The sequence below is a fragment of the Choloepus didactylus genome, chromosome 7 (genome assembly GCF_015220235.1).
Source record: "Choloepus didactylus isolate mChoDid1 chromosome 7, mChoDid1.pri, whole genome shotgun sequence".
NCBI lineage: Eukaryota > Metazoa > Chordata > Mammalia > Pilosa > Megalonychidae > Choloepus > Choloepus didactylus.
The window spans coordinates 21,322,576-21,394,664 of NC_051313.1; the positions used below are offsets into that span (position 1 = coordinate 21,322,576).

The 72,089-nt window shown below is 35.5% G+C and overlaps 1 long non-coding RNA gene across 1 annotated transcript; it reads left to right on the forward strand.

Moving 5' to 3' along the window:
* Positions 1-876: 876 nt before the first annotated feature.
* Positions 877-36,854, forward strand: LOC119539317. Its single transcript, XR_005217842.1, has 4 exons — positions 877-982; positions 31,583-31,685; positions 32,480-32,560; positions 36,741-36,854. It is a non-coding gene; the product is annotated as an uncharacterized LOC119539317 (long non-coding RNA).
* Positions 36,855-72,089: the final 35,235 nt, after the last annotated feature.

The following is a 72,089-nucleotide window of genomic DNA, read 5'->3' on the forward strand; positions in this document are numbered from 1 at the left end:
TCAAGCTTTCTTCAAAACGTCTCTAGGCTTCTGTCTTAGCTTCTCTCTCTCAGCTCCCGTGCATCCTTGCTTGTTTCTCTCTAAGCTTCTGAGGGTCCTCTTTTAGCTCCTCCGGGACAAACTCTGGATTTCATGTTTTAGCTTCTCTCCTGGTTCCAGTTTCAACCTCATTCAGTTTTAATGTCAAGAAAGTATTTCAGCACCTACTAACACTTTTAATATTATGATTGCCCCATGTCTGAAGTTTGATTTGATTCATCCTTCAGTTGTCAGAAATATTCTTATTTTAACTTCCATTATTCTTTTATGATAGAAACAATCACATGCTGTAAAATGGATATTCAGTTAGCAAGGTAAAAAAACTGTTTTCATATATGTTAACATTTTGATATATAACATTTTAGTTATCTTTCTATAAACATATTTGTAAAGACATACATTTTTAAAAAGATGGCTTAAATAATACCTATTGTTTTATAAACTTTTCCCACTTAACAGTATAATGCAAATACCTTTTGAATACGTCTTTAATTGTGGGTTTTTTTAAAAAAAAATAAATGTTGTACGGGTGGTATATTTCTGAACCTTTAGATATCTGATAATGTTCTTCAGTTGCCTGCATAGATGAATAATAACTTGGCTGAATATTAACTTATTGGGTCACAAAAGTTTTGTCTCAACTCCTTTTGGCAATTATTACTGCAGAAAAAGAAGTTATGTAAGCTCTTCTTTATCTTTATGGCTTTTTTTTCCTTTATTTTCATCATGCAAAATTTTTGTCTAGTTTGTTTATAGATTTATTCTTACATTTCATGAAACCCTTCAAATCCTTTACCAATTAAATTCTTTTTTTTTCTTTGGCTTTTTCCTTTTTTCCAGATGTTTGTTTTGAGGGATATAACATGGGGACTCGCAGCGGACTTTGATGCCAAAGGCCGGAGTTGAAATCCTCTTTCTTTCCCTACTAGCTTTGTGACCTTGGGTAAGTCATTTTAGTTTTCTCTCCTAAGTTTCCATGTCTATAAATATGGGGATGGATTGTTGAGAGAATTAAATGGGGGGATGTAGGTAAGGGACTTTGAAAGATGCTCTGAAAGTATTAGCTGTTTTCATTCATTTAGAATTTTATTATCTCTCCTACGTATCTATTATTTAGTTTTTCATTTCCCAAAGTACTGTGGGAGAATATTTCAACTATGTCTGCTGCCTCACTGGTCTGATTTTCCCACCTTGTTAATACTGGAACTTATGCCTTTTAATTTGAATTCTGTTATCGCATCTTGGCTTAAAAAAGCAATTCTTTTGTTGCCTTGTCTTGGTTTGCCACAGCTGCTATAACAAAACACTACAAACTGGTTTGCTTAAACAACAGGAATTTATTGGCTCGGTCTGGAGGCTAGAAGCACACAATGAAGGTATCGACAGGCAATGCCTTCTCTGAAATATGCCGCATTCTGGGGTGGCTTGCTGGCAATCAATCTCTGCCTCTGTCAAATGGTGATCTGTCTCTTTCCATCTCCAATGGCTTGTACTTCCGTGTTCAAATTTCTTTTGCTTACAAGTACTTCAGTCATACCAGATTAAGGCCCACATGGATTCAGTTTGGCCTCATCTTACTATGATCTTGGAAGTACATATTTATAAATGAGTTCACACCCATAGAACTGGGGGTTAGGACTTGAACATGTCTTTGTGGGAGACATGATTTGATCTACTACATGCTTATATGCTTTTCCCAATTTTCACTGTCTGCAACCATTAACCACGTATTGCTATCAAGATGTGATCTGTTTTTACATTTTGCTTCCTGCTGTATGTCATTTTGAGTATTTAAGTATATAAATACTACAATATCCCCTACTTCCACAACTCTTGTCTCTGTCTAAACCTATAAAGACTTACTTCTAGAATTAAATGTGACATTACTCTTGTGCCCACATTCTATTTCCTACCCAATTTCCTAGAGTTTCAGGCTTAGATCAGACATAGAAAGAGAGGACTGAATGGTGGGTTTAGGAGGTGGAAATGGGAAGATGGTATCTACTTGCTTCTAAAACATGCACCTGACACTAGAGATATATAGACACAGCCTTCTGGAGCATACATTTCTGAACCAAGGAGGTGTGATGAATTAATTTTCTACCTAAAGCACCTACAAGATTACCTGATACATAGTAGGTGCTCAACGAATGTATATTCCTTCCTCATCTTCTTTTATCAGTGGGTAGACTCACTCAAATTTCGGCTAGTGTCATTGGCTTTACATTTACATTCTTTCTAAATGCTTTGTAAATTCTACTATTAGTTTATTGTCAGTCCTAATTACCAGTGTTATATCATCTTTTCATCTCTTTATAGATGATGACTAGTGAGAAGGTTTATCAGAGACTGCCAGCCTTTCTATACTAAATTATAGCATATGTATGTTTCAGAAATATTCTGTTATTGCTAGGGAAGATGCATTGTTGGGAAGTGAGATTGAGTAAACAGGAATAGTTTCTATGCTGTATTCATCATCTTAACCCAAAATGACAAAGACTTGAACCTTGGTAAGTGGATTACAGGGAAGAATCTAGACATGAGATATTCTGGTAATATAATAACAGTGATTGGTAATTAATTATATGTGATGTCTGGGGGGAGATAAGTGAGTAAGAAGAAGGGGACTGCAATGAGTAACAGATCCAACTTGCACTCTCAGTTTGATAACTTAGTACAGGGAAGGAATAGGATTAGGGAAAGACATTAAAAAAAACATGTTTTTGACATGGTCAGCATGTGGAACCTGCAGAATGCCAATTTGGAGATACTCAGAAGGTAGCTGTAACTGGATCTGTGGTTTAGGAGAGCAGTCAGGAGAGGAACTGTGGTTTGGGAGTTTCCAGCATTTGGAAGTAAGATTAGAAGGAAAGACTGTGTTGTATATGAGGGGAGAGATGATAGGGAAAGGCAAGGCCTTAGGCAGGGAGATCAGATAGAAAGTTGCAAAAGTCCAGAAAAGAGTCTATCCCATCCCTGATTTCTCCGAAACAGTAACAACGCAAGTGGAGAGAAGGATCACATTTCCAGACATACTGCAAGTAAGGCAGGGGTTAGGAAGACCTCTCCAGCTGGGGTTGTGACAGATGGGACAGAGCACAGAGCCTAAGGAAAATCATGAAAATTTGGAATGACTAACTTGGGCAAACAGGAGGAAGGGGCAAAGAGCAGAATCAAGTGAGGTCAGAAACTATAAATTTTTAGGGGCAATGATTTTTACAATAAGTTATTTTTCTCCTTATTTCCTGAGTATAAGAAGCAAGAAGCTAGATGTGTAGGGTCAAGATAAGTCTGGAGATTTTCCAGATAGGCACAACAAAAAGACCAGGGACCATCAATTGTTGAAGATACTGGCAAGAGCATAATAAAAGTGACAGGCCATGGAAATAAAGTCTGTGCACAGAAGCAACTGGAATTGTGTAGCTAATATTGTAGGAGTGGAAAAATGCGTAAGGGGATCAGAGAACTTAATTTGGTTGAAGATTAGATATCTTTGCTTTTGTGAAATAAGATTAGAGGAGATAAAAGTTGAAATGAGTGGTGAAAATTAGACACTTGTCTTTAGAGTTCACTTATTTTCTTCTCATCTTGGGCAATCCAAATATTAAGTGTAGCACATACATGAATGAACAAAAAAGTGGCTTACTGTCTGAAGCAAAGGATAATAAAATGGATATGATCTCCCATTTTTTGTTCATGTATCCTAGGTTCACCCATATAGACCTGATGCAGATTTCTTCATTGCATTCTATGGCTTGAAATCAAAATGTGGTAATTATCCCATGTGTGGCAACAGAGGTGGACGTCGTAAGGATGAACCCTTACAATAAACAAACCAGATGATTGTCAGATGTATTCAAAGGCTACAGGAAGGGTCTTCAACACCTAAATTATCTCTCTGTCTTGGTCATGTGATCTGAATCTTTCCTTGGAGTATTTCCTTGGATTCATTTTTTAAAAAGATGCAAACCACATGATAGCAGTGAATTTACAATGAGGCGAATGTGACATAGCAGCCCCCTTGCATGGGCAGAAAAGAGTGACCCAATCCTGGATGCATAACTGGAAAATGGGGGTAAAGAAGCTGTAGAAAAACCACAAGTTTTTTTTTTTTAATCCAGTTGAGTTTTTATATTTCTAGTACAATTTAATAAGATTAATAAAAAGAATTAACCTAGACACTTTTAATTTTGTTTCATGTTCAACTTTGCAAAAGTATAGTAACAGTGATATAGATAGGCAGACAGACAGACTGACAGATAGATAAACTTTGATTTTATAAAATGTCTTTTATTCTGATAGGTCAGATCGCTTAATGAATGTGCCAAGTTAAACCAACTAACAAGCTAAAAGTTTTGTTGGAGTGGCAGTATGTGTTTGCATCTGTGATGGTCTGTTTCCAAAGATAACTGCCCACTTTAAGCTCCTTTAGGGCAGGGGTTTTGTTTTATTCATCTCTTTGTGCCCCAGATGGAGCACAATGCTTTAAATATAGTAGGTGATCAATGATTTTTATTGCATGAATAACAGAGAGAAAAATTATAAACTAAAAGGGAAATTGCAGTTTACAATGTCTTAAGTGCTAGGGTAAAACTTTCATTGATAGAAATTAGAATCCTGCTTACTCAGGACCCCTATCTTGCAGTCCTGAAAAACAGCAAAACCCTGACATTCCAGTGTGTAGTTAGTTACTGAAATAAACGATTCCTCTTCTGTGCGACACCCAGTTGAGTAAGGACATAAGTCTGGTCCTGGCCAATTTGGTGTGGCCAAGAAGATAGCTTGAATCACAACATAGGTTAGTTTGGATGGACCAGACAATTTCCCATTGACTCTGAAACCTCTCAGTCCTTTTGTCCTTCTCTTGAAGGCCTTTTTTTTTTTTAAAGCAATAATGCTTTTGCTTTTGAGTAGGAGGACTTAGACCACAAACTTCCAGACTCATTTTTTGTATATCCTGATGAAAATTCTCAGATTTCTCTACTGAATGTAAACATCTGTGTGATGTGTTTAAAGAGAAATTTACTGAGTGTTGGCAAAGATTTACTGACGTAAATAGGGTGGTGCATTTGGATTGATTGAGGGTTCAGAACATAGAAGTGATACAAGAGAATCTTCCAAGCTTAGGGTAAAGCTAGCATGTCTGCCTCGAGCCACCACCTGCACTGTCCCCTCTGCCTCTGCCACTTCTGCCTCTTCCCATCATGTACTTCTCTGGAATTTGCTGACCTCTCTGTCCCTTCTCCTTACATTCAACTTGAGATCCTATATTTCATTTCTTCTTTAACATTAATGTATTGTGATCCTTTATCCTCTTCATTAGCTTCTTTCTTAAGCTATATTCTAGGGTGACTGTCCCGACTTACATAGAGTGCTGATAGCATGTAAAAAATGAAGTTTCTATTTATCCAAGTAATCCCCCCAAAGGATATTATATAGGCATGTTTCAAGTTCCGTGGAATAATATCCACCTCTTTTTCTGTACCATTTTGGCTTCTGGTGACTTTTCCCATCAACTACTCTGATGAATCAGACTGACAGAGGCTGGCACTGAATCTATTCAATTTGTCTCATAAAGCATTTAATTAAGTTTGCTATCAACAGAACTCCAAGCATCAAATTGAGGCCAACCTGAGAGATATGGGTGAGTTTGCCATTTTCACTCTGCTGGGAAAGTTACCATCCACCTGCTTTCTGTTTTTGGACATTTTTTTTACATCTTCTCACTGGTCTTAACTTCTCTCCCTTTCTTTTTGATCATTTATTTCTTTACTATCTTGTGTATGTGTATTGTGTGTGTATGTGTGTGTGTATGTGTGTGTGTGTGTGTGTGTGTGAGATTTCAAAAAGGAGGAAAGGTGGACTCATGTATTCTACCTGCCATGCATAACTGGAAACCACATTTCCTCCCTTTCTAGACCTGTATTTATGGATTAAAAGACTGTAAGAAATTACATTCATATCACCTTCATGCTGATAAATGTTTATCAACAACTTTTCCAAAAACAAAAACATAAAAAAATCCCTGATTCTGAAAACTAAAAAAAAAAAAATGATTTGCAGCATTTGTTAATTTTTATGGTGTATTAAGTTACCAGTGTGATGTCCCTAAGCATGGAGCCAGTAAAACATGGGCACAATTGATTCTCTTGAGCCAGTGTGAGCCAGCTCCCAGATACCACTGAATCCATGAATTTAATACCAGAAAAAACAACAATATAAGTTACAAAAACAAAACAGAAACATGTCTCTCCTCTAGATAACCTACAGTTAAGTTATGGAGTGGTCTGAGATGCCAATTACAACTTCTGCCAGAAGAGCTGTGCAAAGGTGGCCTCAGAGGGCCTAGAACATCAGAAAAGGGCCTGACATTTTTCTTTTGGTGAAAATTCATACCTATATATCTCCTCTATTGGATGGTCATGATGGCAGATATCCAGCCTAATATTCCTTAAAGCTGACCAATCTTCCTACCATTGAATATCCCCATCCCTGAAGAATGGTCCTGACATGCTTGACTCTTTATTCCCAGACCATATTCCAATACCATAAACATTTCACTACGTGCCACCTCCCACTCTGACTTCTGATATGTTCAAATCTCTTTATCTCTTGACCTTTTGCCTTATTTCTTGTCTAGGTCTTCATGTTTGTTGCTTGGATCTTCTGTTTTCTAATAGTCCTCTGATACTAACCATTAATTCCTCTGATTATACTAGCGCATGTTCCTTGGATTACATCTGCCGTCCAGTGTTCTGTAAAACAAATCAGATCCAGCAGGCTTCCTGGATTCCAGCTCAGGCCTGAGAACTGGGCCACAGAGTTGAAGTCCACACCCAGTTTATGCTAGCTTTTATGAAAAGAAGCCAAACTCTGCCCAAAGAATGAACCCTTTCTGTAAGATCCCCACCAGATGGCCATCAAGCTTTTACTTGATTTGTGTCTTCTGGGTTGTCAGTAAAATTACTGGAATCAAATAGTAATATACACTTGGGAGGTATATTTTGAAAACTCTTTCACTAATGATTCAGACCTTCAACTTGAAAACCCATTTCAGTATGGGTCAGATATGTGCATTAAAAACATGGAGAATATATTATTTCTGTTAAACATGTAGAATTGCACAATTTTGAAGGCTTCAAATATGATCAAGGACCCAGGAAATGCAAAGCTGTGTGATGGGACTTTTCCTGATTGAGACAGATATTGTAAGAAAAGACCCCAAATATTTGAAATATTTAACTTTGAAAATAATAAATATAATTCTACTACCTCATATATAACAGTGTGTGATATTTAAGGATGGGGAAGACAGTGTGAAGAGTGACATGGAGGTCAACGTTTATAACAGCATAGAACTTTATTAACATATACATGTTTTTGTTCTGTTTTCCCCTATGGTCTTGATCTTCTATTCCACTCATGATTTCCTCATTTAAATTTTCTTTTTTTATTTTTCCATATTATTTTATATATTCTTATAAGCTGATCCTTTGTGTGTGAAAGTAAGGTGTGAACAAATACGTTGCACTACTTTTGTTTCTTTTTCTTTAATTCATTTGGATCAGAATACTTTGGAATAAAACATCATCTTAGTTATATATCCTATAGATTCTTTTGCTCTCCTAACAGTGTGAAGAGAGTGCTGTACTTCAAAATGCTCCCTCTGTGTTTGGCATTATGGGAAATCCAGTGGATTGTTTGGAAATCAGAAATTCATAGAATTATGGAATGTATTAAAGCCTTGGAAATTATGAACATTTTCCTGAACAGAGGAGTAGATTGAGTTCCTGAGTATGCATGTGTGAAAATAAATTGATCCATGTCATATAGTTAGTTAATGACAAAACCAGGACCTCCACCCACATCTCTCCACATCAATTCATCTTTTTTTTCACCACAACGTGCTGATATTATTTAGCTTTATGTTGAAAAATGAATTATAATTGTGAGTTGAAAAATGAAAATAAATGCTACTTAACTTAGGACAAGATAATACTCTTAGGGAATGTGGAACTAATTCGTACTGAATTCCTTGGGGAAACTGAACTTATAACTAGCATGTAGAGATAGGTCATTGGGTTAAAAAGTGAATCAGAGACCTTAAAAATGCAGGATATTTTGTGACCAATAGCATTTGAAATTATATAAATCAGACACAGATAATCAAATCTCATAGCACAGCACATAAATTGATTGCCCCAGGGAGCTAGCGCCTCCTTTTCTTTCTCCCCCCTTCTCCCATATGAAGTAATTTCTTGGCCCTTAGAGCTGTTTTCACAATTTATTCAAAGTGTTGCTGCCAGAGTCCCATTTCATTTGGCATGAGGATGGGAACAAAGCCCCCAACAAATCTACTGCTTTCTACAAAGGGCTTGACTCCCACTGTCTCTTTATTTCTTGGCTTTGGGCAATGACAGATTGCAGAATCAGATGTTACACAGAAGTCTTGATAACAACTTAGAAAGATGACCATTGCTTGCTTTCTTGCTCTGTCAGAATTCTTTTTTCACTGGAAAGATTGCTATGTATATTGCCAGGCTTTAAAGAAAGATTCTTAGTTCTATCTTTTCAGGTATCTAATTCTACCTGGCAGGAGTCCAATTACTGAACCTCCAGAAGACCAGGCTGATGTTTCTATAGGTCTATTAACTTATTCCTTGGAATGTTAGTGCACTTCAATCCCTTTAAGAATTCACTTAGCAACTCTTTCTTACTTGGACTTGACCTGAAAATAAAAGTCACTCTTTGACAATCTTAATGAATAATTAAGTGAATAATTAAGTGTCGATGTATGTAAGGAATCAAGCTCAGGGGATTGTGCTTTCTTTAGTAGGAAAAGCACGCACATGTGCTTGCAATCTGACTTTTTGTGAGTGCAGACTCAGAGGCTTACCAGTGGAGTATCCTCAAACAGGTTACCTCTTAGCTTCAATGTCCTCACCTATAAAATGAGGATAATAATACCTACCTTGTCTACTGCATGGGACAAAGTAAGGGGAGGCTTTTCTAAAAATTGCCTAGTGCTGTGCAAATGAGATTTATCATTATTACCATCTGAAGATTGAGGGAGGATGAGACAATCATTCCACAGATAGTCAAAGTGGTGAGAAATGTCAACTTCAACTTGCCTCCAATGACTCTGTATTTAATTGTATCAGTTCTGTAATACTGGTCTTTGTATTTGTGATGAACAGTTATTATTGCTTTTATGTCAGGAATTCATAATTGACTATGATAAGGGTTGGGTTGTGAAAAGTACACATATGGTGATGTTTACTGAAACAGGTTTCCAGGGTTGGAACAAGTCCCCAAGAAGAAGGCATTTTTCAAACCATAGTCCAGTTGAGTGTCATTACTTTAAAATTCTGTGTTGTATCTTGAAACTAAAGTGAAAGAACACTGAGATAGGCTCATGAGACCTGGGTTCCAGCATTGCCTCTGATTTTCCCTAAATAACAAGGAAGACGATGATGATATTGATTATATTGATGATAATGAAGGTGATAGATCTAATAATACTATTTGTTGAATAACTTAGCAGCATGCTAAGTGCTTTCTATACTTTAAATTATTTAATCATCACAACAACTCTACCAGATAAGCACTATAATTATCTCCATTATACACATGGGGTGACTGAGAATTATTCTGTTAACTAATCTAGAAAGCATTGCTATTAAGAGCCAAGATTTAATCCTGACTTGCTCATTTAAAAGCCTACACATTTACTGAATAGTCTATTGCCTCAATGTTTCTATGCCTTGGTTACTTCATCTGTAAAATGCAAGGGTTAGCATTCTTATGAAGGTTATTCAAATCCTATGATTTTGTAGATATGACTCCTTTTTGATTTTTTTTTTTTTTTTTTTTTTTTTCGTAATACAGAATTCCTAAAGCTGCTCTTTGGGTATTCTACATCTCCAGAGTAAAAGAAAACACTGCATTAAATGAATTCCCCAACACATATTCATTACTATCTGGATCATTTTTCATTTAAAGACTAACTTTTCCTAGTACTTTACAGAGAATAGATATAGACAACATGTTTTTTTCAGTATTAAATATGATACATTTACGAAATTAAAGAGGCATTTTTAAATTAAAGAAGGTCAAGTTTAGGGCATTCAGGGATTCAGAAAGCAACAGAAGTTGGTGAAGCAGGTGCTGATAACACTAGACAAAAGATTCATTTTAATACCCTGTTCCACCAGCAATAAAAGAATAAGGTGAGATATCCAATAAAGTGGCAATGCAATGGAGATGCTTAGAAGGTTAAAGTTAGAAGGGACCCTAGAGAACATCTAGTGCTATATCTTCATTTTCCAGGTAGGGAAAGAGTAACATAGAGGAAGATCACCTTCTTTGGAGTTAGACATATCCATTTACAAATCTCCACATTGTTACTTACTAGCTATTTGACTTCGGGAAATTAATTAACTTCTAGGAGGCTTTTCAAAGAATAGGCATAGTAGTATCTTCCTCACTAACATAAATAGCTAGATTGATGCTGGGCAGCCAGGAAATATTCAGTAAAAATTGGTTTTCCTTCTACTTAGTACCTGACCCTTTGGGAATGAGTTGCAAATCCCACTTCACTAAGCTTACCAGGATCCTGTGTCTACTACAGTAAAGTCCCTGTGCCCCCTGGGGACCAGAACCACTCTGCCGAGGAGGATCGCAACGTCCAGTGAGAGTGAGAGAGAAGGATGTGGGGCCCAGGTAATATCAGATATAGTGAACTTGTTTCTGTGCCCTGATATTCTGGGTCCATAGAAATAACATAGCTACTAGTCAGGTTGATGCTATTTTGTAGAGTTTCTGTGCCTTGAACTCTTTCATCTCAGAGATTTTGACCCTAGCCTTGTCTTTGTTCTAAGACTGGACATGGAGTCCATATCTTTGGTTGAAAGTGTCAATGAAGATTTTTAGCTGATCTGCTGTGAATTTGGTATGACTGTGCCTTTTTTGTGTAGCTTTGATCCTGTTTGAAGAGTTGTCCTGGGCCAGTTGGAAGGAATTCCTGGTGTTCAAGTATGTGAATAAGAGTCCCCCAAATTTGGACTTTTGATTCTGGAACCCCAATTTCTTTTAGCAAGTTGTTCTCTGGAGCAGTCCCAGGGTAAGGGATGTTCTTAATGTCTTGGTGAGAGGCTTCTGTATCTTGAATCTTTTCAGGATGATCCCGTCCATAGTCTTGACTTGGTTCTAAGGGCTCCTCAGTTTCTGTTTTTCTCTGAAATGGGTGTCTTGCTCTTCAATTTTGAAACCAAATCTGGATTCTAGACTCTTTGGTGTTCATTTCTAAAGCAAGTTTTGTTTGGTAGCATAAGCCGGTAAAGTTTTTGGTTGAAAGTGACAATGAAGATTTTCAACTGATCCCCTGTGAATTTGGTATGACTGCACCTTTTTTGTGTAGTTTTGATCTTGTTTGAAGACTTGTCGTGGCCAGTGGGAAAGAATTCCTGGTGTTCAAGTATGTGAATAAGAGTCCCTCATTTTTAATTGTGTCCATATTCTGACCAACTTCCTAATATATAGGTATATCCTATGCCTCTCTTTCCTTCTCTCTCTCTCTCTTTCTCTCTTATACAAATAAATCAAAATTTCTTAGCACTTTCATAATCAACTCTATACTCATGACTTCAGTATTTCTATTTTACCCAAACTTTACATTCATTTTCCAACTATCTCAATGTGGTTGAAACAAACCTCATCATTTCATCAATTTCCATGTTCTAACCTCTTAGGCTCTCTACTCTCTAAAACATATAAAATAATTTTATTCCCCAATGATCCATTTCTCTTCATGGTGCAACAACAATATGAAATCTTAGGTATCCTCTTGGAATATATCACTTTAGCAACAAGTCAGCTACTCAGTCAAGTTAATCCTATTATCACAAAGCTCTTCAGATTCACCCCTTCCTTTCTATTACCATATTCAATATTCTAGCACAGATTATCAAATCATTTCTGAAATACAGCAGTTATTTACTATTTTATTTGCTCTTCCTCTTTTAATTTGTCTGCCATATTTTTGGCAGAAGAATATTTTGCTTCGCTTGCCCCTTCCCCACAATTGCAAGAGCTTAGAGTGCTGTTCTGTTGCCTCTGAATATCTTTTCAAGATTGAAAACCAAATCACTTGACTCTAACTGAATCTGTTTAACTTGATTTTGAATGATCTCCCAGGAAGTCTTCCACTCCAGCCACGTTAACTTTCTTACTGCCAGCATTCCTTCAACAGATTCACCAGGGTTTCTGGGCCTTCGCTTGCATCCTTTCCCCAACTAAAAATGCGAGGAGCATATCCATGGATCTTTGTAGTTTCCAGAGCATTTCTGCAGGTATTATTTCATGTGATCCTTCCCATAACCATAAGAGATAGATATATCTTATTATTTACTCCGTTCATCATATGAGAAATCTAAGGTTAAGAAAGGTTAACTGGCTTGCAAAGATTACAAGGTTCTCAATGGACCCAAAGTGTTTACTACTTCAAACACTTCCTGGAATGCTTCCCCATGCCTCATATTCTTTCCATTAGTTATTTAAACCCAACCAGATTCTCTCTTCTCCTTAAAGTTTCTTATGGCTACAAATCTCACAGAGGACTCATCTCATATTACACATCTACACAATAGATTTTAATAAATATGTTCACTTTTTATTTCTTAATATCCTTGCCTTCTCTGCTAGACACTGAATACAATACGCCATGAATCAAAAAGATTATTTTTTAGATTGAGTGCCTACTATAGTTCTTTGATACTAAATTTTTGTTGAATGAATGAATTCTGCTCTGTTTTTGTAGGTCAGATTTTCCATGCCTAACACATATGAAGCAAATGTTCACCCTTGTCTTTAACTGTTAATATTATTGATTTATATAAAAATATTGTCAGAATTTAAAATAGAAATATTTAAAAAGACATCTTTAATTTCACCATAGCAATTCAGTGGTAGAATTAGTACAATAATTGAAATCAGTTGACTCAGCAATGTCCAGTGTTTTTCTCCTTATCCAATGCTTTTGATTTTAATATAAGAAATATTACTTGAAATTTCAATCTCACTTCAGTTCTTAGTTATTAAATCTTTTCTGAGCACAAAGTGTGGTTGCTTAGTTTTCTCTGAAAATGGAGGAGATGTGGATTAGTTAGGTAAAAATTAGTGATATTCCACTGATTAACCACAAGATTGGCAGAGAAATCCAATGATCATATTATGTGACCTTAAATAATCTTTCTTAGCTGTCATGCTACTTTTACATTGTTAAATTATCTTTACTTGGCTTGGGCTATTCATATGACACAATTATACATGACAAGCCCAAAACAGACAATACCAAATACATATGACTAATATTTCCCAGTCCTTTTGTATTCAATGAATCTTAGGAAAAATACTAATTGGAAATTCTTTTTTTATATCAAAAGAGCATTATAAATATTGTAGAAATTTGTATTAAATGAAATAGGCCCATATTAAATTATCTACCTTTAATACACTTAGCAAAAATTATAACTGATCTGTAGATTTGTCCAATTCTTCTTCCCAAATTGTATTTCCTAAATGCTAATTCAATGCATAGGTTACAAGCACTCAGATTTTATATATATATATACACATACACACACACATATATATGTATATACTGCACATATATACAAAATCACTGTGGTTGGAGGATAGAGATCATATCTACTTCTGTAAGCTGTGTCTCCTATAAGAGGTGTTTCCAAAATTATCGCATTCTCAAGTTTTAAATTATTTAGATGGTTAACTCCATTTCCAGATATTTTAATTTGTAAGTCTGGAGGTGTGTGTGTGTCGGGGGTTGTTAGGTATCTATATATTTTTTAATGTTCCGCAGATGATTCCTGTGATTAGTCAAGGTTTTATTTCTATTTTAGAAATAGCCTCCATGTTTACCCTGGATAATAGTTTCTCTTGAAAGATTTTCATAGGTTGTTTGCCTCTTGCATAGGCATACCTTGCTTTGAATGTGTTAGGTGTAGGAAATTCTGACCTACAAAGACAGAACATAATTCAGTCATTCGACAAAAATTATTTGCATGTTAAAGCACAGAAGGAGGCACACAGAATCCAAAAGGATGCCCCTCTGGTCCTTTTCCCAACAATTTTTGGGGGACTGAACAGTCTGTTGAGTTTCAAGATATCTTAAGGTTTAGTAACCATGTGGCAATTATAATTCTTCAATTAAGGATTTGTTAAATATCTACCTAGGAAAAGGGCTATAATAAATTCATCAAGGAATGCCACCATGGGTAAGAAGTAGCTTTTGCTATCTAAGGGTTTACCATAATCATAATAACAAACATCTGTATAAGACATAGGAGGGTAAGACAAGAATTCAAAGGAGTGTAATTTAAGATTAAAAATAATAATAATGACACAGAAATGTAAGGAAGTGGAGTCACAACCAAATTGGATGATCAAGAAAGGCTTCATGAAGAAAATGACATTTGAGGCAGGCAGTGAATCATGGATAGAGATTTGCCAGGTAGAGATGAAAAGAGATGATGCTCCAAAACAGAAAAAAAAAAAAAAACATCTTAAGCAAATATTCTGAGATTGGAAAACAAACACAAATAATTGAGCAACAAATTGAGAAACATTTCGTAGTTTGGTTCAAGATTATGGCCTGTGGAAAGCATAAAATGAGTGGGAGGTCAATGAACCAGATATTGGATATGTATTTAAATCACCAAACATAATATAAACCTAGATGTAGAGAACGATGTTTCCTCCGGTGATAAAATGTTCACTGAATTGAGAGGGAGTGACGTGGAGAATGATAGTCACCTGCAACAAGGAGGGTTTATCATATATCAGAGTTTTATGGTATGTACTTAGATGTAGATAGGTGTTTAAGGGAGGAGAGAAGTGACAATAAATGGCAGAGACTGTCTGCCTCATCCCTGTGAATGAAAGCGAAAGCCATCAACTGAACAGTGTGAAAGGTAAGCTAGATCAGGGGACTGCCAGCTTTTGCTAGCTCAACGGTGTAGGGAACTGGAGATGCTGGGAATAATAGCTTATTGCTAATGACAAACTGCAGGTTCCAGAGGGTGCAGTGAAAGAGTTTAGAGCATCGACAAGGCATGGAAGCTTGAATGTACAGATCCAAATCAGGACAAAAGTTCAGTTGCTGTATAGGGAGCCTGACTTACTAGTGGTGACCATGACAAACTGGAATATAAGGCATGGTGGAATTTAACTTGGTCATCTCTTAGAAGAGTTAGGAAACCAGTTCTATTACCTAATTTATCCTGCACAAAAATCCTATAAGGTACATATTGTTGGTATAAGTTATAGATGAAGAAAGTTAGAAGCAAAACAATGACTTGTATAAGGCTCTGTAGCAATAAGCAGTGGAGTCTTATTTCAATTCAGGTTTTTTGACTCAGAAATGTCTCTGCCATCCCAAGAAGATCCTTCTAGAAGAGACCAAGAAAGTACAATGATGACAGGACAGAATAGATTTAAGATGATGTAGTCTTTTATACGACAAAATAGGTAGTTTCAAATAAAATTTGGACAGTAGAGTAAAATGTTTTAGCCGTATCAGGATGATGAAGACAAAGACAAGATCTTTGGATTTGGCCAAGTTATAATATTTCATTAGATTAATAATATGCTGTGATTGTATAAACATTGGTACTTTGCAGAGTGTTCTCTGTAAAATCTTCTCTAATGTTGACAACAGCCTTGTGAAGAAATTATTTCTTTATCTTGCATGAAGAAACTAAGATTAATAGAGTAACTAAAGCTAGAATGTAGTGGAGCAAGGATTTCAAACCCAAGTCATCTGATATTAAGTTCTGTTCTCTTACAAAAATAACCTGGCTATAAAAAGAAAGAAAAAGCCTTCAAAGTTCCAGTTATAATGGCAAATCTGATGTCTGTAGGACAGTTTGATGTAATATATTTTCACCAGTAGATTGGTATTTTTTTATTCTAATCAAAGACCTAATTTTCAAGGAGGTTGCAGCTTTCTTTAGGGGAATAACACTATGTCATGTCATTCAAATAGAAGATAGTGCCGCAAAACAGGGGAGGAGTTTTATAAATGTTCTTCTGATCAACAAAAGAAGACATCAAGAAAATTAATAGATTAGCTAGAGATTGATAACATAAACATCTCTTCCACAGTTTGAATTTCATACTTCCACTATATAGTAGAAAATTAAGGGTCTTATAGTTCAGAACTTCTACATGTATCAGTAGTCACTAACTGAACAAAAAGAAAACTAAGCAATCATCTCTGATAGAGGCAGCCAAAGGTAATGATCAATTTAGAAACATGAGTTCCAACAAGGATGGATTTCTGGACAGTTAGTTTCAATTTTCTAAAAACTTTTAAAATGTGTTAGAATCTCAAAAAATTTTCCTCCAAAAGCAATACTAAACTATCTATGAGGCACCCCTCACTCCTTTTCATTTGTTGATTTTGTGAACTATGTATTTATTTAAATATGGATGTATGTAAGACCATCAAGTCTAAGTCATAATAAATTGATATAGTAGGGAGGTAATGGGGTGGAAAATTCTGAAGATTTGATTGATATTCAATCAAATATTGCCAAGTATACTGTAGGGCCCAACATATATTTATTGAATGTTATGCTCTTTGTGTTTGGAGAGAGCCCATAAAAGAATCATTAATTTTACAGCAGTATATTTGTGTGTGTGTGTGTGTGTGTGTGTGTGTGTGTGTGTGTGTGTGTGTGTGTGTGTCTGTCTGTCTGTCTGTCTGTCTTAGTTTCCTGGGTGTGATGACAAATACTACACAATGGGTTGAAATAAAGAATGGGAATTTATTGTCTCATGGTTTTGTTGGCTAAAGGCTTGCTGCTTGCTTCCTCCTTGGGTCTGTAGCTTTCTGGCTGGTTGGCAATCCTTGGGTTCCTTGGCTTTCCCATCACGTGGCTAGGTCTTCTCCTTTCTCTTCTGGTTCCATTGACTTCAGTTTCTGGCTCCCCTCTCTGGTTGCTTTCTTTATAAGCCTTCCAGTAGTAGGATTAAGACCCATCCTGATTCAGTTGGCTATACCTCAACTAAATAAAATAACATCCTCAAGACATCCTATTCACAATGGGTTCAAACCCGCAGGAATGTGGGTTAAGATTAAGAACATGTTTTTTCCTAGGGTTCATAACTCAATCTGCCACAAGATGTATACATGTTTATGTATATGTATGTGTGTATATATATATGTTTCTATGTGTATATTTCAATTAAATTGTGGTTTAAAACATTGCTCATTCTCTTACCCATAGATCCACATTCAAGAACCTATATAGCCAATTGCCATTTGTTTAGTTGCAAGGTAAAATTTGTATTAATGGAGTAAATTGTGTAGTTTCTGTCAGCAAAACAAACAAACAAAAACCCATTAAATCCAATATTTTACTTTTTTTGCCTTAAGTTTTAGTTTCCTCATTGCTAAAGCAGATACCATACAATGGGTTGACTTAAAGAATAGGAATTTACTGGCTCACCGTTTTGAGGCTAGGAATCCAAATGAAGACATAGTCAAGACAATGCTTTGTCTCTGAGGGCTGGCTTTCTGCAGCTGGCTGCCAGTGATCCTTGGTCCTGGACTATTCTGTCACATGGCAGTGCACATGGCAGCCTCATCTGGCCTCTCCATTCTCTTCCAGGTTCCTTTGACTTGCAGCTTCTGGCTGCTCCCATTGTGGCTTTTTGTTCAGCCTCTCACTCTGCCTATAAAGGACTCTGGTAATTTAGATTAACAACCTGATTCATTTAGGCCACACCTTAACTGAAGTAACATCTTGAAGAGGTCTAATTTACAATGGGTCCATACTCACAGGAACAGATTAAGTTTAAAAACATGTTTTTCTTGGAGTACATAGCTCCAAATCACCATACCTTAGCTGCCAGGAAATTTAGAGATAAAGTGTCAGATTTTTTTCTTATTAGAGAAGTTATGGGTTTACAGAAAAATCATGCATAAAATGCAGAGTTCCCCACATCTCACTACCTTATTATTAATGTGTTGCTTTGGTGTGGTACATTTGTTTCAATTGATGAAAGCACATTTTTATAATTGAACTATTAACTGTAGTCCATGGTGTAACTTTAGGGTTCACTGTATTGTGCAGTTCTGTGGATTAAAAAAAAAAATTTTTTTCTAGTAACATATATACAACCTAAAATTTCCCCTTTTAACAACATTCAGATTGGTAACACAGTGATGTTAATTATATTAACAATGTTGTGCTACCATCACCACCATCCATTACCAAAGATTTTCAGTCATCCCAAATAGAATTTTAAGCCTTGACTCTCTATTCCCTACACACGCTCCAGCCCCTGGTAACCTTTATTCTAGTTTCTGACTCAATGAATTTGCCTATTATGTTTACTTCATATGATTGAGATCATACGGTATTTGCCTATCATGTCTGGCTTATTCCACTCAGCATGATGTCTTGAAGGTTCATCCATGTTGTTGCATGTATCAGAACTTCAGTCTTTTTTAGAGCTGAACAATATTCAATTGTGTGTATACACCACATTTTGTTTATTCATTCATTGGTTGATGAATATTTGAGTTGCTTCCATCTTTTGACAATAGTGAGTAATGCTGCTGTGAACTTGGTGTGCAAGTATCTGTCTGAGTTCTTGTTTTCAATTATTTTGAGTATACATCTAGGAACAGGTTTGCCAGGTCATATGATAATTCTATAATTAACTTTCTGAGGAACTGACAAACTATCTTCCAAAGTAGCTGCACCATTTTCATTATTACCAGCAATGAATGAGTGTTCTTATTTTTCCACATCTTCTCTCACATTTGTAATTTGACTTAAAAAAATAGTAGCTATTCTACTGGGTATGAAACGGTATCTCATTGTGGTTTTGATTTGCATTTCATTAATGACTAATGATTTTGAACATCTTTTCATGTGCTTTTTGGTCATTTATATATCTTCTTTGGAGAAATGTCTATACAAGTCTTTTCCCCATTTTTAATTGGGTTGTTTGTTTTTTGTTTTTTGTTTTTTTAGTTGAAGGGTTTCTTTGTATATTATGTATATTAAACCCTTACCAGATTTGTGGTTTCCAAAAGTTTTCTCCCACTCTGTAGGTTGCAGTTTTACTTTTATGATAAAGTTCTATGATTCACATAAGCTTTTAATTTTGATGAGGATCCATTTTTGTATTTTTTCTTTTGTTGTTTGTGCTTTGGGTGTAATGTCTAAGGAACCATTGTCTAATACAAGGTCCTGACAATGCTTCCCTTATTTTCTTCTAGGAGTTTTATAGTTCTGGCTCTTATATTTAGGTCTTTGATCCATTTTGAGTTGTTTTTGTATGTGGTGTGAGGTAGGGGTCTACTTTCATTCTTTTGTAAAAGGAGATTCCAGTTCCCCAGCACCATTTGTTGAAGAGACTGTTGTTTCCCAATTGAGTGGTCTTTGCCATCTTGTGAAAAATCAGTTGGCCATAAACCCATGTAAGGATTGATTTCTGAGATCTCAATTCTATTCCATTGGTCTGTATGTCAGTCTTTGTGCTAGTGCCATGCCCTTTTGATTACTATGGCTTTGTAATAAGTTTTATGTATAGCTGTTAAGTCTATTGATTATTGAAAGTGGTGTATTAAAGTCTTCTACCATTAATGTAGAACTTTCTCTTATTCCATTCAAAGTTATCCATATGTTTCATAAATTTTGGGGCTCTGTTGTTACTTGCACATAGATTTATAATTCTTACATATTTTTGTTGAGTTGTCCCCTATATCAGTATGCAGACCATTTTTGTCCTTTGTAACAGTTTTTGACTTAAAGTCTGTTTTATCTGATGTTAGTATTGCTACCCCAGCTCTTTTTTTTTTGTTACTGCTTGTATGGTACATTTTTTACACCCATTCACTTTCAGTATACTTATGTCTTTGGATTTAAGGTGGGTCTCTTGTAAATAGCACATAGTTGGGTAATGCTTCTTAATCCATTCTGTCAGTCCCTGTGTTTTAACTGGAGAGAGCAATATATTTAAAGTCAATACTGATAATGTAGGATTTTGGGGGCCAGTTTCCTATTTAGTCTTTGTAAGTCTGATACTTTTTTGTCCCTTAATTGTTCCATTAATGCCTACTTTTATATTTATTTGATTTTCTGTATTGTACCATATTGAGTCTCTTCTCATTTCTATCTGGAAATATTTTTGTACACATTCCTTATGGCCAACATGGCATTAAAATGTAACATCTTAAATATAAAGATCAGACTTTGGAGAAGATGGTGGAATAGGTGAAGCAGAGCAAACTTCTCCTCCATGAAAGAAACAACAAGAGAAAAGGCAGAAAACACCCTGGATAGAATATCCAGAGTGTAAGTGGCCAGAGAGGGAACTCTACAATCATGGTGGGGACTTCAATGAAAAAGTAAAGAAATTGCATCTCAAATAATGGGGGTGAATTTATTCAGCTGGGACCACTGCTGGGGGCTGGAAGTGGTAAGATGACCACCAAAAAGGGGAGGGGGTGGCTCTCCCCTCCTCCACACCCAGCTCAGCAATTGGCAGGGGAGATAATCCTCAGTCTCATGGCTGGGAGCTCCCAAGAGGGAACTTGGAAATGGCAAACTTGTGTTGACTGCATTTACTTTCCCTCCATGAAGACTGTGGTGTGCATGGGCAAGAGGCAGGGATAGGGGAGAGCACTACATGGAAGCACCAGGAGACTGTCCCCCATGCAAGAACCTCCTGGGCACACAGCAGGCAGGGAGTGGGTCACTTTTGAGCTGGAGGGTGAGACACACAGTCCCATAGCCCAAGAGAGATCCACTCAGAGTCCAGAAATCACCAGACCTACAGTGCCCTTAAACAGACACCCTGCCAAGTTTCACAGGGCCCAACCCTCACCACCAGGGCTGGGGCCCAAAACAAGTCTCAATAAATCTAAAAAGATTGAAATTATTCAAAGCACATTCTCTAACCATAATGGAATGCAACTAGAAATCAATAACCCCCAAAGAACCAGAACATTCACAATATGTGGAGGTTAAACAACACATTCCTAAACAATCAGTGGGTCAAAGAATAAACTGCAAGAGAAATCAGTAACTATCTTGAGATGAATGAAAATGAGAGCACAACATATCAAAACCTATGGGATGCAGTAGAGGCAATGCTTGGGGAAATTTATAGCCCTAAATGTGTACATTAAAAAGGAAGAAAGAGCTAAAACCAAAGACCCAGATGAAAAACTGAAGAAGCTAGAGAATGATCAGCAAAGTAACCCTAAAGCAAGTAGAAGAAAAGGAATAACAAGGATTAAAGCTGAAATAAGTGATATGGTGACCAAAAAAACAGTAGAGGGAATAAATAAAACTGAAAGTCCATTATTTGAAAAGATCAATGAGATTGACAAACTCATAACAAGGCTGGCAAAGTCAAAAAAAGAGAAGACCCAAATAAACAAAATCAGAAATCCACATTACTGTGGCTCATGAATTTTAAAAATTTTTGAAGAGGATGCTATGAACAACTGTATGCCAACAAACTAGACAACTTAGAGGAAATGGATAATTTTTTGGAAACACATGCACAGACTGACTTGAAAAGAAATAGAAGACCTAAACAAACCAATCACAAGTAAAGAGATCTAATGAGTCATCAAAAATCTCCCTACAAATGAAGCCCAGGGCCAGAAGGCTTCACAAGGGAATTTTACCGAACATTCCAAAAAAAAAACTGACACCATTCCTGCTCAAATTCTTTCAAAAAATTGAAGAAAAAAGAACACCTGTGAACTCATTTTATGAAGCTACATTATTCTGATACCGAAACCAGGTAAAGATACTACAAGAGAGGAAAACTAGAGGCCAATCTCCCTAATGAATATAGATGCAAAAATTCTCAAGAAAATACTTACAAATTGAAACCAAAGGCACGTTAAAGGAATCATACAACACAGACAAGTAGAGTTCCTTCCAGGCATGCAAGTGTGGTTCAATATAAGAAAATCAACCAATGTAGTACAACACAGTAACAAATCAAAAGGGAAAATCAAATGATCATCTTGAGAGATGCTGTAAAATCATTCAACAAAATTCAGCATCCCTTTTTGATAAAAGCATTTCAGAAGGTAGTAATTGATGGAAACTCAATATGATAAAGGGCATATATAAAAAACCCACAGTAAGTATAGTACTCCATGATGAGAGACTGAAAACATTTCCCCCTAAGATTGGGAGAAAGACAAGGATGTCCACTGTCACCTCCATTATTCAACATTGTGTTAGAAGTTCTAGCCAGAGTAATTTGGGAAGAAAAAGAAATAAAAGGCATCCAAATTGGAAAGGAACAAGTCAAACTGTCATTATTTGCAGATGATATGATTGTACATTTGGAAAATCCTGAGAAATCAATGACAAAGCTACTTTAGCTAATAAAAAATTTCAGCAAAGTGGTGGGATACAAGATTAATGTGCAAAAGTCAGTACTATTTCTGTACACTAGTAATGTCATAACTGAAGAAGCAATCAAGGAAAAAATTCCATCCACAATGGCAACTAAAGAAGTCAGTACCTACAAATAAACTTAACCAAGGATGCAAAAGACCTCTACAGAGAAGATTACAAAACTTTACTAAAAGAAAGCAAATAGGTGGAAATGTAGAAAGGCTAAACTTTATTAAGACATCAATTCTACCCAAACTGATCTACAGATTCAATGCAATTCCAATAAAAATTCCAACAACCTACTTTGAAGACCTGGAAAAGCTAGTTATCAAATTTATTTGGAAGGGAAAGGGGCTCAAATTGCCAAAAATATTCTACAAAAGAACAGCCTGGGAGGACTTTACACTTCCTGAGTTTAGATCCTACTATATATCCACAGTGGTCAAAACAGCAGGGTACTGGCACAAATATACACAAATTGATGAATGAAATCAAATTGAGAGTTCAGAAATGGGCCCCCAGATCTATGGTCAACTGATTTTTGATAAGGCCCCCAAATCCACTGAACTGGGACTGTTCAACTGAATCTCTTCAACAAATGGGGCTGGAAGAACTGGATAAGCATAACCCAAAGAATGAAAGGGGACCCTTACCTCACACCCTATACAAAAATGAACTTACAGTGGATCAAGGACTTCAATGTAAGAGACAGTACCATAAAACTCCCAGAAGATAATGTAGGGAAACCTCTTCATGATCAAGCACAAGCAATGAAAGAAAAAATAGATGTATGGGATCTCAAAATCAAAAACCTCTGTACCTCAAAGGACTTTGTCAAAAAGGTGAAGAGACAGCCAACTCAATGGGAGAAAACATTTGGAAGCCATGTATCTGATAAGAGACTGATATCCAACATATCCAACATATACAAACATATACAAACATATACAAACATATACAAAGAACTTCTACAACTCAAAGGCTGTACAAACAGCCCATTTATAAAATGGGAAAAATATATGAAAAACATTTTTCCAAAGAGGAAATGTTCATCTTCACTAGGTATCAGGGAAATGCAAATCAAAACCACAATGAGATATCCTCTCACACCAATAAAAATGGTTGCCTTTGAAGAAACAGGAAACTACATATGCTGGATGGATGTGGAGTAACTGGAACTCATTCATTGCTGGTGGGAATCTACAATGGTACAGCTGCTATGGAAAACAGTTTGGTGGTTCCTCAGAAAGCTAGATATTGAGTTACCCTACAATATGGAAATTACACTTTTCAGAGTATACCCAGAAGATCTGCAAGCAGTGACACAAACAGACATTTGCACACCAGTGTTCATAGTGGCATGGTTCACAATTGTCAAGAGATAGAAGCGATCCCAGTGTCTGTCAACAGATGAGTGGATAAACAAAATGTGGTACATAAAAATGATGGAATACTATGCAGCAGTAAGAAGGAATGAGGTCCTGAAACGTGTGACATAATGGTGAATGAAATATGTCAGACACAAAAGGAAATTTATTGTATAGTATCACTAATATGAACTCCCTGAGTGATGTAAAATCAGTGTCTTATAATCCAGAATATAGAGAACTAAAAGAAAGCAAATAGGTGGAAATGTAGAAAGGCTAGTAAAGGAGGAATGATTACCTACTTTGTGCAGACATGTTAACAAGGGTGAACTCAAAGGCATGGGAATGGACAAGTGTAATGAGAATTTGTTAATGGGATTATAAGTATCAGTGCTGCATTGAAGGTGAACCTGATTGAAAGGGGTTGTTTAAAGCATTGTATCCCATAGAGTAGCTCTACAGATGTAAATAAGTGCTTACATGATCTCCTTCTAAGGTATAACACTGGTACAAAGAGTTAACAACAGAAAGGTATATGGGAAAAACTACCTATTGCATACTATAGACTATATTTAATAGGAACACCTTACTAGTGCAACATCAATACTAGGGATAAATAATCAAGTGCTGATAGGAGCTTTAGGGTGTTTTGTATTGGGATAATTGTTTAAAATTGAGATTGATGATGATTGTATAACTAAGTGAAGATAATGTGAGACATTGCTTATCTTGGACAGAATATATGTTATGTGAAATTAGGGATCCCCTACTTAATCAGTCAAGCCCTCTATCTTGGGTCTTGCTCTAGTGAAACTTATGGCTATAGAGGGGAGGCTATGCCTACCTATAATTATGCCTAAGAGTCACCTCCAGAGAATCTCTTTTGTTGCTCAGATGTGGACTTTCTCTCTCTAAACCCAACTCTGCAAAGAAATTCATTAACCTCCCCCCTACATGGGACATGAATCCCAGGGGAGTGAGTCTCCCTGGTGATGTAGGACATGACTCCCAGGAATGAGTCTGGCCCTTGTATCAAGGGATTGAGCATTCCTTTTTGACCAAAAGGGGGCAAGAAATGTAACAAAATGGGGTTTCAGTGGCTAAGAGATTTCAAATAGAGTCAAGAGGCTATCCTGGAGGTTACTCTGATGCAAGTTCCAGCTAGTTATTCCAAATGCCCACAATATGTCAAGCCCTAATCAACAGTAGTCCTGAAAATACTGAAGAATACCTAGGTCCCTATCTGAGACTCTACAGAAGTTTCGCTCACTAAGTTTACTTTTCAGAAAGTTCCTCCAGAGTTTTCCTATGCCAGATAAGTCCCAAAACCCAGAGGCAACAGCCTCTTCAAGAACATCAACCAGATATAGCCTTCTTCCTCATAATGTTGACAACCCTTTTTCATATGAACAAGTTAGGGTGGTCACTGCCCAGATGTTCCTGAAGCTTGAGAAAATGATCAAACAAGAGAGAGGGATAGCAACAGAGAAGATAGGATTTAATAAATGTTTATGAATCAACTGAATTTTTATATACATATATATTTTTTTAGGTCCTAGGGTACTACTGACATGGTGGACCTGTAACCCATAACATGCTTTGAAATGTGTTCTATAGCTGCTTGTTAAATTGCACATTGAAAGTTATTACATTTCTGTATATATGTTATATTTCACAATAAGGAAATAACTGATATTGTGGAACTGTAACCCATAAAATTTTTTGAAATTTGCTCTATAACTACTTGTTAAATCATACTTTGAAAATTATCACCTTTCTGTATAAATGTTATACTTCACAATAAGAAAATTACTGAAATTGTTGAACTGTAATCCATAACATTCTTCAAAATTTGCTAACTACTTGTTAATTGGTGCTTTGTAAGTTATTACTTTTCTGTATATATCTCACAATAAAGAATGTAATATATATATATATATATATATATATATATATATAAGAATCGTATTTGATTTGTTACCATCTTGACCTCAATAGCATACACATACACTGTTCCTGTACCCTGTTGTCTTCCCATCATTCTTATACTTGCTATGAATGTATCTTTGTTGATTGTATGTTCAAATATATAGATTTATCATTACTTTTAATGCATTTGCCTTTTAGTACCTGTAAGGTGTAAGACATGGAGTTATATACAAAAAATACAGTAGTACTGACATTTATAATTACCCAAATGGCTACTTTTACTGGGGTTTTTTATTATGTCACTTTCAACCACTGTCTAGTGTCCTTTCCTTTCATTCTGAAGAGCTCCCTTTAGCATGGCTTATAGGGAAGTTCTAGTGGAGATGAATCCCCTCTGCTTTTATTTATCTGGAAATGTCTTAATCTCTACCTCATTTTTGAAAGAAAGTCTCAGCAGATATAAATTTTTGGTTGGCAATTATTTTCTTTCAGCACGTTAAGTGTTTTAGCCTACTGCTTTCTTGCCTCCATGGTTTCTGCTGAGAAATCAGTACTTATTTTAATCAGGACTCTGTTGTACGTAACATGTTGCTTTCTCTTGCAGCTTTCAGAACTCTCTCCTTGTCCTTTGCATTCAACAGTTTGATCAGTGTAATGGGGTGTATTTTTCTTCAAGCTTGTCCTGTTTGGTGTTCTCTGGGCTTTTCAGATGTGCGTATTATTGTCCTTTGCTATGTTTGGGAATTTTTCTGTCATTATTCCTTTGAACATTTCTTCTGCCTCTTTTTTCCTTTCATCTTCTGAGACTCCCATAATGTGTATATTCATGTGCTTGATGTGTCCCAGAGGTCTCTTAGGGTATTTTCATTTTTTATAATTCTTTTCTCTTTATTCTCCTCAGCATGACTCATTTCAATTGTCTTGTCCTCAAGTTCACTGATTCCTTCTTCTGAGAACTCCAATCTATTGTTGAAATCTTCCTGGAAACTTTTCATTTCAGTTCTTGTGGTCTTCAACTCCAGTAGTTCTGTTTGGTGTCTTTTAAGAATTTCTATCTCTTTATTGAGGGCCTCATATTTTCTATATCCATTGTTTTCCTGATATCCTTTTGTTCTTAATTCTATTTTTCTTCATCCCCTTGAGCATATTGAAGATCATTTTATTAAATTGTTTGTCTAGTATGTCTGCAGTCTGGTATTCTTCATTGACATTTTCTGCATTTTTAGCCTGTTCTTTTGGATGGACCATTATTTCCTGTTTCTTTGTCTTTTAATCTTTTGTTGCACTCTTTACAGTTTAATATTTTAAAATGTCAAGTTTGGAATTTATTCCCTGAGGTGTCTGTTTCTTGAGTTTATAATCAGGTGGTGCTATGACAGAGATTTTCTTGAGTGTCAGGAGCTAACAAAACCAAGCAAATCTAAGCCAAAAACATCTTTCATTATCTTTGTAAATTGTAACTTGACTGGTGCTCTCAGAGTTCAGTCCTTCTATTAGGAAGTTCAGCCCAAGGTGAATGCAAAGTGTGGGGTCCTCCCTTTCTTTTCTGGTCCTGTGCCTCTTCTTATACCTGTTCTTGCTAGTAGACATAGGAGTTACCCTGTTTACAGGAGTTTAAATTCCCCCTCTACTTCCCTGGAAGCCTATCTCATCCCTCCTTGGTATTCCACTGCAGGATTTAAAGCTTGGAAGTCTTTGCCCAATGCCATCTAATTCAATAGTTTCTTATACTGCTTTTGTTGTTTCTAGTTGCTTTTGCCTGGATGGCAAGTTCTGGGAGTAGGGCACACCAGAGAGGATTTCTCAAGTCTCTCTTTCCCAGCTGGAAAAAGGCCAGAACCCACAAATGAAAGGCAGACTGGTTCCAAACTTCCCTGTGGAGGGGATGAGGGATAAAGGGCTCTAGGAGCTTCTTACATGTCTTCCCAAAGTTGCACTTTCTTGACTTGCCCAGCAAATGCAGCCCTTCTTCAACTGTCCTCCAAAGCTCTGAGGAGGCTTACCATGTTAAAGTCTCCTTTGCCACCTTTGTCCAGTGTGGGTATTCACAAATCAGGATGGGTTTCTTTTTAATTTGCAACCATTGAGCCAATCTTCCAACTTCATTCCAGTCCAATTCCAAAAATATAAATATCCATAGTTTGCTCATTCATTCATTTTTTTTTAATTTATATTTTTTATGTTGTTAGTATATGTCATGCACCAGGGGAAAAAGCAATGAAGAAAATGAAAAAAATGCCTGTATGGAATTTACATTTTAGTTAGGGGAGCTGAACAGTAAATAAACAGAAATTAATTATATAGCATTTTAGGTGGTGAAAGTGCTATGGATATATATATATATATATATATGTATATATATATATATATATGGCATCTTAGGGAGGATAGGCAGACTGAGGCAGGGGAGGGGGTTTATCATTTTAAGTAGAAAGTTTAGAAAGAGGATAGTTAACAAGAGATGAGGGGTTAGCCATGGGACTGGGAAGTGGTGGAAGCCAGGATCATTTCCTAGGCTCTAGGAACTGTAAGTACTAAAGCCCTAGGGTAGCGCTCACCTAGAGCCCTCAGTGAATAATGAAAAGACTGGCTTATTACGAGCAGAGGGAGTGAGAGGACAGTAGTAAGAGAGGAGGTCAGCTGTTACGATGGGGCAGAGATAGGGAGCAGGTCACATAGGGCCTAGTGCTCCAGGTGAGATGGAGCTATTGGAGGGTTTTGAGCAAAAAAAAAAAAAAAAAAAAAGTGTCACTGGCTGCTTCATTGAGAAAGACTGTTGGGGCAAGTGTAGAAGCAGAAAAACCACTGAGGATGTTTTTGCAATAACGCAAGAAAGAGATGACGTTTGTTTAGGGTAAGGTGGAGTTGATGATGGTTAGTTGGATTCTGGGTATATTTAGGAGGAAGAGCCAACAAGACTTTCTGAAGGATTGTATATGGGATATAAGGAAAAGAATGAATCCATTGGGTTTTTTTTTTTTTTTGTGGTTCCGAGTAACAGGAATGGTGGAATTACTAACAGAGATGGGAAAAAACTGTCAGAGTAACAGAGTTTGGTAGTGGTAGGGATATCAGGACTTCATTTTGGGCATTTATGATCCAGTTAATCATACATCTAAGTGGAAATGCTCAGTAGGAAGTTGGATATACGAGTCTGCAGACAAGTAGTTCAGGGACGAAGCCTGGGTTGGAGTATAAATCAGTGAGTATTCCATGTATAGATGTACAAGATGAGGAGAAGATGAACATTATTTTTTCCTTTTTTGATGCTTTTCCCTAGGTACAAAACTTCCTAAAATAGAAATGTGGGCCTTACCAAATCCTTTTATCAAGACTTGATTTCAGACTTAGTGAGATTGGATGGCAAGATAAGAGCTAGTTTCTCGCCCCCCCCCCCCCCCAGATCTTCAATACTGTGATGTGTTTACTAAAAAGTAACATGTTCTTTTGAATGGCAAACTTCATATTCTCAATAAGGAAGAATCCTGTACTATTAGGCAGTGACATATAGAAACTTCTCTCATCTGTAGTCAGAAGCCCAAAGACATTTCCACTGATTTGTTTATTAATTGAGTCATTCACCCATTTGCCAACACTTATTAAGCACCTTCTACATGGAGTAGAATTTATAGGAGTTGGTGAGAGTGATGTAAGATGTGAGCGAGAAGGAAGATTCTTGCCAAGATTCTTTGGAGGTGTTTAATTTGAGTGAGTGGTGGAGTCATTAACCAAGACAGAAGTAGCATTGAGGAAAAGCAGGGCAACTGAGCTTGTGCAGGAAATTGAAGAGTTCAGTTTTATGCATCTTAAAATTGAGGAAACCATGGACTACTTAGAAGGATTGTCTAGTAAGTAGTTGTTGGAGTATGATCAGAACTCAGAGATGGGGGCATGAAATGGTTCGTGCCAGAACCTCTGATGACTAGAACAATTTACTTCCAGATCCTTACTAGACTGGATCTTTTTCATTCTTTACATTTCAACAGAATAGCACTTTTCTCAGGGACTTCAGGACTCCTACTACCTTATTCTCTTCCTATGTATCCTATTTTTTTCTACTTGGCATTATTGCAACATAATAATGATAATAATAATAATATTGGTATATATACATGTTTAGTTAATGGTTCCAATACTCGGCTTTAAGTTTCAAGATGGTTGTGACTATTTAGTGATATGACATATCACTAAATATCATAACTTCCTGGGACATATAAGTGATCAACAAATATTTGGACAATAAATGAAATTGATATATATTTGACATTTTATAGCCTTGATGGCATCTGAAGCTCAGGATCTTACTGAATTTTTTAAAAATAACAAAGAACAGCAATGAAATAATCTAGAGAAGCTCCAATTTCAGAGTAAGAAAATAGAAGAATCATTAAAGGGCATTTAGGAGAAATTTATTTATGTAGGAAAACAAAACAAACACCAGTCAAATTAAAACAAATCCTCACCATTCATTACTTTTGCCCACCCATTTGGTCAACTCTGTCTATAAACTAAGGCTATTTAGTGTATTCTCCTGCACATTTCTAATTTTTGTCTTTTAGCAATGTCCAATACAGTTAAACTATAAAGGATGTACATTTATGTGTCTTTGTGTGTGTGCATTTGTGTCTGAAGGTATATGTGTGTGAGAGTGTGTATATATGCGTGTGCTGTGGGTTCTTTAAGGTTCAAGAAAGGTCTGATTCAAAGAAAATATTTCATGAGTGCTATCAAAGCCTCATAAGAGAACTCTGAAAATACAAAGTGCACGGGCCTAACTGTACTGATTAGAAGATCTAAATGTCGCCAGGAATGACCCACGGAGGGAATAATTTGTTTCCTTAGGAACATATGGAATCCACTGACTTCAGGAAACATTTTCAGAGCACACACATATTTCTTCAAGACATTAACATCCCTGGGGAGGAGGAAGAATAAAGACATGACAGGGAGTAATTTAAAATGGCAGGTACTGCAGTTTTCTTTTCCTGTGCTGGAAACCTGATATTTGATACGAATGTAGATGATTTTCTTATGATAGCTATAAAAAGTTGATACTGCTCTTTCCAAAATTCTCTAAGATTTATTTTTTCCTCCTCCTTTGTGGAATTTTGTTGTTTTGAATGGCTTAGATTGTGGGTACAAAGAAATCAAAACATTGCACATTATTTCTTATAATGTAACCACAAGAAAATGCAAATGCTGAGGATCTGATTCACAGAAGAATATTGCCTATTAGTTATGGTATGGTTCAGTGGGAAAATGGAGTCCAAAATTAAATTATATTTCACTAGACTGTAACACAATCAAACCTTGATTTTTGTGCATCAGTTATGTTATTTCCCATTTTAATTTTAATCTTTTCAGCATTTTTTATAAGATTATAACACCTCAGGAGACTTAAAATTCTGGACTTTGACACAGACAGCATAGCTTCCAAGTTCCGTTTTGCCACTAATAAGATATGTGACTTTGGACAAATTACTTAAATGTTCTGGGTTTCAGTTTCCTCACCTCTAAACAAGGACTGATACTAGTCAGCTTGGAGATTGCTGTGAGGATTAAATTATAAATTAGAAATGAGTAAACACACTTTTCTTTTCTTTGCTTCTCAGTGGTGGATGTTGTGGTTGTTGCTAATATTAGAATCACTGGGTACATTATCTACAAGTTCTGGAGAGTATAGTCATGCATGAGAATCTAAGCATAGAGAGGCAACATTTTTTGTAGAAAAAAATAATATTTCAGTATGATTTATGTGAAAATTGTCTTCCTTTTCTGAAGTTAACCTGTGTTATACTGTGGAAGATGGTTCCTGAGTTTAAAAGTCAGAGTCTTCATCCAAGGACAGAGATTTTATGACATTTCCTTTTCATCATGACACACGGTAAGAGATACATGTTATATTGTAACCCAGTACCTGCATACATATATCAGTATATGCATATGCATTTATAAACAGAAACAAAAGTTTTGTGAAATTATATGTTTGCTATATGTGAAGCACTCTGATCTTTTCTGTTCTGATATAGTCTATTTCATTATTTTAAAATGTACTGGTTAAAACCTAATTTGATTTCAAGATCCACTAATGGATTGAAATGTAGCTGGAAAATCTTGCTTTATTTCAGATATGAATTTATTTGTAACAGTCTTTTGGCTGATCATGATATCACAAATAGCATCTAAATAAATATAAAATTTGCAAGTCTCTTGGCAATCATTTTTCAGCATTTTTTTCCCCCACAACCTGAAAGATAACATTATTTTTGGACACAAACTGAAGTAATCAACAATCTGTCTTTAACTTTCAACTTAATACAAAATATAAGTCACCTGCTCTTTGTTGTTAGTGACATTTATGAGACAATTGTGCTTGACTACTTGGTTTATTTAGGTGGATTGAATTATTGTCTGAAAGGCAGCAGGGAGTGGGTACCCACTCAGGGCCAAGTTCATGTCTGTGCAACCTGTGCAGTTGCACAAGGCTTTGCACACAAAAGGGCCCTGTAATTCATCTAATGCATGGCTGTCTCCGTCTTGAAATTCTTAATCATTCTATCTTAGAACTTGTCTTTTTTAAGTGAAGTTTGATGGAATAATAGGGCATGTGCATGAGAAGAGAAGATTGATATAAGTAATATATGTATCTCTGTTCTTTGCCACCATGTTTGCATATAGCCTTTGTGATACCCCATGAGTACAGAATTCCATTGGACACACAATGTGTGGGAGTCCAGCAAGACTCAAAGTGAGTATGAGGTGAGTGTGTTATGGAAGCTGCTGTTATAGATGAAAAGGGAAAGATAAGACAACCCATAGTTTCTTTTCCTTACTCATCAAGTAATCTGAAAGTAGAGAGGATTGGTAGAATGTGTGCATGTTAAGAAGTGAAATAAAAACAGTTGAATTAGTTGTATGCAGCTTCCACTCTTGTAGCATTAACAAAATATATATGCATGTACATTTTACAAAATATGAATTGTGTGAGTTTGATGATTTTGCATACCAGTTAAATGCTCTTCCTATATATGCATTTGAAACTGACATTGCACAATGTAAAATGAATGGCAAATTTCGTGCTAAAAATTTTAATTTTTAATTTTTATTTGCTTAGGATTGCATTAATTAGCAAATAGATGACATCAAGAAAATTCAAGAAAGAGACCGTGGAAGAAAGGAAAAAGCTTATATTTTAGTAACTTTAATAGAACTTTTTTCCAGATTTTTAAACAAGGGATTCTGTATTTCCATTCTGTACTGGGCACCACAAATTATGTAGCTGACCCAGGCTATATGTATGTAAGCATGTGTGTGTGTGTACCCGAGTTAATAAAAGAGTCCCAGCAGGCAGTTAAAAAAGAATTATATGAACTCTTCTGTTCATTAATTCCTTCATTCATTTGTTCACTCAGCAATTATTTATTGACCTTCTATTAAGTTGTCTTAGAAACTAGAGATTCACAACAGTTGATGAGACAGGGTTACTGCTCTTATGTGTACTAAAATGTGAGGAAGGCACACATCAAACAAATATTTGCATTGGTAATTGATACCAAATGTGTTAAGGGATAAGTAGGAAAAGTATAAGATGCTATGAAGGAATATAATAGTAAACTATAACTGAATTACTAGTATTAGTTGAAGAACACCTTAAAACACCATCTTTTCTTTGTTAGTACAGTTTTTACTTCCTTAGCACATTGACCTCAAAGAGCTCCCAATTTATTACGTGTTATTTGTTAGTTATTAATATGTAATATTGTGTGGTGGTGCTATGACCGAGACAGATTCAGACTCACAGTAGAGCATAGATGAAGTAACCATTCTTCTGAGGTATTGATTGGGTAGTGGGTGTTGTATTAGTCAGTGTTCTCCAGAGAAAGAGAACTGACAGGAGATAGATATATATCTGTAAATATTAAGAGATTTATTATAGGAATTGGCTGATGTGACCATGGGGATCGGCAGGTCCAAATTCTGTAGGGCAGGTCAGAAGTTGGGAGCTCTGATGAAGGTGATGTTGAATTCCCCAGGAGAAGCTGGCTGGCTGAAGTAGAGATAGAAGCTCTTCTTTCTGACTGCTGAAATCCTCAGTTCTCCCTTAACTGATTGGATCAGTAGACTCCTCTCATTTATGAAAGCAATCTCCATTGTTGATTGTAGACACAATCAGCCTTAAAGGCTATCAATTGACTGATGATTTAAATACGTCTATGATATACCCTCTCAGTAACAACTAGGCCAGTGCTTGCTTGGCCAAACTACTGGACACAATAACCTAGCCAATTAACACATGAAATTAACTATCAGTGACAGGAATTAAATCCAGAACCCTCAAAAAAGCTTTCTACTAAAAGGGATATGGGTACCACAATTTTTGTAGGATTTGGAAAGTCAGTATCTTAAATAGTGGCACCCTAAGCAGATGAGTCAGAGCCAGAACTAGTGAATTTTCCTATAATATGTTGCCTTTCCCTGGGCTCTAATGAGAATATCTCTGGATTTTTATATATCTCCCTTTTGCTAACATACTGGAAAACTCTCTTTGCATTCCAATTTATTTTTCTACCACTAGATATCTTGTCCTTTGCTATTGAGAAGAAATTTTTTGCTTAGATTGGTCAATTAATGTTGCTACTCTCTTGAAAGTGATAGTAGCTGTGCTTTCCTAAGTGGGGATTCTATTGTTTGATTGATAATGCCATTATTGGTTCAAAGCCTCATTCATTGCCTTTTACAATGTTCTTACATTCAGTTGAGTGTCTTTTAATATTTAATATTCAGTCTTAAATATTCTTGTCTAAATTTTTTGTAGTGTTAGATTTTTAATCTAAGCAAAGAACCACCATCTCCATAAACCTTTCAGGACATTCAACAGATTAAAATAACATTATTTCTTTATATATCATATTGTGCTGCACATCCTACAGCATTCCAAGTAATGAAGTATTTTCTCTCTTTATTTATTATGCAATCATCTCCGATTACTCTGAGATCTATGGCAATTTTCTTTGTTTAAGAGCTTGTTTTGGGGAGATTCCATATTAATTAATGAAATTTTGATCTTAATTTCCTCTTTCATTCTTTTCATGAGTGTTACATGCAGTCTTGTATTGCACTGACTTACAATGCATAACATTCCCTTTCTCAGGGTGCTTAAATTCTTATGTGGTCCAAGACTGACCTGTATAACACTTAGCTGTCCTTCTATGGTTGCTGAAAATGAACCCTCTGTTCAGATTACTTTGCCATATTATTTTGTTCTTACATGTATGTTGATTTATAATTGTTTTCTGGTTCCATCATGTGTTTGTGTTATTTTCCTCCTTGAGAGTGAAGCTCCGTCTAATTAGTAAACTTGTAGAGTTTAGAAAAAATGCGTTGTCCATGCATATGTAACATAAATGAATATTTCTAAAGCAGACTTAAGTGAAAGAGATTGTTTTCCTGAAAATAATAGGGCACTCCAGGTAATTTTACCATATTTCCTTTTATAATTTTAGGAAAGAATAGCAATAAAAAAATCCTCAAATTGAAGGCAGTGAACTAATAGGACACGGTAGAACCTGAAGGAGCTAGTGCAAATAGCTCAGAAGAGACTCATGGCCATAGATATTATCAGAAGTGTCATTAAAGACTTTCTCAGTGTCCTTCTTTCATCTTTGCAGTGTGAGGACTTGAGTACAAAATTCTGACACTTTAGAAAAAATCCAACCTACAAAAACTTTTTGAAAATGTTCATTTCTAATACCCTTTTACATAGTACAAGGATTCCAGCTCCTGTATTGAGGATATTTTGCCTTTTATGATTTCAATTATTTATATAGAAGCACAAAATAAAGCTATATTCCCAAAGTCCAAATTATTTTCAAAAGCAAGAGTCACGAGCCAAGAAGACCACACTGTAAATATTTCGGGTCTAATCTGTTATAATTCTGGGCAGTCGACTGGCTGATTTTCCTGAGCCTGGCTCTGGAGCTGCTTGCCAGTGTCTTCTGACAGGACCAAGGGAAGGCAAGCAAGCCACATCTGAACACAATTAGAAGGAAATTAGATTGACTTCTATTCTTCCACCTTTTAGATTTTGGTCAGTGATTTGTAGAAGACCCCAGTTTGAGAATGAAGCCAATGGAATGAGACCTTGCATTTATACAGCTGTAGTAATCAGTAAGAGAGTGATTTCACCTTCATCCAAATATGTGAGAAGAACTTACATGAACAGGGAACTTCCATAGTCTGACTTGTTACTGAGAAATATAACATCACCATGAGTGATGTTTCAAGCTCAATACATTGTGAACACCATGATGAACAAAAGACTGTCATCGCTAAGTAATATATTTAGAATATGTTCACTGGAATCTGAGTGGAAAGTATGATTGTGCTGTTCTGATGATTCTAAATTTCAAAGCATAGCTGTTTCACTGTAGAGGGAGGGGGACTAAGATCAAATTACTCAATAACTTAGATAACAAGAGGACATGCCAGGCAGAAGTAGGCTTGAAGAATTCAGCTCAGATGCCATGTTCATTCTTCTTATATTCAATTCCTAACTTAGAAATAAGTTGTGTACTGTAAGTTCATTGGACCCATGCTATCTTATAATAACAATATTTTAATTGGTGGTTAGGTTTCCAGGATTGCTACAAATGTCCACCTTAGGAGATAAAACATATGCCTGAAGATAAACTTTTAAAGAAAATGTTTTCAGATTTTCATAATGAAATTACATGAGAAGTGCTTAAAATATCTCTCTATAAGACTGGGTCTTGAAGAAAACTGTACTTGAATTAGATGGGGAGTTAGAAAATGGCAAATTTGTGCAGGCTCTGAAGCAAATTCATGGGTATTTTCAGGCTCTTTAAAGACTAACACATTCGTTGAATGCAGGCCTAATTTTATATAAAAACTTTTTAACATTTATCTTTCCTTGATACAGGTAGTATCCCACAGACCCACACCTGTGTTATCAGCTATGGCTATAGAAACAGAAGAAAAGAGTATGAGAAAGAGATGCTAATTTTTCTGAAGAAACTTGAGCATGAGATGGGAGACATATGAAAAGGGGTAAGAGGATCAAAATGTAGAACTACACTGCAGACACAGATCTTTTTTTAGGTGAAAGAGTGAGGTTGTTGGGAATAAATGGCGAGTGACAACTCAAGCATTGGTCTTACAAAAGGGACAGGGCAAGGGTAGGCCAGAAGCAGATATCAGTGCAAGCAAAGGAAGAAGATGGAAACCAGGTACTGAACTGGGGCAAAAGTGCATGAGTGAGTAGTATAATCAAGGCTCATTTCAAGCCCAACTACGAAGACAGAATAACTCAATATAGAAACAAAACTCAGTTATTGATCTTATTATGGGCCAGAGTTGTGCTCATTTCTTTACATGAGGTATCATATTTATTCTTCACAGGAACCACAATGTGGATATTACTATTATAAGAGTCTGTATATTACTATTATCCAAATTTTATATTTGAGTCACATATGCCATAGGGAAGTTAAAAAATTGCATATTATTCAGATGATAAGTGGGAAATTTGAGATTAGGATTTAGGAAGTCTGATATTGGGGCCCTCTCTGATATGTGGAACACTCCAGTAGAGGATTAAGCATCCCAAAGGACAAGAGTGTCAGGTTTACAACAGCAGCAGGGACATGGCTATCCAGAGCCTGGGTTGGATTCTTCTAGCATTTACTTGATGCTTCTGCTGTCATTAATAACCTCTGTTTCTAAGTGTACTTGTTTGGACTTCCCAAGTCCCTTAAAAGTGCCAGGTAACATGTATCAAATCAGATAGTTCCCATCCTAACCACTAGGTGGTGGTCAGTACTATCAACTCCAGAGTGTTTGCTGATATTAACAAGGTAAAGGAGGACAAAAAAATTGTACTATATTTTAAAAATTTTAATATTGTTTTCAGTAGTCAAACTGGGCATTCTTTATGCTTCAAAGTGGCAAGTTGCTAATGGTGAGATGGGCAATTATTCTAAAAAAGAAAAAAAAAATATGGTAGAAGGGACAGATCACCTCATTCTTTAAACAGTTTTTGACTATCAACTGTGAGCCAGGCACTGAGATAGACATAACAACCACAAAGATACAGCATAGAATAGGGTGGGGCTATAAACACCTAACCAGGAGTTATGTATTGAAGTGGTAATTGACTAGATGGAGATTTATATTATACATTAGGAAATTGAGTAGAGGTACCCAAAAGTTAGGTGTGTGTGTGTGTGTGTGTGTGTCTGCACTTACATGTGTAGTCAAGGAGATATTATAGAAAATTTAGGTATGAGGATACCACTCTAGATAAAAATTTTGCCAACTAGGCTACAGGATGTGCTAGCATTTATAGAACAAAACAGAGTTGTGTCAAAGATAACCAAATTATCACTGTATGAATTATGGTTCCTTAATGTTTAATGACAATGACTCAATTTATAATCAGTTATATCTGACCATTCCATCACCCTTGAGCTGTATGTGTTTGAGGATTTGTACACCAATCCTTATTTAAATAATAATTAGTTCTCATTTTATATGAATTATACATATCTTACAAGTTCTGGTCAGATGACATAACCAGCAATATTCTACTTATTCAATAATGAATAAGTAAAACACAATAAATTATATGAATAGGAAGTGAATTCATAGTTTATTTTGGTATTTGACCAACACTATCAAGGAAATCAATTTAGAATTTTGAGCATGAATAAACTTGATTTTTCCCATCTTGTCATTTTTGTGTTTTGGAAAGCCTGTCATTGGGAAGCTACATTTTATAAGTTCAGCTAAAACTTTTGTTCTTGTCAGACCAGTTAGTGTTCAGATTGGTGTCATGTTTGTGGCTCAGGTAAACATCAGGATTGATATTTCACCCATATATGGGAACAGTAAGAGAGTAGAAGCCTATGATTTGGCCCTAGGCTGAATATTATCAGAACGTACCTGTGCATAGTTTGCCTACTTTCCAAAGGCCCAGTGGGAGTAGCTAGGGTGAGACTAACCCTTTTCTGATGCTTGGATGCCCTAATTATGATTTCCAGAATATATAGAAAAGTCAATTGTTCACATAGCAGTAAGAATATTTTCACTAGAGAATTAGACATGGGCCTTCCTGTTTAGACACTCAAAAGAGACTGAAACTAAAACCTATTGTTTAAGTTAGATCATTCATAAGCAAATAAAGCCATAGAGCAAGGAGAATTAAAAATTTCTCTTAAGCATTAGTTTAACCTATCTATTTAAAATAAAAACATTCCATTTTTCACTTTACTTCTATCAGCATTTGCCAATGTTTATCAGTCGTCCCGAGAAAGCTTCTCTGGCTAAATGAGTATTTCTCATTAGAAAGTATACAGAATGTCACATCAATATCCTTCATACCATAAGGATAGTCTTAACCACACAGAATTATTAAATATCTACTTATGTGCATGACAGTCAATCAATCACTCTAAGGGCTTACACATAAATTATTTAAAAATTGACTTTATCTGATTATACAATTGGAACTAATTCAGAAAAAAAATCTGTGATTTCAAAGCTAAAAGAGCTAATAGAGGACCTCAGTGAGGTTTTGATTATGCCAAGGTAGACCCAGAATTTAATCAATAGAGGAGATAGGAGGACAATAAAAATACAATAAAAATAAAGGAATCTTAACATTTCTCTCAGGCAGAATTATAATAAAATGCTCTTATGTGCACAATGTTTTGAAAGAAAACTCATTGGATAAAGTGATAAAGAAAAATGAAAACTCTGTGAACAAAATGGAAGGCATACCTCAGTGAAAATGCAGGCTAAAAACACACCTTTTGCATAGGGAGAAGACAAGATCTTGCTTTTTTCCAGCCTAGACTCTGGGAGAAAAAGAAGCTTGCATTGATTTGTAATACTAATTTTCTTTACTTTTAAGTTTCGGAAATGTTCCTAGCTACCAAAAAATTAATTGTTAATTAATGAAATAGATTATCTGGAACCAGTGATACTCCTGGGTCATCTGGCAGAAGTAAGTAGGAGGGCACATTCACACCCCTGGACGTAAACGTTACCAAAGAGAAAGTAAATTCCATTAAAAATGAGCTCACAATAAAGTTACTAACCACAAAGGACAAAATTTACTATGAAAAGATATATCAAATAGCAGAATTAGATGCCCAGAAATTCAGAATTCAAAACTATGGTTTAGGGATTATAAGGTAAGTATGTCTAAATTTATGCTTAAATTGGTCAAATCAATCAAAAAATAAATCAGAAAACCAAAACTTTATGAAGAAAGAATAGGCACTTTTTACAAGAACCAAATAGAGACCCTAGGAAAAATAATGCAGTTATTTTTATAAAAAGACCAAAGGCAGATTAGGTGCAGCTAAAGGGAGAATCTCGAACTGGAATAGGGATCTGAGGAATTACTCAGAATGCAGTACATAGACAGAAAAAGATTAAAAAAGAGGTAAGATAGATTTAAAAAGTTAGAGGATAGAGTGAGGAGATCCACTATTTGCTAAATAGTGTGATAAAGTCAATATATGAAGAGACATTCTCAGAAGTGATGAAAGATATAAATACTTTATATTTGAAAACACAAAACAAAAACCCCTCAATGGGTTCCAAGTAAGACATATATGAATAACTATACACATGTCTGTATTGGAATGAACTGCAGTATCTCCAAAGATTAAAAGAAAATCTTAAAAGCCCCTAAAGAAAACCCATTGCCCATGGAACATTACTATACTTCCCAAGGGGAAAAATCAGACAACAATGAAGTTTTAGCTTCAGAAAACAGAGTTAAATAATTAAAAATCTAAAATTATATGCCCAGATATCATTCACATGTGATGGCAACATGTTTGAAAGTTACTTTCAAACAAACAAGAATAACTTTTCCATTCAGGGATTCTAATAAAAATTTCTGAGAAATGTGTCTCAGAGTAAAGAAAATTGAACTCAGAAGGAAAAAATAGTTGGATTCAAGAAGACATAGTAAGCACCACAATTCCTAAATGTGTGAATAAATATTAAAAATCATCAGCTGTTTAACATAAAAATTATAATGACTCATTTAAAACATATCAGAAAGGTACCAGGGAAAAGTATATAATAAAATATAAGATAAAAACAGTATGCAAGTTTGGAAAAAAGAATGATTAAAGTCAAAACATATAAAGTTCTTATATAGTTTAGGAGGAATGTGTTAGAATTAGATTTATTTATTTATTTTTTTTTATTTTTCAAACAGATTCATAAGAAGTAAACAAGATAAAGGTTTTAATACTTCCTGACTTATATAGTGATGTGTTGAAAGAAGAAAACTAGTGAGAGAATAGACAACTAATGCTAGAGTGTTAAAAATGAGTGAGAAAATTCAGTTTCCTAAAAAAAAAGTATATTATAATAAATGAAATTTCTCATAAAAATAATATTGTGGTATATCAATATCCTTGAGTAAACAGATAAAGCAAGGCTTTTGTAGTCAGAGATTCATCCCGTGGAAGATTACAACCAAATCTCTAATAATCAATAGCAAGCAACACAGTAAGATGTCTTACTCTTCTTATTTAACAAAGTTGTCAAAAAATTTAATTTTATGATATAAAGTTACAGAAAACAAAGATTTCAAACAAGTAGAACTTTTACATCAGCTGCCAAATGCTTTCTAATTTTTTGTGCCAAATTGAGAATTTATATATAAATATTCCTCCCAAATCCTTCATTTTACAATAAATCTCAATGCAGGTTGGGACTTGGTTTCAACTACAATTCCAACTAAAACCGAATAATAGAGTTTGAATTCACAATTTTCTATTTCTATCCTAGAGTTACTAATGACAGACATTGCTAAGGCAAATGTGTTAAAAAAAAAAGTGGCCCCTAGAAGAATTTTTTAAGTATAAAAATAGAATAAAAATGTACAAATAGTGCAAGCAATATAAAGTGGGAAAAGATAAAAAGTAACAAATCAAAAGGACAACAATGCTAGAAATAAACCCAGATTTATTAGTAATCCCAATAAACGTAAATGGAGTAAACTCTCTAAAGGGAAATTATCTCAGATTGAATAAAAAGTTTAAAATTAGATTATATCTATTTACAAGAATCACACTTCAGGCCTGATAAAAATATCTAATATTTATTGAGCATTAAGCACTTTGATTATTGCTTTACTTACAATATCTTTTTCAAACCTCACAAAAACTCTTTGGTGTAGTGTACAGCATGGAATAATCACAGCTGGTCTGAATTTACCCCATGCTTCTATCCTGAACTGCCTGGAACATGGTAATCACCCTTGGCCAATGCCATGGAATATAATATAGTAACTAAAGATAAATGATGTTCTTTAATCATGGGTCCAACTGTCTGTTGTTTCCGGGCAAGCTGTACCAGCCTGTCAGCATTGTTTTTTTATACTAAGTAGATTTGTGATTTGCACCTGTTACTGGTGGCTTTTTGGGAGATTTTTATGGGTGAGGCTGATCACATAGTTATCACATGCCTACATGAGCAGCTAACTGTAAGAGTCTCCCATCATAAGCGGACTCTGGGTTTTCTGGTGCCAGAGTGTTTTGCACACATATTGTAGTAGTTCGATACTTGGAGACAAAGTGCAGCCTGTGTGATCCAACATTAAGAGAACAACGAAGCCTGCCCCTGAGATCTCCAGACTCCTTTCATTGAGTATCTGTGTTCTGCTGGTGCTGTATCATATCCCTTGCCCTTAATAAAGCTGCTCTGTGAAGATAAATTGAGTTCTTTGAGCCCCTTCAGCAAATAAAAATTTAAGGTAATAAATATATAATTAATGCAGATATATAATATCAACATCTCTATTTTTAAAATGAGAGCACCAAGTCTTAGAGAGGTTAAGAATCTTCCCTTGGGTACCACGGCTATTATGTTTCAGAGCAGGAATTTAAACACAGGAGGTCTGGCTCTAGACTTCTGTCTTTCTCGTTACATTACATTGCATTCTTGGTGGAACAGAAAAATTGAACAGAAAGGTAGGAAAGACATTCAAGGCAAATAAATTCTAACTAAGAGGAAACTGGTTTAGTTTTATAATGGTGCAAAATAGACTTTAAGGCAAAAGACAGTATTACAGACAGAGAGGAGTATTTGTTAAGTAATTATAAATGGAAATTCTCATCAAAAAGATGTAACAATTTGGAACTTCTATGTACTTAACAATTAATCTCAGCATATATAAGAAAAATTGACACAATTTCAAGACGAAAGCAACAAATCCACATCATATGCATAATTTAATATTGTCTTGTTATTTGATAGTGACTCAGGTTAAAGGAGTATTTATGTAGAAAATTTAAGCTAAAAATTAAAAAGCTTGATAATATGGGCACATTCATAACACTGCATCAAATTAGAGAATACCTATCAGCTCATGTGTACTATTTAAAAAGATTTAGTAAGGTCTCTAAACAAATATAAAGGAATTAATAATATAGAAAATGCTTTCAGGGACAATCTTAGAAATAAATTTTAAAAATGACCAGCAGCCTTACATTCTATCAGGAAATTTAACAATAAAATATTTATTCAAGTTTCTGGTATGAATAGGAAAATGTAAATTAGCACATTTCCAAGTCTCTTCCTTGTACACATCAAAAAACAAGAAAAAAAAAAAAAAAAACAAAACACCCACACAAGCTGTATTTTCAGTTAATATAGAAAAAAAGAATAATCTGCATATACATTGGAGGATAAGATCAGAGACTGCAGAAGGGTTCCCCCCTCAGCAGAATACCTCAGAAAGCTTCAGTAAAAAAGTGTCCTTGTGAAGACTGTATTCAGCATTGATATCATTAGCACATAAGTACACTAAACCTAAAACCAGTTATTAAAATGCTGCAATAATTCATAATAAATCAGTTTGTAGCTGCTGCTCTATTTTTTCAGAGTGCCCTCTCAAATCACCTTTCAGCTGCTTTGTTTTTCCCTGCCCTAATTCTTTCTGTACCAGTTATTAAATATTTTGAATATTACTACTGGCTGTATACTTTTGTTTGAAAACAATAGGCATCGGAATTAAGGTAAGCAGGGTCAACAGCAGAAGCTTTTCTGACTTGTGGACAGGGAGCTGAGGAGGTGGGGCTACAGTAAACACACACACACACACACACACACACACACACACACATACATACATGAAGATATATGCGGGAGAAAGCCTGCTATTGTAGTAGCAGTAAGGAGAGAGTTTCATGTGTAAAGGAGGCCATAGTGCAAATAGTTGTTCCAGAAAATCCAACTAATTCAATGATGAATATTTTAAAAAGCAAAAACATAAAAATTGCCGTAGAATTTATACAAGGATACTAAAAGAATAAATGAGAAAATGAGTACCAAACTTGACAATAGATGGAAAAACAATAGAAAAATGATACCACAGTGCAGTTGAAAAGTATGAACAAATATATAAATTAAAATAATAAATTCAATGATATAATGAAGTCTATGTTGGAAAGATACTAAGCAGAAATGAAAAAAAATAATCGCAGGGCAGAGAAGACAGAATATGGGAAGAAGATTTAATATGAACTGGTAGAACTCAAGAACTCAGGAATGAAGGAGAAAATTATCATAATATAATTGAAAAGAATACTAGGTGGGACAGACACTGGAGAAAACAGAGAAAGGTTGATAGAAATGACAAATCAAACACAACTAAGTGAAAATTAAAGGAAAAGTGAAAGATGATTTGAGAAAGCATAATAAATATGAAATACAGGCACAAAAAAGATAAAAAATGTGCATTCTTGAAGACCCTGATGAAGCAAAAAAGAAACAATGGAAAAGGACAAATGTATAAAGTTATAATTCCAATTTTTCTGAAAACAACAACAAAAAAATAATAAACTTAAAACTTCAGTTTTTCTTCAGCCTTTTGTTAGGACTTTGCCCCAAGTTTAACTGCCAGTCACCAGCAGTTGGCATACCAGCAGTTGGCATGGGCAGCTAAATCCAGGACAGAAACCCTGACAGCTTTCTGGCTAAAGCAGAGGTTTTAGGATGGGGGATTTTGCCCTCCAGGAGTCATTTGGCAATGTCTGGAAACATTTTTGGTTGTCACAATGGGGGTTGGATTCAGGATGCTAAACACCCTACAAAGCACAGGACAGTTAACTGCAACAAAGAATTATCTGGCCCAACATCAGTAGTGCCAATGTTGAGAAACAATCAGGTAGAACAACCAGAGAGAGAACTCTGGCAGGCCAGAGAGTGAGGAGAGAATTCTGGAAAGCAGAGTGAGAGAAGGGGACCCCTAATTCAGCATATGAACCCATTCAGAAAAGTGCACAAATCTTAATTTTGCAATGTATGATTTGTCACCAGATGATCAAACCCATAAAACTGCCATAAGGGCAAGAAATAGCATATTACTAGGGTACCAGAATTCTCTTGTATATGGTGAAACAACTTTAAAAAACTAATTTTTATTACAGGCAAAGCTGCTTCAACAATTATCAGTTCAGGTCCAACCCTGCTTTATCTATATCCATACCCACTTTCCTCCTTCTTTGATTATTCTCAAGCGAAATCTAACGACCTTATTATTTATACCCTTGAATAATTTAGCACATATCTCTAAAAGATAAGGATTCATTAAAAAAAAAAAAAACACTCTGGTGCCATTATAATACTTAAGTATCAATTAACTATAATTCCTAAGTATCATAAAAAAGTCAAGTTGTCTTAAAAATATCATGTAATTGTTAGTGTTTTTGTTTGAATCAGATGAAATAAAGTCTGATTGGCTGATATGTCTTTTATGTTTCTTTTAATTTATATATTTACTATTAGGTTTTCCAATAGAGAAGAGAAGAGAGAAAACTTGATCAAAAGGAGTCTTATTGTCCGTCCCCGCACAGGCCGGCTGAAGCCTAAGAAAATGGCGACAGCCCCCAACCAAGGGACAGTAGGGCCTGTAAAGGATGGCTGGTGGGAAGTTCTTTGCCCAGGGAAGGTGAGGCTGGTAGGCGTAGTTGGCAAGTTTCTACTGGCTGGTTTGAAAGAGGTGGTGGTGGTGGCGGGGGTTGGAAGCAGGAAAGTTTAAAATTTTGACGTTTAGGACTCCTAAGGGTGGGGGCGGTGCTCTATGCCCAGAGCCTGAACCTAACATTTACCTTCTATCTGTACTTTTCCCTTGCAATTAATTATTGAAGAAATGGGCACTCTGGAGTTTACCAGTCTGGACATTGCTGATTTGTATAATTTTTACATGGTCCTCTGTCCTCTGTATTTCTTATAAATTTTCCTTTAGACTTGGGAGCTTGATTAGATTCAGATCTGATTTATTTAATTATTTTGGGAGCAATACCTGATGGAGGTGTCTATTATCTCTTTTCCATTCCATTAATTCTTAGAGGTTTCAAATTGTGGTTTTCAAATATGATCATTCCTTTTCAGCATCTCCGGGGCTTTTCTCTCTCAGCTCTCTCCATGCTTGGGTGTTTCTCTCTAAGCCCTCTGGGATTTTTCTGTGTCCTTTACCCTCTCATAAAGGACTCCAGTAAAGGATTAAGACCCATCTTGAATGGGTTGTGTCGCATCTCAATTGAAATAACCACAATAGGTCTGCATCCACAGGAATGAATTAAAAGAACATGTATTTTCTGGGGTACATAACAGCTTCAAACCAGCACAATGATAAATATGTTTTTTTATTATTAAATATTTGTAAAAGATAACTGTTTAATTAGATAAACAACACAGCATATTGTGGAGTTCAAAATATATGCATAAGTAAAATCTTTGACAATAAATAAAGGCTGGGAGGAAAGAAATGGAAGTGTACTATTGTAAGATTCTTTTATTGTATGTAAAGTGGTATGATATCATATGAAGGTGGACTTTAATAAGTGAAAAGTGTATGTTACAAAAATTAAATGAACCACTTAAATGACAAAATAGAGTAGCAAGTAATAAGGCAAAAATAAGATGAAATGTAATCATAAAATATACTCAAGTAATTAAAAAAGGCACAAAAAAGAGGAAAAAGAAGAACAAGATGATTGACAGGCATCTAATAATTTCAGTAATCATATTAAGTATTACTGAGGTAAACATCCCAATTGAAAGTCAGACATTGTCATATTGTATAAAAAAGCAAGATCAAACTTTATATTTTCTACAAAAACATATATTAAATATAAAGGCACCAACTGGTTAAAAGTAAAAAAGTGGGGGAAAGACATACTATGCTTATCCAATAAAAGCTGGAGTGATTATATTGATATCAAGAAAGTAGATTTCATAGCAAAGAATATTACCAGAGATAAAGATCCATGTGGTAATGCATTCAAGTTAGAAACATCAGTATGAAATCATGTTTAGCAAAATAAAGATACAGATGGTTACATGTAGAGATACTTATAGATATGTATATATACACAGGTTCATATATACACACATATATTTCTTTGTTATCTCACCTGAGAGAGTCTAGAATCTACTATACCCCCAATAGCAATGACACATCTAGCACCCAGATCTTGATTTCTAATACCATTCTCTAGTAAAAGAAACCAGGGCTTCTTGGTGAAATGGCTGATACTAAGACTGAGACAGGGAATATGTAATATGATCCTGGACACATTGTAGTGACAGAAAATAAGTACTTAAAAGAAAAAACCCTAAAACTAGCTAAATAACAAAACCTGCAGTGATGGGGGTCTGTCAAAGGGGGCACTGGAGTCAACTGGCAGAGCTCCAGTGGCCAAAACTGGAACAATTTGGGCAACAAGCTGGGTTAGTAGAGTTGGACTTTAACCCCAAGTACAAAATAAATATCCATGTGTCAATACTAATATAAATAAATAATTGAATAAATAAATGGCAGAGAATAGACAAATTTGTGCAGAAGAATTCTAAATAATTCCAATAATTCCAAACATAATATGAATATTTATGTAGATACTTGCCCCTCAAGGAACTGGAGCATAGCTCCCCACTCATTGCGTGTGAGCTGGGAATAGTGACTTCCTTCCAAGAACACAGAATGGAAAGGAGGAAAAAGTAGTTACTTTATAGTGGAGAAACCTTTAAAACACTATCCCAGCCATGTAATTAAGGTTAACATCAAGAGTGATATTGTGGTGATAGCAAGTACATGATGTGATATTATGAAAATGACACTTTGCCTCTGTGGACTTCTTCTCACAAACCCAGCCTAGTCATGAGAAAAAAATCAGATGAAGCCCAAGTGATCGACATTCTACAAAATACCAGGCCCATACTTCTCAAAACTGTCAAGGTCATAAAAGCAAGGAAAGTTTGAAAACCTTTCATAGCCAAGAGAAGCCTACGAAGTCATGACTATTGAATTTAATGTGGTAACCTGGTAGGATCATGGAACAGGAAAGATCATAAGGTAAAACTAAAGAAATCTGAATTAAGTATGTACTTGAGTTACTAATGATGTATCAATGTTTGTTCATTAATGATGACAAATGTACCAAATGAGTGTGAGACGCTAATAAGGGAAACTGCATGTGGGGTAAAAGGACCTCCCTGTATGAGCTTTGTAATTTTTCTGTAAATGTAAAACTGTTTTAAAATAAACATTTTATTTTAAAAATCCTCGAGTAATTCAAAAGAAGGCATGAAAAGAAGAAATAGAGAGTAAAGAACAGATGGGACCAATGGAAAACATATAGCAAGATGATAGACATATACCTAACTAAATTAATATTCACATTAAGTTTAAATTGTCTGAACACTCCAATTAAAAGGCAGAGGTAGTTACATTGGATTAAAAAACAAGACCTAACTAGATGTTGCCTATGATAACATACTTTAAATATAAAAACACAAATAATTAAAAAATAAAAGTATGGAAAGCAATATATCATGCTAATACTTGTCAAAGGAAGGTTGGAGTGTTGATAGTAATATCATACAATATTTCAGAACAAAGAATATTATCAGACATAAAGAAGTTTATTTCATAATGTTCTAGTTTGCTAATGCTGCCAGACTGCAAAACACCAGAGATGGATTGGTTTTTATAAAAGGGGGTTTATTTGGCTATACAGTTACAGTCTTAAGGCCATAAAGTGTCCAAGGTAACACATCAGCAATCAGGTACCTTCACTGGAGGATGGCAAATGGTGTCTGGAAAATCTCTGTTAGCTAGGAAGGCATGTGGCTGGCATCTGCTCCAAAGTTCTGGTTTCAAAATGGCTCTCTCCCAGGATGTTCCTCTCTAGGCTGCAGTTCCTCAAAAATGTCACTCTTAGTTGCGCTTGGGGTATTTGTCCTCTCTTAGCTTCTCCGGAGCAAGAGTCTGCTTCCAACGGCCGTCTTCAAAATGTGTCTCATCTGCAGCTCCTGTGGTTTCTTCAAAGTGTCCCTCTTGGCTGTTGCTCCTCTTCAAAACGTCACTCACAGCTGCACTGAGCTCCCCCTGTCCGTCAGCTCATTCATATGGCTCCAGTGACTCAACTTAGACCCACCCCGAATGGGTGGAGCAACACCTCCATGGAAATTATCCAATCAGAGTCATCACCCACAGCTGCGTGGGGTGCATCTCCACAGAAACACTCAAAGAATTACAATCTAATCAACACTGATAACATCTGCCCACACAAGATTACATCAAAGATAATGGCATTGGGGGACACAATATATTCAAACTGGCATACATAATGATAAAGGAGCCAATTAATTAAGAGGAATAGTCTTAAACATTTAAGCATCTAACAACACCTAATAATAGTGCTTCACAATACATGATGCAAGAACTGATAGAATTGCAAGGAAAAATAGGTAAATCCACAGATTTAGTTGGAGATATCAAAATCTCTCAATAATTAGATAGAACAAGTAGATAGAAAATCATCTTGGATACTAGTGTCATCCAAGAGAAGACTTGGATAACACTATTAACAACTTGACCTAATTGACCTTTATAGAACACTCCAGATGCAAATAGGACAGTAGAACAGCACATTCTTTTGAAGTGAACATGGAACATTTGCCAAGATAGACCATATTCCGGATCATAAAAGAAGTGTCAGATTATTCAAGTCATGCAAAATATGTCATCTGACCATGTAATGGAATAAAATGAAATCAGTAACACAGAGTTATCTGGAAAATCAACAAATATTTAAAAACTAAATAACATGCTTCTACATAACCCATGTGTCAAAACAGGAAGTAAAAGGGAAATTACAGAATATTTTTAATTTAATAAAAATAAAAGTCTAACAGATCAGAATTTGTGGAATGCTGCTAACCTATTACTTACGGTGAAATTTATAGGAAAAAAACACCTACACTAAAGAAAAAGAAAGATGTCAAAAATAATGTCAGCTTTCACTCAAAGAAGTAGAAAAGTAAAAGCAAATTAAACCCAAAGTAAGTTGAAGAAAGAAAATAATATTAAAAATAATAAAGTGGAAATCATTGAAATAGAAAACAGAAAAACAATAGAGAAAATCAAGAACAAAAAATGGTTACTTGAAAAGATGAATAACATTAATGAGCTTCTAGAAATACTGATAAGGAAAAAAAGTCATAAGTTACCAATAATGGGAATGAGAAAGGTGACATCACTAAAGATTCTACAGATGTTAAAAGAATAACAAGTGGGTTATTATGGACAATTTTTATGGCTATAAATTTGACAAATTAGATGAAATGTACAAATTCCTTGAAAGACATGAACAACCAAAGCTCACTCAAGAAGAAATAGATCCCAAAATGAATGGATGGTGGTGATTATAGCACAACATTGTGAATGTGTATATCAGCCCTGAAATATATATAGGAATGTGGTATAAAGGGGGAAATGTTAAGTTGTATATATGGGTATAGAATAAAAATTTTAAAAAATCCATAAAATGGCACTGTACAATCAGTGAATCCTAAGTTAAACCATGGACTATAGTTAAAGAGTACAATTATAAAAATGTGCTTTCATCAATTGTAACCACCAATGCAAGGTATTAATAATAGGATGGAGTATGGAATCCTGTATTTTATGAATGAATGATATGTAAACCCATGACTTCTTTAATTTAAAAAAATGAAGAAATAGATAACCTGTATAGCCCTGTAATTATTAAGTAAATTGAATTCATATTTATAAACCTCCACATAAAGAAATCTACAGGTCCAGATTGATTCATGGGTGAGATCCTTTGAACATTTAGAGAATAAATGATATCAGTCTTATACAAAAGTTGAAAAGAGAGAATATTTCCTAACTCCTTGTATGAGTCCAGGAATACTCTGCTACAAAACCCAATGATATTGCATAGAAGAAAACTCCAAAGCAATACTTCTTATGAGCATAGATGCAAAATTCTAAAGAAAATTTCAGCACATTCATTTAAAAAATGTGTAAAAACGGTAATGCACAAGACCAAGTTGGTTTTATCCTAGGAATGAAGTGTTGGTTTCATATTTAAAAAGTGATTAATGAATTCACCATATTAATAAACTAAAAGAGCAAAAATATATTTTATGCCAAGAGATGCATAAAAATTATTTGAAAATTCAACATCCTTTCCTGATAAGAACACTTAGAAAATTGGTATTGAAGTGTACTTCATTCTGATGAAGTTCATCTACAAAAAATCTACAGTTAAAACTGCACTTGATGAAATACTGAATCCTTTATCACTAAGGTAAGAAACAACAACAAAAAAGTATGCCTCCTCTTACCACTTCTATTCAAAGTTTTACTGGAAGTTCAATTTTGCATTCAGACAAAGAAAAGAAATATGAGGCATTCAAATTGACTATGCAGAAAATCAGACAGAATTTTTTAAAGATGCTGCTAGCTAATAAGTGAGTTTATCCCATGTTGCAGGATGCAAGATCAATACACAAAGGCAATTTTTTTTTCTATATACTAACAAAAAACAATTGAAAATTGCAATTTAAAGTTTCATTTACAATGGCATCTAAAAATGAAGTACTTACAGATAAATCTGAAAAATGATGTGAAGGACTTGTAAAGTTTAAAATACAAAACATTGTTAAGAGAAATTAAAGACTAACAAATGATTAGTTATATCTTTTTCGTGGGTCAGAAGATTAAATATTGCTAAGAAATCAATTTTCCAAATTTATCTTTTGACTCGCTAAATCCCATTAAAATTTCAATAGACATTTTATAAATATTGGATAAGCAAATTTAAAAATTCATATGGAAATGCAAAGAACTATTATATTAGTTTTTATGTCACTGTATTACAAATTATAACTAACATACTGACTTACAACCACCCATTTTTTAGCTCACAGTTCTTACCTTCTCAGGTAAGAAAAATTGATGAATTGATGGTTCTCGTCTAGAGGCTCTGTAGAAAAATATATTTCCAAATCTGGAGACTTTGAGGAAAAAGCCACTTCTTAGTGTTGGCAAAATGTAATTCCTTGTGGTTGTAGGATTGAGGTTGCTGTTTTCTTGCTCACTATCGGCTGGTGACCATGCTCAGCTAGAGACAGCACCCTTTGACACTTGGACCCTTCTGTTGTCAAGGTAGTAGTGGGTTGCCTGATCTTCTCGTGCTTCAGATGTCCACAATCAGCTGGAAAAGACACTCTGCTTTTAAAGGCACTTGTGATTGTCATGCTCACTTGTATAATCTTCCTTTATTAAGTTCAACTGTGCCACATAGCATAATTTACCTACCAAGGGAATAAAATTAATAAAAGCCATAGTCCCATGGATTATACAGGGTATGTACACCAGGTGTTGAGAGGTAGGAAATCTTGGGGGCCATCTTTTAATTCTGGCTACTACAACCTAGAATATACAATTTTGGAAAAATGAAATTAAATTGCACAGCTAGAACCACTTGATTTCGATATTTATTATCAAACTACAGTGATCAAAAGTGTGGTTTTAAAAGAAAGATGGAGAAAAAGATCAATGGAACAGAATTAAAGACTACAAAAGTGGATACACAAAATCCTGGATAACTTACTTTTGAAAAAGTCATAAAAGCAATAAAATGGAGATAGGTCTGTTAACAAGTGGTGCTGGAACAATTGGTTATACATTTGCCAAAAAAAAAAAAAAAAAATAGAACTTCAATCCATACCTCATACACTGTACAATACAACTCAAAATGGATCATACATCTGAAGGTCAAACTTAAAACTATAAAACTTCTAGAAGAAAACAAAGGAGAAAATCTTTGTAACCCTAGGTTAAAGATTTCTTAGATGACACTGAAAGCACAGTCTATAAAAGAAACAATTGAAAAATAGGACTTCATCAAAATAAAAAGGAAACTACTCTTCAAAACACAGTTTTGAAATTCCAGTTCAGATAAGATAAGCCAGAGAGATGTGATGCATTTTCAATAGGGGAATACCATTCTGAATGACAGCAGACTACTCATCTACAGCCATGGAGACCAAGGAAGAGGCCCAGCATCAAGCGCTGAAGGAAAACATCTGTCAAATGCAAATTCTATATCTCGTGAAACTATCTTTCTTAAATGAAGGGGAGATAAAGTCATTCACTGACAAAGGAAAACTAAGAAAGTTTGTCACTGGGAGACAAAACCTTAAAGAGTAGCTGAAGGGAGTTCATCAAACATAAATTAGATGATAAGAGAAGGAATCTTAGACCATGAGGAAGGAATAAAAAACAGATGGAAGAGCATAAATATTGGCATATATGATAGACTATTCTTCTCCTTAAGTGCTTTATAAACCATATTTTATGATTGAAACAAAAAATTACAAACATTCTGATACTCATGAAAATCATATTGTAAAATGGGGAGGGTAAAGACACCTGGATGGAAGTAACATTTCCACACTTCACTTTAGGTGACATAATGCTGATGCTGGTAGACTGTGATAAGTCAGATATAGCTGTTATAATATCCAGAGCAACCAATTAGAAAATTATACAAAGAGATAAACTCAAAATACTGTAAATAAATCAAGATGGATTCCTAAAAGTATTCAAGAAACCCATATGAAGAAAATAAAAGAGAAACAGAAGAACAAGAAAGAAAGAAAACAGCAAATAAGATGCAAGCTTAAGCTCTAACATAACAGTAATTTCATAAAAGTTAAACAGTCTAAATATACCAGCTAAGAGGTAGAGGTCAGTAGAGTGGATAAAATATCATGTATCAACTCTCTGTTGTTTCTAAGGAACTCATTTCAAATTCAGTCATATAAGACAGGTTGAAGGTAAAGGATGGAAGAAGGTGTATCAAGTAGATATTAATAAAAGATCCAGGAGACTCTCTATTAATATCAGGTGAATTGCCTTCAAAACAAAGAAAATTACTCAAGACCAAGAAGGAGTTACATAATGATAAAAGGATCAATCCACCAGGAAGAAGTAATAATCTTAATTGTGTACCCATTGAACATCAGAGCTTCAAAATACATGAAGGGAAAATGGAGAGGGTTAAAGGGAGAATTAGACAAATCTATAATTATAGTTAAGGGCTTCAACAACCCTTTTCAGCAACTAATGGTAACACTACACAAAAATCAGAGAGGATATGGAAGATCTGAATGACCCAATCACCAACAGGATCTAACAGTTGTATATTGAATACCCCACCCAACAAGCATAGAATACACATTTTTTACAACTACCCATAGAATATTGAAAACATACAAAATATATTCTTTGACCATAATAGAATTAGACTAGAAATCAATAGAAGAAAGAACATAAGAAAATCTCTAAACACTTGGAAATTAAACAACACACACATGTTTCATGGTTCAAGGAGGATGTCTTCAAGGAAATAAAAATATGTATAGAATTAAATAAAGATGAAAATACAACATAGTAACATACATGGGATGCTATTAAAGCAGTGTGGAAAGAGAAATTTATCACATTATATAATTACATTAGAAGAGAAGAAAGGTCTAAAATAAAAATTTAGGCTCTTAACTTAAAAAAAAAACCAGAAAAATAAATGCAAAACCAACTCGTAAAATCAGAATCTAGAATGTAAGTTAACCATGAGAGAGGTGGGGATAGAGGATAGAGAGTTAAGGCTTAAGATGTACAGAGTTTCTATTTGGACAATGAAAACATTTGGTAATGTATGGTGGTTGTGGCAGCACAACATTTTGAATGTAATTAACAGCACTGAGTTGTATGTTTGTATGTGGTTAAAAGAGGGAAATTTTAAGTTATTTATATGGTGATAGTACAAATTTTTTTAAAAATCCATGGAACTGTATAACATAAACATGAACCTAAGTTAAACCATAGACTATAGGTAATAGTATAATTATAAAAATGTACTATATATATATAAATAGTATAATTATAAAAATGTAAAAAACAACAAAGGAAGGGGATAGTATATGGGAATCCTGTGTTTTATGCATGATTGTTCTGTAACTCACAACTTCACTCAGTTAAAAAAATGTGGAATGAAGGAAATAATAAAGGTATGAACAGAAAGTCTACATAAGAAATAGGAAAATGATAGCTAAAATCTATTAAAAAAAAAGTTGACACTTCAAAAAAAAATCAATATAATTGATTAACCTCTAACAAGACTGACAAAAATTAAAAGAAAGTAAACAGAAATCAGCAATATCAGAGATAAATCAGGGAATATCACTAAAGAATCTGTAGTTGATAAAAGGAAAATGAGGGAGTATATTAAAAAATTCAAGTACCTGGAATAAATGAACCAACTCCTTGAAAATCACAAACTACCAAAACCCAACTGAGCTTAAATAGATGATCTGAATAGTGCTGTAGTCATTAGATTGAAGTCACCATTTAAAAGCTATATATATATATATATAAAATCTCTGTGAGACCAAAGGAAGAGGTACTTATTTGGTAAAGGATCTATATTTTCTGTAGCACACTAAATAATTTAACTTGTACAGTCAATTTATTCAAACACCATAATTACATGGAACTTTGAATAGGAAGTGAGATCTGGTATGTTTGTACAGGTTAGTGTGACATTCAGATACATCCCAAAGGAATTTGGGCAGGGAATGAGGATATATTTGCAGGGACGCCTGGGGAACTGGGGAAGAATGCAGAAACATTGGACTTCCTCACCTGGGTTGTTATTGGTGTTCTCACAAACACTGAAGACTGACAGTTTGGTAGGATGAGCCATCGATCTTGGGGCCTGCACTTGTGAAGCTTGTTGCTGCAAAGGAAATGCTGAAGCTACTTATAATTGTGCCTAACAGTCTTCCCCAGAGAACCTCTTTGCTGCTCAGATGTGGCCCTCTCTCTCTCTCTCTAAGCAGGTGAACTCACTGCCCTCCCCACTATGTGGGACCTGACTCCCAGGGGTAAAAATCTTTCTGGCAATGTAGGAAATGACCCCCAGGGATGAGCCTGGACCCAGCATGGTAAGATTGAGAAAATCTTCTGACCAGAAGGGTGAAGTGAAATGAAACAAAACAAAGTTTCAGTGGCTGAGAGATTTCAAGTGGAGTTGAGAGTTCACTCTGGAGGGCATTCTTATGCACTATATAGATATCCCTTTTTAGTTTTTAGTGTATTGGGGTGGCCAGAAGGAAATACTGAAATTGTCAAACTGCAACCCAGTAGCCTTGATTCTTGAGGATGATTGCATAACTATGTAGCTTACGTGGTGTAAGTGTGTGACTATGAAAACCTTGTGGTTCACACTCCCTTTGTCCAGTGTATGGACAGATGAGTAGAAAAATGGGGACAAAATCTAAATAAAAAATAGGGTGGAATGAGGGGCCATGGAATGTTTTGGGTGTTCTTTTTTACTTTTATTTATTTATTTATTTGGAGCAAGAAAAATGTTCAGAAGTTGATTCTGGTGATGAATGCACAACTATATGATGTTTCTGTGAATGGTTGATTGCACACTGTGGATGATTGTAGTGCATGTAAATATATCTCAATAAAAAAATCTCCAAGCTCAATGAACCAGAATAAATGTATGACAATACAATTAGAAGTTAATAATAGAGGGATATATAGGGAAGAAATATATACCTATTGTAAACTATATACTACAGTAAGTAGTATTTCAACATTTTTTCATAAACAGTAACAAATGTACTATACCAACACTACAAGTCAACAATTGAGGGGGGTTGGTTAGGGATAGGGGAGGATTCAAGTTTCCTTTTCTTTTTTTCTTTTTTCATCTTTCACTGTATTTCTTGTATGGAGTAATGAAAAGTTTCTAAAAATTGAACAAAAATTATGTGTGGTGGTGGATGCACAGCTGTATGAGGATACCCAGGGGCAACTGATTGTAATGGCAAAATTATGTCACTTGAATTATTCATTAATGAAAAATATTTTCTTTCATTAAAAAAAAAGAAAAAGTAAATGTACAATAGGGGGAGGAAGGGAATGGGATATTTTGAATGTTCTTTTCTATTTTAATTTTAATTTTATTTTTTGGAGTAATGAAAATGTTCAAAGATTGATTGTGGTGATGAATGCACAACTATATGATGATACGGTGAACAACTGATTGTACGCTTGGAATGACTGTATGTTATGTGATTATGTCTCAATAAAATTGCATTAAAAAAAAATCTCCAAGCTCAGAAAATTTCACTGAAGAATTCTACCAAACATTTAAGGTCAGGAACAAAGCAAGGATATCTGTTCAGAGAACTTTTTTTCAGCATAGTCCTGGAAGTTCTGGTCACTGAAATAAGGCAATTCAATGGTATAAACAGTGTATGGACTGAGAAGGAATAAATTAAACTGCATGTTTTTGCAAATGACATGATTTTGTATACAAAAATCTCAAGGAACATACCAAAACTCTTAGAAGTAATATGTGAGTTCAGCAATATCACAGGATACAAAATCAAGTCACAATGTCATTTCTACATACTTAAAAAAAGCATGTGAAAACAGAAATTAAAGACAATACTATCTACAGTGGCTCTAAATAAAATGAGATACATAATTATAAATGTTTATAAACATATACAAGATCTGTATGCTAAAAATTTTTTAAATCTGATAAAAGAATTTTGAAATGTCATAAATAAATGAAAAGACATGCTACATTTATGGATTGGAAGACTCGGTATAGTAAAGATGTCAATTCTCCCAAAATTGACCTATAGGTTTAACGCAATTCCTATTAAAACCTCAGCAAATTTTTTTGTAGATATAGACAAACTTATTCTAAAATTAAAATAGAAAGGCACAGGCCCTGTAATAGCTAAAGCTATCTTGGAAAAATAAAATGAGAAGAATTATTCAACTTGGTATTAAGTTTACTTATATAGTTGTAGTAATAAAGACAGTGTGGGAGATAGACATATAAATCAATGGAACAGAATAGAGAATCCAAAAATAGATCAACACACATGTTCTCAACTGATTTTTTGACAAGGTGCAAAAGTAATTCAGTAGAGGACAATGACCTTTTCAACAAATGATGCTAGGGAAATTGGATATCCACATAGAAGTAAAATAAAGTAAAATAAAATGAAATTGTAACCTCCACTTAAACCTTGCACCTACTACAAAAATTAACTCAAAATAGATAACATGCTTAAGTAAAAAACACATTAGAAAATCTTTTGAATCTTCAGCTGTGAAAAGAGTTCTTAGACTTGATACCAAAAGCATGATGCATAGGGAAAACTGATAAATTGTATCACCAAAATTAAAAATTTTTGCCCTGTTAAAGGCCCTGTTAAAGTTAGAAAATTCAAGCACCAGACTAGCATAAATATTTGCAAACCTGTATGTGAAAAAGTCTAGTATCTAGAATGTATAAGGAACCATGAAAATTTAACAATAAAATTAAAAAAAAAAACAATCCAATAGAAAATGGACAAAAGACATGATTAGACATTTCACTGAAGAGTTTATACAGATGGCAAATAAACATAAAGAGATGTTCAATTCATTAGCCTTTGGGAAAAGGTGAGTTAAAATCACAATGTGAGAGATATTAAAGATGCTCAAAATAATGAATAGATAGTTCAGATCTATGACAGATTTTAAATTGTGAAAATGCGAATTTTACCTAAAATAATTCATTGATCTATGCATCAAACCAATTTTTAAAAAACTGAATTTGACAAAGTTAAAAGTAAGAACAACCAGACATCTATTGAAAAAGAAGGCATGGAAGTAAATTACCCTACAAGACATCAAGACTTAAGATGAAGCCATAATAGGGAGGGCGGGGCAAGATGGCAGAGTGGCGAGGTGCGGAATTTCATCTCTCCCCTAGAGCAGCTGGCAATTACCCAAGAACTATATGAAACAGTGATTTTGGGGTCTCCTGTAACCAGTCACACATCGGACTCAAGTTTGGAATTGGAGGAAAAGCTGAGATAGCAGCGAACATTGTAAGTTCCCCAGACCAGGGGTCTGGTTCCCCTCCCCACCCAGACTTCACAGACTGTCTTGCTGCTGGCTCCCTGAAAGGGGGAAAAAAAACCTCAAAAAACAGCAATCTGCTGAAGGCGAGAAGTGGGGCTCAACCCAGCCTCAACTGCAGAAATAATTAACAAATTAATTAACTAATTTTGGGAGCTGGGGTGCTAAAGAAGGGCTGGGCTCTGAGAAGTGGGGGCACATAAAAGCGGGAACCCATTCCCAGACTCCAAAAAAGCCATTTTTTTTCCCCTACATTTTGTCCCTTCTGGCTTCTCACTGATCCCTTATCTTTTTGCATTTCAATAGCATCTGGCAGGGGTGGAACTGAAGCTGTTGGAGAGTAATTATCAGACAATAGCCCAAAGCATATCTTTAAATGCTCTAATCTGACACTGAGAAAACTTCCAGGCTGGGGAAAGACTTTTAAAAGGGACTCTTTTTTTCTTTTTCTTGTTTTTCTTTTCTATATATTTTTTTTAATCTAAAAGTAATATATGTGGTTATTTTCTATCAGAAAGCCCAGGTTGAGGGACTAGGCTGGGCTTGGGGGGTGTGCTGGTTTGAGTGTATTGTGTCCCCCAAATGCCATTATCTTTGTGGTCTTGTGTGGGGCAGACGTTTTTGGTGCTGGTTGGATTTGCTTGGAATGTGCCCCACCCAGCTGTGGGAGATGATTTTGATGAGATGTTCCCATGGAGGCATGGCCCCGCCCATTCAGGGTGGGCCTTGATAAGTGGGGCTATATAAATGAGCTGACTCAAAGAGAGAAAAGTGAGTGCAGCTGTGAGTGGCGTTTTGAGGAGGAGCAAGCTTGCAGGAGAGGAACGTCCTGGGAGAAAGCCGTTTTGAGGCCGGAGCTTTGGAGCAGACGCCAGCTGCCTTCCTAGCTAGCAGAGGTTTTCTGGATGCCATTGGCCATCCTCCGGTGAAGGTACCCGATTGTTGAGGTGTTACCTTGGACTGTTTGTGGCCTTAAGACTGTAACTGTGTAGTGAAATAAACCCCTATTTTATAAAAGCCTATCCATCTCGTGTTTTGCATTCTGCAGCATTAGCAAACTAGGACAGGGGGAGACAGAGTACCCACAGCGTCTTTGAGTTCTGTATTCACTACTGAAGGTCTCCACCCCCGTCTTTAATTGGCAACTCAGGCTGACCAAGGAATCTAGCTGGAGATACCCCAAAGAGGAGAGGGGAGAAGGGAATAGTGCCCCTGAGAGACAACTGGAGTTCTGAGGATTGGGAGAGTGGAGGGAAGTCCAGCTCAACTGGCAGTCCTCCTTTTGGGAACTCAGACCCCAGGGGCTGGAATTCAGATTCTGGCTTCAGTCAGCCATGCCCCTGACAGGATCAGAGTCACCAGGAGATCTGAAGTCCCCATACCTCCTTACACTGGTGGGGGAGCTGCGGGCTGGCAAGCACCATCTGCTGGACAGGAGAGGAATAGCACAAATTCTAAAGACCTCATAGGAGGGTCTTATTCTCAGGAAAACTCCATGTCCTCCCAATGAGACCTGGGCCTCACTAGACTGGGAAAATCTGACTAGGGTCGACCATATCTGAGGAGACCCACTCACAAAAAGGTTACATAGAGGCAGACCAAGAAACAGAAAAAACAGAGGGGAAAATTCTGATCAACTAAATAGAACCTAAGTTAGAGGTCTAGAATAAGTTGAACTGAATAACAGAGGCCAGAGAACAAAGCCAACCAACAAGAAAACCACTAGGTAAAAGATAGAAAACAAGCCCCAAAATAAACTAATCAAGAAAATCAGATGCCTAGACAACTTAAGATAACAAGCCATACCAGGAAACAAGAAAATATGGACCAGCCAAAGGAACAAACTAATAGCTCAGCTGAGATACAGGAGTTCAGGCAACTAATGCTAAATAAATTCAATGAAATGAAGGAAGATATAGCAAAAGAGCTGAAGAATATAAAGAAGACACTGGATGACCATAAAGAAGAATTCATAAACTTAAAAAAACAAATGGCAGAACTCATGGGAATGAAGTCCACAATGGAGGAGATGAAAAACACAATGGAAGGACACAGCAGTAGATTTGAACAGGCAGAAGAAAGGATCAGTGAACTGGAAGACAGGTCATTCGAATTCATACACACAACAGATGGTGAAAAAAATGGAAAAATATTAGCAGGGTCTTAGGGAGCTGAGTAACAACATGAAACACACAAATATACATGTTATGGGTATCCCAGAAGGAGAAGAGAGGGGAAAGGGGGCAGAAAGAGTAATAGAAGACATATTCACTGAAATTTTCCCAACTCTTTTAAAAGACAGAAAATTAGAGATTCAAGAAGTACAATGTACCCCAAATAGAATAGATCCCAATAGACCTACTCCAAGATACTTACTCGTCAGATTGTCCAATGTCAAAGACAAAGAGAGGATTCTGAAAGCAGCAAGAGAAAAGCGATCCATTACATACAAGGGAAGGTCGATAAGACTATGTACAGATTTCTCCACAAAAACCATGGAGGCAAGAAGACAGTGGCATGATATATTTAAGATACTGAAAGAGAAAAACTGCCAACCAAGAATTCTATATCCAGCAAAACTTTCCTTCAAAAATGAGGGAGAGATTAAAACATTTTCAGACAAACAGACACTGAGAGAGTTTGTGAATAAGAGACTGGCACTACAAGAAATACTAAAGGGAGTGCTACAGGCTGATAGGAAAAGACAGGAGAGAGAGAGTTGGAGAAGAGTGCAGAAATGAAGATAATCAGGAAAGGTAAAAGGAGAGGAAAAAATAAGATATGGCATATAAATTCCAAAAAGCAAAATGGTAGTAGAAAGTACTACTCTTACAGTAATAACACTAAACATAAATGGATTAAACTCCCCAATAAAAAGACACAGACTGGCAGAATGGATTAAAAAACAGGACCCATCTATATGCTATCTACAAGAAACTCACTTTAGACACAGGGACAAAAATAGACTGAAAGTGAAAGGTTGGAAAAAGATATTTCATGCAAGATGAAGCCATAATAATAAAGACAATGTAGTATTATTGCATAAAAAGAAAAAGTGATCAACAGATATCATTAAAAACAAAGAAATATATATATGTGTGTGTATATATATACATATATATATATATATATATATATATATATATATATAGAGAGAGAGAGAGAGAGAGAGAGAGAGAGAGAGAACATTATAGTAAATGACAGAGACGGCATGTTAAATCAGTGGTGAAAGGAGAGATTGCCCTTAAATAATGCCAGAAAAAATTTAAAAATAGGTACATGTTAGAAAAAAGATAAAATTGGATCCCTATCACACATCATATACAAACATCAATTTCACATAAATTAACCACATAAATGTAAAAACAAACAAACAAACAACCCCAAAAAACATTATACCAAGGGTGAATGTATTAAATAATTAATGCATAGGGAAATATTTAAGTAAGACATAAAACATATTGAGTACATAAAAAATCGGTAAATTTGACTAATTAACATTAAAAAATTTGTTCACCAAGATACATCTTAAAATAGAAAAAGACAAATTACAAACAAGCATAATTTATTTGCAATATACACAACTGATAAATGATTAGTTTCAAGAATGTACAAAGTACTCCTAGAACCCATTAAGAAAAGATATATAAAAGGTTAAAAAAATTATCAGAGGAAGAAACACTGGGTTATTCCAATCCACCAAGATGGAGCATAAGATGCTTCAGGGTGCCTTTCCCACACAGAATCTTTGAACAACTAGCAAGAACTGGCAGAGCCATCTATCTCACAATTCAGGAAAACAGTCAAAGGGTTTCAGCAACTAGTCTAGTGCTAAATTAAGAAAATGCAGCTTTAAAGATCATAGGGAAAGCTCATGGTGCCTTTTCTGGCCCCTCCTCTACACTCTTTCTAGTTGGGTGTAGGGTCAGACTGTATTCCCATTGTGAGTCCTTAGCCAGATTTTGGACATACTGGAAAAGACTTAAAAAATGATTCTCACTGTGCTTGAGGATATACAGGAAGGAAAAAAAAGAATAACCAAAGGTTATAATGTAGAAAAATAATGAACATTATGAGAATATAAATGACATGATAGGAAATTTAAAAAGAACTGAAAAAAAATACTGGAGTTGAAAACCACAATAACTGAAATGAAAAATTTCCTAGAGGGTTTCAGCAACAGATTGGAGCTGTAAGAAGAAAGATACACTGAACTTGAAGACAAGGCAACTGAAATGATTTGGGCTGAGGAGCAGGAAAAAAGAAAAGAATGAAAAAATATGAACTTTGCCTAAAAGAACTGTGGGACAGCAGCAAGTGTACCAATACATGCATTACAGGAGTCTGTGCCAGTTTGTATATATTGCGTCCCCCAGAAAAAGCCATGATCTTTAATGCAATCTTGTGGACATATGTATTTAGTCTTGATCAGGTTAGAACATTTGGATTAGCTTGTTCCCATGGAGATGTGACCCACCCAACTGTAGATGATAACTCTGATAAGATTGTTTCCATGGAGATACGGAGCCCACACATTCAGGGTGGGTCTTGATTTAATTACTGGAGTCCTATAAAAGAGCTCACAAACAGAAGGAGCAGAGGAGCTGAGAGAGACATTTTGAAGATGGTCATTGAATGCTGACAATTTGGAGATGCAGACAGAAGGATGTTTAGCTAAGAGATGAAGCCCAGAGTTTGCCCCAGGATATACTAAGACAGGGCCCCCATTTGTTTAGAGAGAAACATCCTGGGAGAAAGAACCAAGAATGCACAGGAGCTGAGAGGTGCTGAAACACAACCTGGGATCAGCAGACACCAGTCACATGCCTTCCCAGCTTACAGGTTTTCTGGATGTCGTTGGCCATCCTTCAGTGAAGGTGACCTATTGTCGATGCCTTACTTTGGATGCTTTATGGCCTTAAGACTGTAACTTTGTAACTAAATAAACCCCCTTTATAAAAGCCAATCCACTTCTGGTATTTTGCATTTTGGCAGTGTTAGCAAACCAGAACAGAGTCATAGAAGGGGAAGAAAGATAGAAAGGGGCAAAGGAATAGTCGAAGAAATAATAGCAGAAAACTTCCCAAATTTAATGAATATCACATTCAAGAAATCCAGTGAACCCCAAACAGGATAAACTCAAAGGGACCCATGCCCAGAACATAGTAATCAAACTGTCAAATGCCAAGGAAAAGGAGCGAGTTCTGCAGTTGCAATAGAAAAGTAGTGTGTTATGTGCAAATGAATACCGGTAAGATTAAGTGCTAATTTTTCATCAGATACCACAGAGGGAAGAAGGCAATGAGACAAAATATTTAAAGTGGTGGAAGAAAACAACTGGAAGAAGACTTTTATATCTGGCTAGACTGTATTTCAAAAATGAGAGAGAGATTGAGACATTCCTAGTTAAAAACTACTGAGGGAGTTTGTCACCACTAGAGCTTCCCTACAAGGAATGCTAAGGAGAATTCTTCAGATTGGAGTGAAAGTGAATAGACAGTGGATCAAAGTGGCATAAATAAGTAAAGACCTATGGAAAGATAATCATCTAGGTAATTATAAATGCCAGTATTATTATATTGCATTTATTGGTATGTAACTGTACTTTTTACTTCTTTCAGACTCTAAGGTGTAAACACAAAAATGTAAGACTAAATCTGTTTTTGGACATGCAATGTATAAAGATGTAATTTGTAACAAGTACAATAAAAAGGTGGGGGAACAGAGGGGTATAGAAACAATGTATATGTATGCTATCAGTAAAGTTGGTATCAGATCAAAGGAGATTGTTATAGATTTAGGATATTAAATTTAAGCCCCATGTTATCCACAAAGAAAAAATTAAAAAAAAAAAAAAAAATATATATATATATATATATATATATATATATATATATATATAAAGAAAGAAAGAAATGAGAAGGGATTCAAATGGTGCACTACAAAAATTAATTAAATATGAAAGTAGAAATTAATGGAAGATTTGATGGTCAAAAAGGGTATAAGACTTAAGAAGACCAAATAACCCAATGGCAAGAGAAAATCCTGCATTATTAGTGGTTAAATTAACTGGAAATGGATTAAACCTCTAGTCAAAAGGCAGAGATTGGCAGAATGGATTAAAAAATGATTTAAAAAATGCTGTTTATAAGAGATTCACCTTAAATTAAAATACATAAGTAAGTTAAAAGAATGGAAAATCTACATATGCAAATAGTTACAAAAGCAGAGCTGGGGTAGCTATACTAATATAAGATGAAACAGACTTTAAGTCCAAAACCTTTACAATGGATAAAGAAAGTCACCATATACCAATAAAGGAGCCAATTCAACAAGAAGACATACCAATTATAAATACACATGCAGCTAATGGCATAGCCTGAATATATATGAAGCAAATAATGACAGATTTGAAGGAAGAACTAGAGGGTTCTACATTAATAGTAGGAGACTTTAACATATCACTTTCAATAACGGAACATCTAGATGTAAGATCAGTAAGGAAAAAGAAGATTAACAATACTATAAAGTAACCAGATCTAATAGACATATATAAAACACTTCACCCAGCATCAGCAGAATGCACACTCATCTCTAGTGCATATAGATCACTCTCTAGGACAGACAACATGTTAGGTCACAGAACAAGTGTTAGAAAATTAAAAAATACTGAAATCATACAATGTATCTTCTCAGACCATAGTGGCATGAGACAGAGTAACAGAGGAAAAACTGAAAAATTCACAAATATGTGGAAATTAAACAATGGACTCCTAGACAAGCAGTGGGTCAAAGAGGTCAAAAGGTGAATTAAGAAATATTTTGAGGCAAATTAAATTGAAAACATAACATTCCAAGTGGGATTAATGCCAGGCAGGAAATACTGGTTCAACATAAGAAAATCAGTAAATGGCATACACAACATTTATAGAACAAACGAAAAAACAAAACAAAACAAAAAACACTTGATTATCTCAATTGATGCAGAATAAACATTTGACAAAATCCAGTACCCCTTCTTGATAAAACCCTGATAAAATTAAGAATGGAAGTAAACTGCCTCAACATGATAATCAAAAACCTCACTTAGGAAACTGGGAATAGAAGGAAACTTCCAAAATGATATAAGGCATATATAAAAAACCCACAGTTTTTCATACTCAAAAGTGAAAGATTGAAAGCTTTCCCTGCAAGATCAGGGACAAGATAAGGAGGCCTACTGTCACCACTCTTATTGAACATTGTACTGGAAGATCAGGCCAGAGGAATTAGGAAAGAAAAAGAAATAAAGGGCATACAAATGGAAAGAAAGAAGTAAAACTTTCACTATTGGTTGGTGCCATGGTCTTATTTGTAGAAAATCCTTGAAATCATCATAAATTTACTACAGCTAATAAATGAATTCAGTTAAGTTTTGGGGAGCAATACTGACATGCAAAAATCAGCAGTATTTCTGTACACTAGTAATGAACAATAGGTAAAGAAAATCAAGGAAAAAAAGTCCGTCTACAATAGGAACTAAAAGAATCAATATTTAGAAACAAATTAAACCAAAGCAGTAAAGAATCTATCCATGGAAAACTAAAAAATATTTTTAAAAGAAATCAAAGAGCATCTAAATAAATGTAAGTTAAGTTAGTGATCATGGATTTGAAGACTGAATGTTGTTAAGATGCTTTACAGATTCAGCACAATCCCAATCAAAATACCAACTTTATCTGCAGAAATGGAAATGCTAATCATCAAATTTATATGGAAGGATAAGGGGAACCAAATAGCCAAAACCATGGACCTGGTTGTGCTGGTTTGAATGTATTATGTCCCCCAAAAAAGCTATATTCTTTGATGCAATCTTGTGGGGCAGACATAATAGTAGGGATTAAGTTGGAACATTTGAATTAGGTTGTTTGCATGGAGATGCACCCCACCCAACTGTGGAGGATAACTGATGGGATATTTCCATGGAGGCATGGCCCCACCCATTCAGGGTGGGCCTGGATCAGTGGAGCCATAAAAACGTGCTGACTCAAAGAGATGGAACTGAGTGCAGCTGTGAGTGATGTTTTGAAGAGGAGCAAGCTTGCTAGAGAGGAACGTCCTGGGAGAAAGCCATTTTGAAACCAGAACTTTGGAGCAGACACCAGCCACATGCCTTCCCAGCTAACAGAGGTTTTCCGGATGCCATTGGCCATCCTCCAGTGAAGGTACCTGATTACTGATGTGTTACCTTGGACACTTTATGGCCTTAAGACTGTAACTGTGTAGCCAAATGAACCCCCTTTTTATAAAAGCCAATCCATCTCTGGTGTTTTGCATTCTGCAGCATTAGCAAACTAGAACACTGGTAAACTGGATGTCCTTATGCAAATGAATAAAGGTGGATCCCTATTTCACACCATATAAAAAAACTAACTCAAAATTGATCAATGATCTAAAAATAAGAACCCCAATGATAAAAATCCCAGAAGAAAAAACATAAGGAAACATCTTTAAGATCCTATGTTTCAGAAATAGTTTCTAGACAGAAGCAACAAAAAAAGATAGATAAATGGGACTTCATCAAAATTCCAAGCATTTGTGCATCAAAGGACTTTATCATAAAAGTAAAAAGAGAACCTACACAATGGGGAAAAATATTTGGAAACCACATCTTCAATAAAGTTTGAATATCCAGAATACATAAAGAAATCTTTCAACTCAGTAAAAAGGCAAAAATCCAATTTAAAAAAATAGGCAAAAGACTGAATAGACATTTCTTAAAAGAAAATCTACAAAAGACCAATTTGCAAATGAAAATATGCTCAACATCATTAGCCATTAGGAAAATGCAAATCAAAACCACAAAGTAACATTTCATACCCACTAGGGTGGCTAATAGCCTAATTTTTTTTAATTCATTTTTATTGAATACCATGCAGTCATACAAAACAAAGCATACATTCAATTGTTAACAGTACCATTATATAATTGTACATTCATCACCAAAATTAATTTTTGACATTTTCAATACCACACACAAAAAAATAATAAAAATAAAAATAAAAGTGAAAAAGAACAATTTAAATATAAAAGAATACTGGGTGTTTTTTTTCCTTCCCTCATTTTTCTACTCATCTGTCTATAAACTGGACAAAGGGGAGTGTGGTCCACATGGCTTTCCCAATCACATTGTCACGCCTCATAAGCTACATTTTTATATAATTGTCCACAAGATTCATGGGTTCTGGGTTGTAGTTTGATGGTTTCAGGTATTTACTGCTAGCTATTCCAATTCATTAGAAACTAAAAAGGGTTGTCTATATTGTGTGTAAGAGTGCCCACCAGAGTGACCTCTCGGCTCCTTTTGGTCAAGAAGATGTTCTCCATTCCATGATGCTGGGTCTAGTTTCCTCCCTGGGAGTCATATTCCATGTTGCCGGGGAGATTTACCCCTGGGTGTCAGATCCCATGTAGGTGGGAGGGCAGTGATTTCACCTGCCAAGTTGGCTTAGCTAGAGAGAGAGGGCCACATCTGAGCAACAAAGAGGCATTTGGGAGGAGGCTCTTAGGCACAATTATAGGGAGGCCTAGCCTATCCTTTGCAGCCACTGTCTTGCCAAGGGCAAGTCCCGTGGTAGAGGGCTCAGTCCATTAAACCATCAGTTCCCTATGTCTGTGAGCACATCAGCAACCATCGAGGTGGGGAAGCCCAACATCCCTGCATTCTCCACCAGCTCCTTAAAATATTTTAACACACTAATCATAGAACTAACTATAAAGTATAAACTGGAGTACATTCAAGTTAAGAAGACATAGTTCCAAAAATTTCATCAAGAAACTGAAAAGCAATATTAGTTTGGGAAACAACATCTGCAACACATATAATTCATTAAAAAAACTTCTATACAGAAACATAAAAATAAGTCTTTCATATCAATAATAGGAGGACATAAAACCTAATAGAAAAATGGGCACTTCATAAAGCAGGATATCCAAACTGCTCACAAATATATAAAAAGGTGTTCAACCTTATTGTTTTAAGGGAATCTCCATTTCTGTGAGCTTGTGCCTACCATACCCATCAGAAATTAACAAACCATAGTCATTCCTGGGCATTCCTAGAGCTTTAAATTTACCCACAATAGCTTATCTGTTCTTATTGGGTTATTGTTCCCTTTCATTAATTGCTCTCTATCACTAGTTCCCCTACATTCTACCTTATAAACCATTTATTTTAGGATTGTGTTGTTTAACCTCCAGATGTTTGTGAATTTTCTAAGTCTCTGATGATTATTGACTTCTAATTGTATTCCACTGTGGTCAGAGGACTGTGTCTTGAATAATTTCAATATTTTTTAAAATTTACTGAGGCTTGTTTTATGTCTCAGCAGATGGCCTATTCTGGAGAAAGTTCTGTGATCACTAGAGAAGAATGTGTATCCTGGTGATTTGGGATGTAGTGTTCTATATATGTCTGTTAAATCAAATTCATTTATCAGATTGTTTAGGTTTTCAATTTCCTTATTGGTCTTCTGTCTGGTTGATCTATCTATAGGAGAGAGTGATGTGTTGAAGTATCCCACAATTATTGTGGAAAAATCCATTCCTTCTTTTAGTTTTGCCAGTGTTTGTCTCATGTATTTTGTGGCATCATGATTGGGTGCATGAACATTTATGACTGTTATTTCTTCTCATTGAATTGCCCCTTTTATTAGTATGTAGTGGCCTTCTTTGTCTCTCATAACATCCTTGCATTTAAAGTCTATTTTATCGGAGATTAATATTGCTATTCCTGCTTTCTTTTGGCTGTAGCTTGCATGAAATATTTTTTCCCATCCTTTCACTTTCAATTACTTTGTGTCCCTGTATCTAAGATGAGTCTCTTGTATGCAACATATTGATGGTTCATATTTTTTGATCCATTCTGGCAATCTATATCTTTTAATTGGGGAGTTTAATCCACTTACATTCAATGTTATTACTGTGAAGGCATTTCTTGAATCAGCCATCTTATCCTTTGTTTTAAGTTCATCAGGTATATTTTTTCCCTCTCTCTCTTATTGTCCTTTAATGAACCAATATTGAATCTCTTTAGTACTGAACCCTTCTCCATGTCTCTCTCTCCTTTCTTTGTTTCTCTGTCAGTAGGGCTCCCTTTAGTATCTAAATTAGGGCAGGTCATTTATTAGCAAAATCTCTCAGCATTTCTTTGTCTGTGAAAAGTTTAAGCTCTCCCTTAAATTTGAAGGAGAGCTTTGCTGGATAAAGTATTCTTGGTTGAAAAGTTTTCTCTCTCAGAATTTTAAATATGTCACGCCACTGCCTTCTCGCCTCCATGGTGGCCGCTGAGTAGTCACTACTTAGTCTTATCTTGTTTCCTTTGTATGTGGTGAATTACTTTTCTCTTGCTGCTTTTGGAACTTGCTCCTTTTCAGTATTTGACAGTCTGATCATAATATGTCTTGGAGTGGGTTTATTTGGATTTATCTTACTTGGAGTTCACTGGGCATTTATGCTTTGTGTATGTATATCGTGTAGAAGGTTTGGGAGGTTTTCCCCAACAACTTCTTTGAATCCTCTTTCTAGACCTTTACCCTTCTCTTCTCCTTCTGGGACACCAATGAGTCTTATATTTGGATGTTTTATTTTATTGATCATATCCCTGAGGTCCATTTCAATTTTTTCAAATTTTTCCCCATTCTTTCTTTTGTTCTTTCATTTTCTGTACTGTGGTCCTCAAGGTCTCTGATTCATTGTTCAGCATCCTCTAGTCTTGTACTATGAGTATCCAGAATCTTTTGAATTTGGTCAACAGTTTCTTTTATTTCCATAAGATCATCTATTTTTTTAATTTACTCTTGCAATTTCTTCCTTATGCTCTTCTAGGGTCTTCTTCATGTCCTTTATATCCTGTGCCATGCTCTCATTGTTTATCTTTAGTTCTTTGATTAATTGCTCCAAGTACTGTGTCTCCTCTGATCTTTTGATTTGGGTGTTTGGGTTTGGGTTATCCGTATCTTCTGGTTCTTTCATATGCTTTAAAATTTTCCGTTGTTTTTGGCCTCTTGGCATTTGCTTTACTTGATAGGGCTCTTTTAGGATATGTAGGATTATTCAACGAATAATCTCTAATTTATCAGATCTACAGCTTGGTGGAGTACACTTTCTCTAACTAACCAGAAGATGGCATCTGCAAGTCATCTATTCTCCTCGAGTCATTTCTCCCCAACTTCATCTTTGTGGTGTGTGAGGGTTTGATTCTTGTGGGGTCCAATTGGTGCACCAAGTTTGGGTGTGTTGTTGGTGCTGCCCACCTTGAATGTGGGGCATGTGTCTGAGCAGTTAGGGAGGCAGGGTAGCTTTAATAGTCAAACCTCCCAGGTGTTCCTGGAGATTTAATGCTGTTGCAAGAGTCTAAACCTTCATTTCAGTCTCACCACAGACTGTCTCTGCTGCTGACCCACAAGTCCTTGGTACTGGTATATGGTCCCTGGGATTTCTGAGTGGGTCCTTCTTCCAAGCTGTGCCCTTCTAGGGCCTCTGCTGAGGGAAGATTGTGCTATGTCACAAGTGCATACCGTTCCTCAAGGGAAATTCTGGGCTGCCGAGCCATGGAGGTGCATTCCCAACCTGCTGTGAGGATGGCTGTATGGGGCATGTTAATTTCCCCCTTTCACACAGCTCTGCCTTCCTAGCTCCAGGACAATTAGCTGCAGGTGCATGAAAAGCTGTTGTCCATGCCCAATATTGTGGCATGTGCACATGTTGCTGGAAACACTTCCTGTCACACTGGGTATTTTGGCTCAGCTCTGGGTTGTGGCGCCTGCACTGGGCAGGAGCATTTCCAGCCTGCTGGGAAGATGGCTGCAAGGGGCGTGGTTATTTTCCCCTTTTGGCTCACCACTGCCTGCCTTGCTCTGAGACAATTAGTAGTGGGTG